At 41.5% G+C, this 60,948-nt stretch overlaps 6 protein-coding genes and 1 pseudogene across 9 annotated transcripts in view; 2 read left to right on the top strand and 5 right to left on the bottom strand.

The window, feature by feature from the left end:
• The first annotated feature begins 270 nt into the window (after nucleotides 1-270).
• LOC115670256 (GDP-mannose 4,6 dehydratase 1-like) lies at nucleotides 271-3,958 on the top strand. The gene is made up of 2 exons (XM_030591482.2): nucleotides 271-1,564; nucleotides 3,712-3,958. Exons 1-2 carry the CDS (start codon nucleotides 389-391, stop codon nucleotides 3,829-3,831), a joined length of 1,296 nt encoding a protein of 431 aa, XP_030447342.1. The 5' UTR covers nucleotides 271-388; the 3' UTR covers nucleotides 3,832-3,958.
• Nucleotides 3,959-9,176: 5,218 nt separating this feature from the next.
• On the bottom strand, nucleotides 9,177-16,350 carry LOC115664398 (protein GRIP-like; annotated as a pseudogene).
• Nucleotides 16,351-17,808: 1,458 nt separating this feature from the next.
• LOC115664397 (folylpolyglutamate synthase-like) lies at nucleotides 17,809-21,784 on the top strand. The gene is made up of 7 exons (XM_056320163.1): nucleotides 17,809-17,883; nucleotides 18,193-18,357; nucleotides 18,411-18,704; nucleotides 19,646-19,739; nucleotides 20,316-20,459; nucleotides 20,551-20,711; nucleotides 21,725-21,784. The coding sequence occupies exons 1-7, from the start codon at nucleotides 17,809-17,811 to the stop codon at nucleotides 21,782-21,784; spliced, it is 993 nt and encodes a 330-aa protein (XP_056176138.1).
• Nucleotides 21,785-22,966: 1,182 nt separating this feature from the next.
• LOC130140512 (protein NEDD1-like) lies at nucleotides 22,967-29,666 on the bottom strand. Of its 2 annotated transcripts, XM_056320068.1 has the most exons (11): nucleotides 29,308-29,666; nucleotides 28,830-28,942; nucleotides 27,878-28,138; nucleotides 27,681-27,785; nucleotides 27,063-27,128; nucleotides 26,657-26,878; nucleotides 24,883-25,461; nucleotides 23,808-24,422; nucleotides 23,394-23,570; nucleotides 23,174-23,326; nucleotides 22,967-23,079 (listed from the first exon to the last, which is right to left on the bottom strand). In XM_056320068.1, exons 1-10 carry the CDS (start codon nucleotides 29,468-29,470, stop codon nucleotides 23,219-23,221), a joined length of 2,409 nt encoding a protein of 802 aa, XP_056176043.1. In that variant the 5' UTR covers nucleotides 29,471-29,666; the 3' UTR covers nucleotides 22,967-23,079; nucleotides 23,174-23,218. The 2 variants fall into 2 exon arrangements, with proteins under 2 accessions (XP_056176043.1, XP_056176042.1); XM_056320067.1 differs by having other exon boundaries at nucleotides 22,967-23,326.
• Nucleotides 29,667-31,810: 2,144 nt separating this feature from the next.
• On the bottom strand, nucleotides 31,811-35,100 carry LOC130140521 (serine/threonine-protein phosphatase PP1 isozyme 3). 3 transcript variants are annotated; one of them, XM_056320103.1, is made up of 4 exons: nucleotides 34,734-35,100; nucleotides 33,007-33,569; nucleotides 32,697-32,912; nucleotides 31,811-32,125 (listed from the first exon to the last, which is right to left on the bottom strand). In XM_056320103.1, the coding sequence occupies exons 1-3, from the start codon at nucleotides 34,960-34,962 to the stop codon at nucleotides 32,724-32,726; spliced, it is 981 nt and encodes a 326-aa protein (XP_056176078.1). In that variant the 5' UTR covers nucleotides 34,963-35,100; the 3' UTR covers nucleotides 31,811-32,125; nucleotides 32,697-32,723. The 3 variants fall into 3 exon arrangements, with proteins under 3 accessions (XP_056176078.1, XP_056176079.1, XP_056176080.1); XM_056320104.1 differs by having other exon boundaries at nucleotides 31,811-32,104; XM_056320105.1 differs by lacking the exon at nucleotides 31,811-32,125 and having other exon boundaries at nucleotides 32,770-32,881.
• A 1,185-nt stretch (nucleotides 35,101-36,285) lies between these two features.
• LOC130140457 (protein NRT1/ PTR FAMILY 5.6-like) lies at nucleotides 36,286-40,112 on the bottom strand. Its single transcript, XM_056319838.1, has 4 exons — nucleotides 39,926-40,112; nucleotides 38,210-38,427; nucleotides 37,486-38,033; nucleotides 36,286-37,300 (listed from the first exon to the last, which is right to left on the bottom strand). The coding sequence occupies exons 1-4, from the start codon at nucleotides 40,071-40,073 to the stop codon at nucleotides 36,388-36,390; spliced, it is 1,827 nt and encodes a 608-aa protein (XP_056175813.1). The 5' UTR covers nucleotides 40,074-40,112; the 3' UTR covers nucleotides 36,286-36,387.
• Nucleotides 40,113-58,299: 18,187 nt separating this feature from the next.
• LOC130140456 (protein NRT1/ PTR FAMILY 5.6-like) overlaps nucleotides 58,300-60,948 on the bottom strand; it is a 4,082-nt gene continuing 1,433 nt past the window's right edge. Inside the window, exons 2-4 of the mRNA XM_056319837.1 lie at nucleotides 60,254-60,471; nucleotides 59,511-60,058; nucleotides 58,300-59,325 (exon numbers count right to left, since the gene is read on the bottom strand). Coding sequence (XP_056175812.1) covers nucleotides 58,413-59,325; nucleotides 59,511-60,058; nucleotides 60,254-60,471 — 1,679 coding nt within the window. The 3' untranslated portion in view covers nucleotides 58,300-58,412. The remainder of the gene's footprint in view (nucleotides 59,326-59,510; nucleotides 60,059-60,253; nucleotides 60,472-60,948) is intronic.

Below are 60,948 nucleotides of genomic sequence, written 5' to 3'. Positions count from 1 at the left end.
TCGTTGGGCTCTCATCGGGATTTTTAAAAGCTCTGGGGCCAGCCATCCGGAGTCAGGCTTTACCAAGGGAAGATTGATGCCCAAAGAGGCGTTTAGAAACTCCAGCATCGGATACTTTGGCACATGGATCTTCAGAATCGACGATCAAGACATTCTCCTCGGGTCTTAAAAAAAGCCCCATGATCTCATTAGTCAGTTAAAAAAGCGCGTATCTGTTCCTCTTCCACCTCATAAAAATCTCCCGAAACCTCCTCCCACACATCTCCCTCTGCATCTCCTCAAAACCCTAGAGTCCCACTTCCTTCGAATCCGCCATGAGCCATCCTTCTCTCTCAGGCATTCCCACGAACATCTGGCGAGCGGACCCGTTTCGCCATCCTACGCGACGATGGCGACCCAGAACGACACGCCCAAATCCGGATCCGGAGCCAACGTCGAAGCCCCGCCGCCGCCGCAGCACCACCGCAAGGTGGCCCTGATCGCCGGCATTACCGGCCAGGACGGATCGTACCTCGCCGAGTTCTTGCTCGACAAAGGGTACGAGGTCCACGGCCTGATCCGTCGCTCCTCCAACCCTAACACCCGACGAGTCGACCACATCTATATCGACCCCCACAACGCCCACAAGGCCCGGATGAAGCTTCACGACGCCGATCTCACCGACGGCTCCTCTCTCCGCCGCTGGATCGACACGATCTGCCCCGACGAGGTCTACAGCCTCGCCGACCAGTACGAAGTGGCGGTCTCCTTCGAGATGCCTGGTTACACCGCCGATGTCGTCGCCACGGCCGCCCTCCAACTCCTCGAGGCCGTGCGCTCTCACGTCTCCGCTACCGGCCGCAGCCACATCCGTTACTGCCAGGCTGGGTCTTCGGAGATGTTCGGATCGATTCCGCCGCCGCGGTCTTTTGAATCCGGGACTTGGGGGGAATACGGATGGATCCCGCTGCCGCTGTCTGAGACAACCCCGTTCTACCCGCGGGCCCCCTACGCCGTGTCCAAGTGCGCCGCGCACTGGTACGCCATGCACTACCGTGAGGCCTACGGGCTGTTCGTGTGCAACGGGATCCTGTTCAACCACGAGTCCCCGAGGCGGGGCGAGAACTTCCTGAGCCGGAAGATCACGAGGGCTGTGGGGCGGATCAAGATGGGGCTGCAGAGCACGCTGTTCCTGAGGAAGCCGGAGGCCTCCCTGGACTGGGGGTTCGCTGGGGACTACGTGGAGGCGATGTGGAAGATGCTGCAGCAAGAAAAGCCGGACGACTACGTGGTGGCGACGGGGCAGTCGCACACGGTGTGGGACTTCTTGAACGTGGCGTTTGGGTATGTGGGGCTGAAATGTTGGAACCATGTGGTGATCGATGATAGGTATTTCGGGCCAAGGGAGGTCGACACGTTCAAGGGAGATGCAAGAAAGGCCGAGAAGGTGTTGGGTTGGAAGCCCAGCGTTGGGTTCGAGAACTTGGTGAAGATGATGGTCGACGAGGACATTGAATTGGCTAAGAGAGAGAAGGTTTTTGTTGATGCTGGGTACATGGATGTCAGCAACTGTCCTGAGTATTCGGTACTTCTTATCTCTTGCCGCTCTGTTTCTTAACCCTGTGCTCTTTTTCGGTTATCTATTGGTAGATCAGCTGGGCGCAAGTAAAATTTTTGTTTTCAAGGTTTAAAGGGTTTGAGATGTTCTTGGGGTGGATATAAGTTCTTTACCAGTTTAATGTCTATCTTGCTGGGTAGATGTCTGTTGGATTTGTTGTTTACCCTGTTCATTCGCTTTCAATTAGTACATTTAGATTTCTTTCATCTTCCTTGGTTTGCCTCGTTTGAAGTTGCTACCTTCTTGTTCAAGTTCGGGTGAGCTTCAGATGAGTTGAAGCCTGTGTGTTTACTTTCTTTAGATCTGCTTAAATTCTGGACAGTGCAATATGTTGTGGACAAGAAAGTGAATGGACCAACCTGTTCAATTAGTTCGTTTAGATTTTTTCATCTTCCTTGGTGGAATGAGCTGAGAAAGTGCTTGTCCGAAAAGTTCCTTGAGGAAGGGCACAAAAAATATTAAATCTGAGGCACCAACATGCTTCGTATTCCCCAACCTATTTGTTATGTCATGATAATCTGTAGCTTCAAGCTTTGTCTTCCTCGTTCCTATAACTACACCTTTGTCTTTTGGTCAGACCTATAACTACACCTTAAAATGGTGAATTTGAGAAATTTCTTAGTTACTATCTTGGCCTTTTCAACGATTCTTCCATTTGATTAGCTTTTCTGGCGAAGAAGTCAAGTTTTGCTCTGGGGTCTAATTACACAATATATGCAGTACCTGGAATAGTTTTGGTTGGCATGAGTTTTATTATATTAACTGTTGGGGACAGTGTAAAGAAAACATGAATGTGATCTTGTGCTTGGAATAGTTTTTGGCCTGGCCTTGATCTATATTTAGTGTCGGGGACAGCATAATAAAAGATGAATGTGTTCTTGTACTAAATCAATGTGATGCAAACAAGAATGCAAAATCCAAAGAAACGCAAGATTAATGTGGTTCTATTGCACCTGTCTTAATGGAGGACTAGAAAACACCAGTTTTAGCTATGAGAGGAGGCCAAAGTACAGAATACAAATAGTTTCACTAAGTTAAACCAAACATTTCCACTCTCGTCAAACCATCAAAAACCACCTTCATACAAAGGCTAATTAGCACGTTTACTTCAATAAGGAAGTTAACTGACTTTTATATCAGGTAACATGGATTTTCTCGATGAAAAGAATGTCATTAACTACAAAAATGAACGAACATGATACAAAGTATTATCCAATTGAGCCTTCCCCAACCCCCCCAACGCTCATCACAAGAGAGAAGACATGGTTTGAATGGCTTGAAATTGATTGTTGTGTTCTATAGTTTCCTTCTTCCGGGGTGATATATAGCATCGGGGGATGGTGGAACTTGAAACTGGGCTTAGTTGTGCCTGTGGAAGATATCCTCATATTAACAGAGAAAAGACTTGGTTTGTTTAGTGCTCTTCTATTAATGGAATAAACTTATTGGAGAATCCCATCTCACTCTAAAATTACTAAGCAGTGTTGAGCATTCTACTGATTATTAACAGTGTCCCTCTCTTTTTGTTATCCTAAAGAGCTAATGTACACGATGTTTGAAATGGTTGCACTTCCTTGTTCTGTTTAGGAGTGGCAAGAAATTTGTTAGATCCCCATTCCTACTTCAGATGAAGAGGGATGGATACATAAGTTGAGAGTTGCATTAATGTGACAGCTCCTCGGTACTTTCTCAAGAGCTTGACCCATGTGGTTTGGACAGGGTGATACGTGCATGAGTTTATACTAAATTTTAATTTTAAGAAATCGCAGTCAACAATGTGCTCAGTATTTTTTATAAACGTCGAGACATCTTTTTCCCTGCTTTTCTTTCTTTTGATTTGACTTTCTTTCCAATGTGCATTCACAGTAGTGTGTAAACATGCCTTGATGAACATTTTCTTCTGGTAAACTATCCTGCAGCTTCATGTGAAGTGAGTTAGGTTCAGATTCCTGGCTCTGCACTGTCAGATATCTACCTCTACCAAAAAACCAAAAAGTAAAAAAAAAAGAGAGAAGAGAATTGAAGGAACAAAAAGGACTTTGTGTGACGTTCTTCAGTGTGTAGCATGACGAAGAATCGCTATATAATCTCACAAACTCTTAATACTGCTGCAGGTCCTTATGGACGAGGCCACCAGTGGCAGAGACCTTTCGAGGAAGCGACTGAAGCAACTTAAGCGCACAAGGTCGGCGAGATTACCAAAACGACCGAAATTGGGGTGGTTCGCATCATGATGAGGACTGGCTGAAACATAGTTGTAGTGCAGAGAAGATAAGGTATATGATAAATGCTTTGCTTGGGATTCTGGTTATATACTATTTTAACTTATTTGGAGTATGTTGCCATGATTTACCCGTTCCATGCCTCCTCTATGTCATTGCAATTGCATAAACTGTTTTGAGGAAACATTCATCTGTCAACAACTTTTGGATACTTTGTTTTTTTTTTTTTTTTTTGGTAAGGTTTTTTGGATACTTTGTTGGGATGTTCCTCGTGACAAAAGTTTTCTTGAGCGGACTTGGATTCTAATGAAGGGTAAATGTGACACGGGTGTACCGGTTTGGATTTTCTTTTGCACAAAAATGAGTTTGTGATAAATATGGCACAAATGTACCACTTTGAGGTTTTTGGTGATATTAATCCTTATAATCATTATGATAATTGCATGTGAAAAAATTTGATGGGCATTGAGATAGTGGCATTTCGTATTTAGCTTAATATTTTCGTTGACTACAACGCTATAATGTTATACCTCCTAAGCACGTCAAACATAAGTACAAAAAGTGATTTATAAATTCAAAATAAAATTGAATGAGAAGAAAGTATCATCGAAGGTACTTATAAATGTATTTACCAATAAAATAGATACAAATAGAGATAAAGATAAAATTTCCATTATCTTTCCGAAACAGTTATCTCTTTCGACTTATCTCATTGATTCTAAGTTTGCAAAAAAAAAAAAGTAAATAAAAATAAATCACCTTTAAAAATATAATTTGTCCAATTAATTTAAACTTGAGTGAAAAAAAGAAATACATAATAATACTTACGATTTAAAGTATAACTTTTGTTAATTAAGTCATGTAACAACCTTCCCTCGAGTGAACCACTTGAGTTGGCTAATAGATTATTAAGCATGTACTTAGCTCGAGCACCCCTAAGCTCATACAAATTCGCAACTTTAGGTTCAAATTCTTAACATGCAAATCAATTTTATTTTAGAGTCGATAACTAATTTATTTTTGGTGGGTCAATTAGAAGAGCAAGCAAAGTGTTGAAGTGTACTTTACTTCTACGAATCGGAGATTAAATGGATTCGAAGACTTGATTACGCTAGATTATTCTAATGCTTTTTCGATACATTTTCTCTTTTATTTAAAAAGAATATTTTGGCAAGCAGCATGGATTAATTTTGAAATCTAGCCACTAAGATGTGAGGTGATCATATGGGTGCGTAAGCAATGATGTACCACTCAATAACCAAAAGCAATAAATAGATTGCAAGAAAATTAAGAATCCTAATACTAATAATCAAAGGAAATATGTTATCCCTAAGAAGTTGTACGAGTACACTATTTATATAATTAAAGGTGGGACAAAAAAGGAGGAAGTTAAATAAAACAAAGTTTATCGCATCCCATATTAAACATATGCTTTGATAATTATTAATATTTATTATTTACAAGATGAGCTTTGAATTGAATTGCAAGAAAAAAAAAAGACAACATTTTCCTTAATTAAGATAATTGTAAGGAATAAATGATCTCTTTTGCAGAGTTTTAAAGGAACAGATGATCAACAATTATGTCGTCATTGCCGTCTCTCGTCCTCTCTCGACATTTTAAAAAGGGGAGGTAGGGTTTTGAAATCCAAACCTCTCACTCTCACGCGAGCTCCGCTCTAAAACCCTCCTCTCCCGCTCCTCTCTCGCCCTCTCCAAACCTCGACAAGATGGTCGATCCTGGAAGAATGAGCCGCAATGAAGATGAGAGGAGACGGGAAGCATTGCATGATGTTGGCAGTTTGGTTCAAGATTTTGGTCTGAAGGTTAGTCGCTTCGAGAATTTCGGTCATGATGATGCCTTTTTTATGGAAATCTCGATTGTAAATGTCTCCGAGGAGATCGGCAAAGGCCGGAATGGCACAACTGTGTTCAAGGGCTTCCATCGTGGCGATTCGGTCGCCCTTAAAAGGTTCCCTACCGATCACGTTAATGTGGATGATGGGATTCTCCATCGCTTGTCCGGGCGACCACATCGAAATGTGGTTTTGAATCGCGGAGTTACTTACTGCAGAGACTCGGGATTTCTTGTTATGGAACTATGTGATTTTAGTCTGAGAGATCTGATTTCAGCAAGAGCTTCTTCAGATCTTACCGTCCATGATGATGATTCACAATCGGTGATGGATCATAAACAAAAGCAGTCATCGCTTAGGGATAGGATGTTGAATATTCACTTATGGACTGCCGATGGTGCTCCTTCACAAACGCTTGTGAAGCTGATGAGGTAATCCTTCACAATCGTTAAAGTATCATGTTCCCGATTCCGTTGTTGTTAAGGAGTTGAATGCCAAAGGTGTATTGATCTTTCTGGGACATGGGATGGCTGCGTAGATCCTATACTTTTGATTGACCAGTCAATTAATGGTTATAATTATCGTGATGTCACGGATTTATTACTAATGTTGACGAAAAAGTGGACTCGCAGGTCTAAACTTCCAGCAAACATTCAGGTACTCTTTCTGGAGCTATTGACACTTTGTGAATTAGTTTGCTTTTGATCTCTACTTAAGTTAATGATCGCTCTTGCAGGCGCTGTTTAATCCATTTTCCCATGGTCTAGAGAAATACTTCTCCAAAAAATTTTCGAATCGCTTGTTGGAGACATACAAAGTGGCATTGGAGTTCTATAAAAGTCGTCCATCTTTTAAAAAGTACTTCGAAATAGGCGAGTGTTGATCCTTGGGCAACAAGAAGACCCAGTTTTGTTAATACTCACATGGGATCAATATCCATGTGAAGGTAAGGGCTTCCCTCAGCAAAAGCGAAGGGCCGTATTGGGAATTTTTTTTTTGGTCGAAGTATAGGGAATTTGAAGTACATATCATTTTACTGCACTATTTGGTCTTTATGAGAGGATTGATTCCATTTAGAAAATTGAAATGGTCAAACTGGAAAACTCCAGCTGCAGCCTGCAAAGCAAACTTGCCAAAAGCACATTTTGGATGGATTTGCATTTGAGGGCAACACATCCGCTTGATACAGCTGGTGCCTAAGATTCTGATGAAAATGAGAGGAACCCTTTAGCTGGAATCCTAATTTTAGAAGATTGAGGCAGATTATCTGCATTAATTGGGGTCGACTGTTTTATGATGTTTGATTCTTGTGTCTTGACTCATTTGACTCCGTAACGTAGAACAAAAGCAAGCAAAAGTTGTTGGTCTTGTGCTTTTGGCAAGTTTGCTTTGCAGGCTGCAGCTGGAGTTTCCCAGTTTGATCATTTCAATTTTCTAAATGGAATCAAGCCTCTCACAAAGACCAAATAGTGCAGTAAAATGATATGTACTTCAAATTCCCTATACTTCGACCAAAAAAAAAAAATTCCTAATACGGCTCTTCGCTTTTGCTGAGGGAAGCCCTTACCTTCACATGGTTATTGGTCCCATGTGAGTACTAACAAAACTGGGTCTTCTTGTTGCCTAAGGATCAACACTCGTCTATTTCGAAATACTTTTTAAAGGATGGACGACTTTTGTAGAACTCCAATGCCACTTTGTATGTCTTCAACAAGAGATTCGGAAATTTTTTTGAGAAATATTTCTCTAGACCATGGGGAAATGGATTGAACAGCGTCTGCAAGAGCAATCATTAACTTAAGTAGAGATCAAAAGCAAACTAATTCACAAAGTGTCAATAGCTCCAGAAAGGGTACCTGAATGTTTGTTGGAAGTTTAGACCTGCGAGTCCACTTGTTCGTCAACATTAGTAATAAATCCGTGACATCACGATAATTATAACCATTAGTTGACTGGTCAGTCAAAAGTATAGGATCTACGCAGCCATCCCAAGTCCCAGAAAAGATCAATATACCTTTGGCATTCAACTCCTTAACAACAACGGAATCGGGAACATGATACTTTAACGATTGTGAATGATTACCTCATCAGCTTCACAAGCGTCTGTGAAGGGGACCATCGGCAGTCCATAAGTGAATATTCAGCATCCTATCCCTGAGCGATGACTGCTTCTGTTTATGATCCACCACCGATGGTGAATCATCATCATGGACGGTAAGATCTGAAGAAGTCCTTGCTGAAATCAGATCTCTCAGACTAAAATCACATAGTTCCATAACAAGAAATCCCGAGTCTCTGTAGTAAGTAACTCTGCGATTCAGAACCACATTTCGATGTGGTCGCCCGAACAAGCGATGGAGAATCCCATCATCCACATTAACGTGATCGGTAGGGAACCTTTTAAGGGCGACCGAATCGCCACGATGGAAGCCCTTGAACACAGTTGTGCCATGCCGGCCTTTGCCGATCTCCTCGGAGACATTTACAATCGAGATTTCCATAAAAAAAAGGCATCATCAGGACCGAAATTCTCGAAGCGACTAACCTTCAGACCAAAATCTTGAACCAAACTGCCAACATCATGCAATGCTTCCCGTCTCCTCTCATCTTCATTGCGGCTCATTCTTCCAGGATCGGCCATCTTGTCGAGGTTTGGAGAGGGCGAGAGAGGAGCGGGAGAGGAGGGTTTTAGAGCGGAGCTCGCGTGAGAGTGAGAGGTTTGGATTTCAAAACCCTACCTCCCCTTTCTAAAATGTCGAGAGAGGACGAGAGACGGCAATGGCGACATAATTGTTGATCATTTGTTCCTTTAAAACTCTGCAAAAGAGATCATTTATTCCTTACAATTATCTTAATTTTAAGGAAAATGTTGTCTTTTTTTTTCCTTGCAATTCAATTCAAAGCTCATCTTGTAAATAATAAATATTAATAATTATCAAAGCATATGTTTAATATGGGATGCGATAAATTTTGTTTTATTTAACTTCCTTCTTTTTTGTCCCACCTTTAATTATATAAATAGTGTACTCGCAGAACTCCTTCTTTATCTTGAAAAATCATCATTCTCGTTCGAGTGTAATTGATTTTCTTCTAAATTTTGATCCCATAGCACGTACTACATTAGATTAAGCAATCATTCTTATTGCTGAAAATTAAGCCAAGATAACTGAACCACGAGTGTTATATAGTTTTCGAGTGAACAAATCGTGGCACGATGAAATATAAAAAATATCACCGTCAGTTACAACAATTAAACAGCTGCTTCCTTTTTCCTTCGCAATAATCACAACAATGACAGCGCGAATTGCCGATGTGTGTATCCTCTCTACCTCTTGGTCTAGGGTACATTCTCTCTTTATGTTCTTTACAATATCTCCGCACTTCGCCCAATAATGTCGATGTTAAAAGTAACAAGTTTTTACGGAACTGCAGACCACCTTCTAAGCACCACCTCACGCATTCGCATCTTTGCAGCTGGAATGTGATTGCAGACTCTGCTCATTTAACAGAAGAATTCCCGGTCTTGTATTACTCTTTGCCACTGTGAAAATGAGAATCTTGAGAGAAGCGACGGAGGAGATCCTGAAGTATCGTTTGGTGGAGTTGGAGGCACGTCTGCAGCGGTCCGGTAAGCTTGTTGACATTTCTGCATCTGCAATTGCATTAAAATGCATATTTTAACTTGAACTTGATGTGCCCTGAAAAGGAACATTATGATACCAAACCTCTAACGGTGGCTACATATTGGTCGTTTGGCCGTAATCATCTTAAAGTGAAGGAAATGCAGCAAGTTTCTTGTGTCATAAAAGGAGGTCCATGACTACTTTTAAACATATGATACCGCTGATGCACCTCAGACCCGAGACGATAACAAATATTCTCTCCTTTGACATGGCCAACTGATGTACAAGACCACGACTGACCTACATCTCATGGGATGGAGAAAACCCTTACCTCTCTCCGTACTACACAAGCATTAACTGAAGTTTAGACAAATTTACGACAATCTTACTTATGGCTTTGGAAAGCTTTGCGGCATGGACACTAATGATCTTTCTTGGATAACATCTTAGACTTAGAATTGGGCTCGCATCGGCGAAAGCTTTGCATCACAACCGGAAGTTGGTCAGGGACAGTGACAATGAATTTTCATTTCGACTACTGGATATAATCCATCCGACACTAGCTAAAGCTGAGAATAGCCTCTGCCGGACTGAACTGAAGCAGCATAGCGACCGCCGGCAACAGTGCCTCTACCTCACCTAACAGAAGAAAGACGAACCGAAGAACCCCATTACAGAAGAGTTTAACAAAAGAAAGACGAGCAACCAACATTACTTATAAAAATTTGACGTTACACCACAGTATATCTGCTGCCAAAATTTACCTGTTTCAACAAGACATTTTTTAAATATGTCGTATCTACCCCTTCCCTCTTCTGCATCCTTTCCATTTGCGAAGCTCTTCCTTCAATATGGCCTCCTACATCCGCACAATTAAGATTACATCTGTCAAGAAGGGCAAAGGAATCTCGAACGTATTGGAGCTGCATTTATATCCAATATCATCTCCTCACAAATTGAGATGGAAAAGAGAAAAGGAATGGCAATAGCATTAAAAAAAGTTAATGATAATTTACTGCTGATTCATCATTAATAGGTGGAAAGATAGAGCTCAAGGGTGTATATGCAAGAAAAGGCCACCTCTCGACCCTGTAATCTGCATAATGTTACACGAAGGCTTCACAGTATTAGCGACCTTCGTTTTCCTCGGTGAATTGCCACTTCCCTTTTTTTCCTTACCTTCTTTTGTAGTTAAACTTCCATAATCCAACTAAAATAAGTAATTCTTACTTGCGCAAACACGTCCTAATCCATGCTATTACCAATTACAGATCATAATCGAATAAGTTCTATTTTGCAATAATCGCTCATGAAGTTCTTGATTCTTACGAATGTGACTGTCTCCCAGACAATGGGATAAACTGCAGAAGATGAACCAAGTGATCTAGTAGTCCGGGGACTACATCAGAAAAGTGTATTGTACTTTCCAGCTTCCCACACACATTAACAACTCAAAATGCACCCTCGGATCCCACCTGTTGACTGTGAAGACGATTTTCGCGCTCAAGCTCCTCAATTTCTTCCTGAACATTAAATATATTTTAGAGAAGTTTCGACAGCATAACCAGAAGATACAAATGCAAATACGGGTAACGTCATACCTTTTTTTTTAGAACAAAGAGGTAACGTCATACTTGAAGTGCCAAAATATGCCTCTGAGACTGAGCCAACTCTTCCTCTCTTTGAGCTTGTTGCCTTGCCAAAAGCTGAATATTCAAAGAGATTCAAGTAACATCATCTGAATGATCTGCACTGCCCCTAAATGACAATCTTCCTCAAACTACAGTGTTTTGTGTATTTATATTTACTATTGACACGACAACTATAATCAATCCACCGCCTTCTATGTGCCAACTTCCAATAGCAATAAAAGCTCCTCAATTATGGCGCTTTTACTGAATAAAGGACCACAACAACTCACAGCCAAAAAAATTTCGAGCGAAAAAAAGGCTCATACCAGAATTTGCTGTTCAGCTGCCGGGCTAGCTGAGTTTGGTATTTCCTGTTTCTGCGAGGCTGAGAGAACAAATTTGTCAGCCTAAACCAACTTAGAACATTACCAGCTGCTCACAAAAGTATCAAGTTTTCAAAATCCAAGGCGTGTAAGAGTCATTTTGACAGATTACTCAAGGAGTGGTGGTGGACAAAGTCTACATACCTGCAGTGTAATAATCGTTCCGCTCAGCCCGAAATATTTTTTGCTACATCGTCAGCAAAATTATTGTGAGAGTAATGGCAGTAGGGAAAAATATCATTCTTTCTTTCTTTGTTCCCTTCCGAGGAACAAGGAAGTAGGGAAAGATTTCATGGCATGCATCTATCTAAAGTACAATAAAAGACATACCAGTGGTCTCGAATCCACAGATCGTTGAAGATTCTCATTATCATCAAGCAATCTGGAGATTTCATTGTCCTTCTCCTCAATCATTCTATCAGCTAGATCTCTAAATGAATCGTGCTCCTCCTACCAAAGAACATGCCAAAGTAAATAAGGAGAAAAGAATTAACCTCTGTGAGAGAATGCAAAATGCAAGTTACCTTCAATCTTTTGCAACGAGATTTAAGCTCATCTAATTCTTGCTTCATATCTTTCCCTGAATCTGCCTCGTTTTCAGCCTTCTGTGCCTCGCATCTATCTGTTGCATCATTTGAACCATTTCAAAGCAAGAACAATTTGAATTTTTTAAAATCTAAAGGTAACGGAAGTGAAAGAAACTTTAGAGAAAAAATCGTTGACATTTACTTCGCCACGTTTCTTCCAAGTTTTTAAGATCAAGTTCCCATGCTTCTTTATCTTTTTGATGCCGAGCATTCATAGAGTCCAGGTTCATTTCAATGGTCTTCATCTGCTGCTTGGCAGTATTAAGAGCTGCATCCCTGCAATTAATGAATAAGAAAATGGTCATGAAAACATCTACTGCTTGGCAGTATTAAGAACCGCACCTCTGCAATTAACGGATAAGTAAATTGTAAGAATTAAGTCACTATGAATCATGACATTTTCAACCCAATTTGCCTTGACTGGGGAAAAAAATGCAGAAGTGAATACCTCCTCTGACAGCTGCTATCTCTAGCATTCAATAACTGCGCATGTGAAGACGCTTCCATCTCCAGCTGACCTGTCCAAAAGCACGGCCGTCAGATTCATAATTGTGCTTATTTATGCACATTTGATCTTCCAAACTTGCCACGAGGGTAAAATACTTTTTAACTTAGCCACTTCAACTTCAGCGCGAATGCAGTTGCTCTCAGCCACCTCAAGCTTTGCTTTGAGTGCCTGAAAAGCAGCTTCCCAGCTTTCCTTATCCTTATCCTGAAAAACTCATACACTATTGAGATAAGACTCACCGAGAAAGCACGAAGAGTAGCCTATCATAGAATGCCACGACATATACGGCAGTAAACATCATACACGGCTGAACTATCGAGAACAGAAACTCCTTTCAGAATTTACAAAACCAAAAACTTAGAAAAAAATTTCTCCATCCAATTAACTTAGACACACATAAAAAGGGCAAAGAAACTTCCCTGGAAGTGGTAGATATATCCATGGAGGATAATATAGTTTTCCTTTAGTCAAGTAACAGGTTATTGCCATTAATAAAAAAAAAAAAAAAAAGCCAAGGTGTATTCGACACATTCTGCAGAATCTGGGACATTCAAAACCAAAAATAGACGCATCATCAGAAAGCAGAAAAGTACCGAGGTTTAGAATTAAGGGCGATATCCAGCCAGAGAAAATTAAGCCGATAAAACTCTAAAACGAAGCATCCATGCCATACATCCAAAGATGGAAAGAAACTAAAAGTTCAAAGTTTACTGTATAAACTGCTTTTTATTTCCATTCCATATCCATTATAGTAAAAATAACAATAATTTCGGCTCATGCATGCTCACGTTTCAGGTGTGCAACCTCTCCTTTAACAGATTTCATTGCGGCTCTAAGTCTTGCAGCTTCACCAGTTGAAGCTGCATCAAGCTCTGCAATCTTAGATTCTCTTTCTGCAAGTAGGACCTTTAATCACGGAAGAAATACAATGGATAAGCAGTCAAACTTAAAGTTGAGAAGTTCTCAAGCTTCTAAGCATATCTTAGCCCACAACATTGGAAATTGCAACATCTATACGAGATCAACGTACTAAGTCATTTCTTTATTCTAGAAGCCGAAATAAGCCCCTAGGAGCCTAAGGCAAATGCTATTCAACCGCATCAACGGTTATGCTATTTCACCAAAAAAATAGAGCAAATAACTGCAATACTGTCCTCGGATGCTGCTCATTTGTTGTCAATAGGCACCCAACATGGAAAAAAGGTCGGAACGAAAAACTCTCACCTGAAGTGAAGATATCATTTCGGTTGCTTTGCTTCTCTCAGAGGCTGCGTCAGCTAGTTGGGACTCCAAATTCTCTATGCTCTGATAAGGAAATAGAAAAGAACAAGCTTAAACGTCCAAGTGTTGAAACCAAGGCGATTATCAGACGGCACATTAGGATGCAGATGCCATTTAGCTTCTGATGTTTGGCGGTGAGTTCAGATCGAGAAGCTTGCCTCTTCTCTTCTGCAGAATTTAGCAAATTTCGAAAGTCTTCCAACATCTAGAGGTAAGCAACTTTAAATATCAGTACTATTTCCACGAGCAAAGCCAACAATTCAGCATATCCTATGCCTTTTACTGTGCAAGCTCCTCTACCTAATACTTCGTATCAGTTTGTTGGTTTGCTACTGTACAACTTTCACACATATTATCATGCAGGTCCAACACGGTGATTGCTAGCCGTGTTTACTAAATTCCCAATTAACATATATAGCTACTTAGATATTTCAAAATAGACACCTTACTTCCTTTTGTATAATGGACACGAATATGCAATCCTGAGCAGAAAAGGAGAACCATCACTCAGAGCACTACAGGGCCGATGAAATGGAACTTCCAAAATCGAACTACCTGCTCTATCTCAAGAAGGGACTGTTGCATTGACTCGGGGGCAAGATCTTTAGGTTGCGAAATCGCCGCAATTCCTCGTTGTCATCTCGAAGTCCGTGTTTAAAAAATGTTAGCACAATGATACATAGAAAGAGCACAATACAAATGGAAGAGCCCTATCATCGATTTCATCGGCTTACAACATTTCAATACGGCAGCAAAGGTTTTATAATTAATCATTACAGGAGAAAAACAAGATTAGGAATTCTGGTGAAATACAAACATATTATTACGATTTTGTTTCTTAAAGAGATTAGGTATTGCAGGCTAAACATATTATAGAAAACTTTTCTCTGAAAAAAAGCGCAGCCTAACATATTTTGAGTCTCCCCTTATCAGTTTTCATACTCCAAAAAGTGCAGTCAAATGGCTGAGAGTTCAGATGCAAACTGTATCCAACTAAAATACAGATCCAAGCAAAAACAGCAATTCAACAGACTCCCCACCATACCCAAAGTGTTTCACTGCTACGGCATGTGAAGAAAATCTCACTAAATACCAGACATGAAACTTCATCTGACCTTCAGCAAGCCTGGCTGAGATCTCCTGCGCTCGTGCATCTGCCTCCGAATGTGCTACTTGAAGATGCTTCGGAGCCTCCTCTGCTGCACCTCGTGTTTGCTTTTCCCCCAGTAGTTCTCTCTCCAGAGATTCTATTCTCTCATTGAGTCTCTTCACATCTTCACCTTCCTGCCCACCTACTTTCGTTCGTTGTGGAGACTAATCTCTTCCAAGCAAAGATCTTTTAGACCCTCAAAATGAAACTTCAAGAACTCGTTTCGAAGCTTGAGTTCAGTAGCCATCTGCACGAGCCCATCGTGAGCATCACCATAATGCGGGGTGTTTTCACATGATCCGTTCTCCTTCGCAGGAAGCCCGTTGCTTCTAAGGCTAGTCTCATTCATGCGATTCCCCGTCTCCAAAGAATTTTCCATGTTACGTTCCCTCATTTCAGCTACCCCACCTCCCTCTGCAGACATTCTAATGCTCTTGACAATCAACGTGTCCTCCGCCCAAAACAGTACCCCTTATCGTGCATCACCACATGCCTCGCCGAATGAACCAAAACAAACACGGAATGTATGCGCAGGCTCATTCAATGATGGATCTTTCTCGATTACATAACCAATCACCTTAGCTGGTATTCCTGCTACCGTGCTTCGATAAAAAAAGAAGAAACCATTAGCAAACTTTACGAGTCAATCAAATTAATAGAAAGACAATTTTATTAAAGCAGTAGTTGGGTAGTCCATTAAGAGCTTACCCATGTGGAGGAATATCATTCAATACCAGGGAACCAGCTGCGATCATCACACCCTCCCCAATTTTTATATTTCCAAGTACGGTTACACTCGCTCCAATAAGTGCACCTTCACCCAACTTTGGATGACCATCACCGGTCTCTTTTCCGCTCCCTCACAGAGTCACACCCTATCATCCGTTTTGAATCAACATAAAGTCGTCCCTTTTCACGGAGAAAGAAGCAGAATAAACAGATGACTTCTTGAAGCACGTGTTCTGCTTCAGATGTGTAAAAGCATTATTCTACAAGCAAAGCATCGAAGTATATGAAATGCAATTACACTGGTAAAAGATGACAGGCTACAAAAACAACTTTTCCTCTTCAAATGTGTGATTTCTGAAATCTGAAGTTCTTCAATGTCCACGGACAACAATTGACGTTGAAGCAGTTGCGAGTTTTGAAAGGCTAAGTTTTCGAAAGATCGAAACCTAATATAATAAAGAGCCTGGTATAGTATATTTGTACGAAGAATGCTTCTGATCATTGCCTCTTGAGTTTTGGCAAACAAAAAAGATATCTATTAAGTCCATGGTACTTCTCCGCCATTCATATGCCTAGGAGCAAAACTGATGCATCACAATGCATAATAAAAGCGACACAACAGTAATTCAGATCTCTACAGTACCGAGCCATGCTTGTAGAAGTCCCAGGGAGAATTATATGCGTCGGCAAGCAGCAGGATTTCTCGGAGGCTACCAAAAGAAAAAGCTAACGGCTTAGAAAAGAGACGGAGGGGAAAAGAGAATTGGGTTTACCGGCATCAAGGAAACTCTGTCTCCAATAACGGCAGTCTCGCCGATAACCAAGCCTGTCCCATGATCCAGTAGTATTCCCTCTCCAATTCTGGCAGACTGCAGAAAATAACCCAATTAGAAAATAGATCATGAGATAGCATTGCAAACTAAACAGTAGGAGAGAGGCTCATTATCCCTCACATATAGTACAAGTGCAATAAAACTCCCCCCATGTGTTGACTTTGACCCAAATCTATTAAAATCATCTTCACAGTTCCCAAAAGTCAAAGTTTATATGACAAAACATGATTAAGAAACCTCGAAAGTCCAGATTTGTTCAGCGATGTTTTCTGAAAGTCGGGACCAAATGCTGCTCTCCACTGTTGCTGGTGTCGAAAGTATATCCAGAAGTTTGGATGATGCGATTGTGCATCTTCAGTAAAATACAGAAGTAGAACTCGAGAATACATAAACCTTAAGAAAAGAACTAAATGTACCGGGATGTATGTCAACTCCGAAAACCTAGAGAAAAGGGGCGGGAAAATTCTTAAGAAAGCAAATTTCTGATTATAACAGTTACTGAGAATGATCAGACAAGCCTACCTCACTAATACGGCTTTGCAATGCCAGGGCGGGTACTTCCTTCCTTTTCTCCACAATGCATGTGCTACTCGATACGATTGCATCGCAAGGAACGGCAACCCTACAAAACGAAGCAAGGGAAGACATCGTCGGTATTACTCTTGCATTCTGAATGCCAATAAAAAACTTCTCCGAGTACTGCATGACCATAGCCTGAGACCAGTAAGCTATCAGTAAATGTGTTCAAAGATATGCAGAAGTACAGCGCTAATACATCTCCATTTAAGTTTCCTGTTGAATGTCAACTTTCAGACTTTTTATCTGTAAACTACTGCTGCTTGATGGGACATTTTTGAGTGACTTGGTAACCTGTTCATGTGTCTAACTTTTCCCTTACGGTTGATGAGTTTAAGAAATTCTTTGATGTGTCAAACCTTGAACCCCATTATGAAGTTTCACACATTTTTGACAAGTTTAGATTGTAGTTTCTAAAGGTTGACAAGGATCTTGACCAATCTGCACCACGTCTCACACATGAATTTTCATCCAAGGCATCTAGTCATGTTGTCTATGGACATTGCATATTGTGTTGTAATATAGCTTATGGTATAGTCCTGGCTTCAGATCACACGGTTTCAGTCTAAATATATAATAGTGATGGTGATTCCACTTTGAATACTTATCATTGTTATCTCCTTATGTTGCACAGGAAATACCCTGGGAGAAATTGCTGGGGAAAAGGCTGGTATCTTCAAGGTGTTTTTCAGCACTCATATATTGCTGAAGCATATAATTAGCACCCTATCAGCATATTGTTCTTCTTCGGGATCCATTTGGCTTATATAGTCTAATTTCGTGTGGCCCAGCGAGGAGTGCCAGCATTTACTGCGCCTCAACCTGATGAAGCTATGCAGGTGCTTGAAGTGAAAGCTTCTCAGTTGGATGTAAGATGTTCTTGCTTCGCTGGTCAGTTGCCAAGAATTGTAAGATGCATGAAGTAGATTACTTCCTAAATAAACGGATTGACTTTACGCAGGTCATAATCTTTTCAATCCGAAACTTCTTTCCTATTAAACATACGGAGTTCCGTAGCACGAAATGAATTGTAAAACTCGCGGGTGTCTATTTCTCAAGCTTTGTCTAGTTTTTCTTCTGAAATAGCTTGAATACTATATGTTTTCTTGATGGGATTTTCCTCACTTATCAGTGAGCTAAGGATTGATTGTATTTCTATTGCATAATTCCACATGTGAACATATAGTTGATTGACAACATAATAATTCTGCTTATAGGTGAATCTTCAAGTAACACCGCCACTGGATGCCAACCTACTTAATAGTCTGAAACTCGGGCTACTGGGTGAGCATCAATTTCTCAATACTGGTCTTGCTGTTGCTCTATGCTCTACTTGGCTTCAGAGGACAGGTCATCAGGACATAATCTGTCTGCAACAGATGGTAAGCATAATCCTGAGTTCATTTCTGCCGGTATATGTATTTTTGTGTGCTAGAGCAATTTGCCCGAGCAGTTCATTAAAGGGCTGACATCAGCCAGTTTGCAAGGGCGAGATCAGATTGTTGCGGATTGGCTATTAAACTCTGAAAGTTCAGGAGAACTGGTGTTTTATTTGGATGGTGCTCATAGTCCTGAAAGCATGGAAGTATGCGCCAAGTGGTTTTCTCTTGCTGTTAAAGAAGAAAATGAACCTCAGAACTGGTGTAACCAGCAAGGGGGCGACTCTAAATCTGCAAATACAATGTTAGGCAATAACTATGGTAAAAGTTCCGGAAAAATCTCCACACAGGTAGAGCTCATTGACTTTGTTTTACATTTATTTTTAGTATTGATGCGTCGAAAAGACGGTAGGATTTGAAAAAAAGTACGGGATACTTTTGTATGCTTGTGTTCTGTTTTGATGGTCAGTCTGCGTTGATATATTTTCTTACTCTTCTCTCCACATAATATGTTCGAGCAAATGAGAACGTGCATAATCTATGAAATATTACCAACAGTAATTGACATCATTCTAATCTAAAACATCATGAGATTCATGTGATATTATCTTTGTTGATCAGAATCCAACCGTAGTTTCTTTGTATGAAAGAATGGACTTTTATGCATTGACAATAGGCAGGCAGTATTTCATGGTACCTTGTCATGTGGCTTCAAGGACCAGCTTAATGGAAAGAGTTGGCATAGGTTCCAACTATCTTAAGCTAGGAGTTGGCAGATCCGATTCCGCTTGTACAAGACAGTCGGTCGGAATTATTGGCAACATTGTTAGCTTTGTGCAAGAATTTACGATTACCTTTGCAATTCAGCTGCAGAAGTTGATGGCTATTATTTTGTTTCTCTATTTTTGTGTCCTTTTCACAATTGGTCATGGATTTCCTTGGGATGTAGAGAAGTAAAATATGTGGGAATGGTTTTTCTCCTATGACTAATCCATTGTGCCTTTCTTGTGAATCTGAGCTAATTTATGTGATCAATGCAGATACTTCTCTTCAACTGCATGTCCGTGCGAGATCCTAAGTTGCTCCTTCCTCGCCGGATGACTACATGTGCTAGTCATGGTCAAAGTTCAATAGATATTGCATCATCAAGCAGTCCTTTCCCCAATTCGCGACATGAAAAAACATTCTTTCATTTGTCTTCATATTCACTATTTAGAAAGTGAAACCAGGGTAAATGTTTGATATTTTTGTTTTCAGCAACAGATTTAAACATCTCTTTACATGGATCTAGACTGATTTCTGTATAGCTTCGCCATACTTACCCACTGATATTGAGAAACTAGAACTTATCGATGGTCATACAAGCTTAGCTAGTAAGTCTCTAGGTATATGTGAAAGTGGCCAATGGCCATTGCTAGTATGCAATAGAATCTTCCACTGTCGTCTGCTGTTGTGTTGTTGTTTGCCGTTGTTTCGTTCACATCCTATATGTCACGCGTAAGGTCTGGCTTACATGCAAGGGAGTGTTAAAGATATATGCTCATATGCATTCTGGACAAGTTTTCGGACAGCTTAAATTTTTGGAGAAGTGCTTGTTCAATAACATCCATGCATGACCAGCTAAGATACACCTAGAAAATTTTGCTGACTCTGTAAATCAAAGAGTAGAGTCATGTTTTGAAACTAAAATGTAATTATGATCTTTACATAGGCCGAACTGCATTACCAACAAACTAACAAAGCAGTCGAACTACTTGACCAAAAGCAACCTCTTTGACCAGCTTTTTTCCTGATCCCGTTTTAAGGACACTTTCTTCTCCAGCATATACCAGTTATCATTTCCACAAAGATCTCTAGTTCCGCATATTTGTCAGATGCATGGAATTGCTGGGCAGTATGTTAATGTGAGGATGTCTTTTGGACAAATGTATAACGACACGCATATGTATTATAATGTCCAGGAGTGCACTTCAAGAAGGCGCCTTTTGTACCGAACATATCTGTATATTACAAGGTCGGGTCACATGCTCTACCTCCAAGCAATTCTCAAGTTGATTTGTCGTGGCAGCTTGCTCTGCAAAGAGTTTGGGAGAACCTTATCCAAGGTGAAAAAGGTTGTATTTTGTGTGCCTTAGATCTGTCTCTGTTACTCAATGTCTTCCACTCACATATATTCTTCGTACATGTGATGTATAGAAGGCGAGGACAAGAACATAGATGTCGCTGGTGATGAAGTTAGGGATGATACAGAAGCTTGCATTAAAAGTTGTGAGAATAGTGCTGTGTTTTCTTCTCTTCCATTAGCTATTAAGTGGCTGAGGGACAATGCGCAACAGAATCGCTCAGTGCGGTTTCAGGTAAGTGTACTTTATTGAAGAGCATTTACCTGTTTCAGATGTCATGAATCAACTCTGTTCCGTTTGTGAACGTACAATATCTATATTACCTCTTCTGGAAAGAAATGGCTAGCTCATTCCGGTTTTTCGTATTATTTTTTCGCTTGATTATAGCACCTTGTATTTGGAAAAAAACTGAGTGCAACTCAGGCTCGAATGTAATGTTAATTCTTAACTAATTCGTCCATGTTGGTTTTTGGGTGATGTTAAGCACAATTTTTGGTAATTGACTGCATGGTTGGTACATAACTGTGGATAGCCAACCGATAAGTATAGTAGGGCACCTGACAACAGAAATGCTGCAGAGGCCTGGGCACGAATCTAGTGAGAAATACACTATTAATATTTCTTTACCGGCAATGAGACATCAATGCTTAAGATGATTATGTTTGAAAGAATCCCGTATCAATAAATTTAGAAGCACAAGCTTGGTGAATGTCAAATCCAGGAATCGAAACTACAATTTTGTATTTTGCAATCCTAGCAAAAGGGTACTTCTCTTACCTTTTCCTTTTACATGCATCCTTTTCTGCCAATATCATGCGTGCTTTCTCGATACTTGCATAAGGAAAAAGACGACTTGTATCTTTTCTAGTTTTCTTTATGATACTCTTTCAGCTTATGAAAACTTGTCACATGTTAATCATTTTGCCCATTTGCCTTCAAATTTCACATTAGTTTATGAACAAGGAGCCAGAGTGAAATAGTAATCTTCTAGGATGAGAATCTTCACGTATGGTTGACTTGCCTGAAATGCTTTCAACCGGTGCATGGACTGTTGGCTTGATAAAACTTTCATGACATAAACTTTCAACTTGCAGAAGGATGGATCGCCTGTCAAGCTTAATAAAATCAAATGGGGTCAAATTTCCTAGAAATGCACGCTAATTTTCAACTTGACGTTTTTGTGTTCCTTTACTACTGGATGATCGTATCATTTAACTTACAGTTATTTCTTTGGGATAATGTTTTAGGTTCTTGTGACTGGTTCTTTACATCTCATGGGTGACGTGTTGAGACTTGTTAAAAGGTGAAGGTGTCAACCCACTCGAAGCCCTCTTAGATTGCTTTGCTGCGGAATTCGTTGCATCGCGGACGAGTTGGATGTGTCCTGGATGGAACTTGTCCCTTGCACACTAGCAAAAGATCTTCTACTGAAATGCTGAAACTGCATTGCTTGTTCTCAAACTGCCAGGACATTCTTCAGCACCCACAGGTTTTTTTTTTCGGCGTTCTGCCATTATTCTACTTATTTGATGTAATTTATTTGACGTCGAGCATTTGAGCAATAGTCGAAGCAGAGAAGGTTGTTTGGATATCTGTTAAGAGTGGGCTTTTCTCCCTTTTACAGAAGAACACAGGCTCTGTTGTGTTGACCGGAAAGACTTCTATTAACATGAACTGTATTTTTGCTCGTACGTCATTGGAGAAGCAAACAGTGGATTGGCCTCCTTTTGCGACTTCTAAATGTGCAGTTCAATCGCCCATTTTGGTCAACTGGTAATCTGTGCATAGCAATCACAGGATTATTTTTTGGATAATTTGTGCTTTTAAGGTTTTGACGTAAATCACAATCAGATCTAGAGCACGCTCTTGGTTGGATTCAGAAGTAAGATAGACCAAATATTCCAGAGAGTTTTGACGCTTGAATTCCACCCAATAAAAACTAAGTCCTTAAAGCCATCAATTGACCGACGACCAGACCTCAAGTCCAAATTTTTGCACTTACCCCATGTCAAATAAGAGAAACAAAATGGACTTGTACAACTAAACCGTTGCCTATGCATACTTCCTGATAAGAGATTTTGGAAGATCAGACATGTTAATCTTACCGATTCCCCGATCGAAAATCTGCCCCATTAAAAAGGAAGCTTTTTTTGACCAAAAAACCAGGAAGCTTCTAGTTGGTTATCGCGGTTTTCAAACATCCTGTTCTTATTTCATAAGATTATGTATGTGAAAGAGCAGTTACTACTGAGCAGTTACTAGTTCTGATCCAAAATCCTGATTTGGAAATTCTATTGCAAAGCCGATACTACAGGAGTGCACGGTCCTTCCCATTAATGTCTGAAGAGGCTTCCTTAAGTCAAGGACAATAGATCCTTTATCGGTGAGTCATGACATTTGGAATACTATCACAGAAGAAAACCAATACCACTCTGCCAAATCGAAGCTACAAACAAGCTCAACGTATCTGATACTTATTACACACAAACTTATGCTGGCTTGAAGAACACTATCACCAGAATAGAATGACTCTGTACAACAGTGAATTCCTACATCACATAGTACATTTGCATTATCTCTCTTAGCATCTATGCACTCCCCCCGCATGAACTTTAATTAGAAAACTGTCGCTCTTCATCGAGTCAAACAAAAGCAATCGAGAGACTCTAAACACTGAAAGGAAGAGAGATTCAACCGTTTTCCGGCAAAAATGATCGAGCTAAGTTCTCTTATCTCTTATCTCAAAGCAATTGGCGAAGCTGTTGATTTTCTCTGCGAAGATATTTGACTTCTTTCATCAACTCAGCTTGATTTTCCAGAATTGAGGCCATCACTCTCGACATTTCCATCTGTTCAATTGAAGCAAGAAATAATCAGAGAAAATTGAGAGAGGAGGAAAAATGTATATGAGCATACCTCTTGCATATGGAATTGTCTCAATATTTCAATGTGTAGATTTCTCATATCCTCGTGAATTGATTTCTGAAAGGAAACTAGGGTTTCGTCGAGGGTTCGTTGAAAGAGCTGCAATGTAAAGGAACTTCCCTGCTGTGAATCCACATGAGATGTCCTCTGAAAATGTGGTATTCCTCCCTGTAAAAGTAACATATTACTGATTAGATCTTATCATACTGAACATGTACAGTGTAGCAGACAAGAATTCGCCTCCAAAGCCACCACTAATAACTATAATTCATTGAACGATGTAACATATATCCATCGTAAGTGACATGAAAAGAAAGTAGATGGTACTCCCCCATCATGAGACAGACAAAAACATTCTGTGGTTTCTAGAACAAAACATTCCTCAAACAGTTTTGAAAAGCTTACATTGATTGTTGGAAGAGTCCCTGGTTCCAAGGCGGCTGATGTTTCTGACCTAGATAACAAACTGCTAAGAAGCTCTTCCTTGGTTTCAATTCCTGTTTTCTTGGTTTTTGGTGAACCTACTGAATTGGATGGTCCGTCGCTGAAGGAAGAAGTAGTGCTTATTCTCTCAGCATAAGTGGAAAATCGCCGTGGCAGGGTCAGAGATGCTGTTCCAGAAGATTCCACTGTAGTTTGTCCCATCACGCCTTTCGGCCCAAAAGACAAGGACAATGAACTAGAGGGAGGGAGTTCTGAAAATCCAAGTGGAGTCTCTTGAATGTTGGAAGTATCTTTACTCCGCAGATTTGGGTAATCGAAGTTTGAACTTGTTAAAGAGCTGATACTTGTCGGGCTCACTGATGAGGGAAAATCTTGGAACGAAAACATTGATCCTGATGTTTGACTTCCAGCTAACGTTCCAAGACGAGAGGGCAAAGTGAGAGGTTGACGAAGATGAGCATATTTGTCCAATACCTTTTCCCCACCCCAAGCTTCTGGAGGAGTGATAGAAGAATCTTCACTCTTGGATGATGGAGGTGGAGTAGATCCAAGCTGTGTTAAAATTCGATTTTCATCCTGCACAAAGAAAAGAAACCGTACATGGTTTTCACAAATAACTCCTATAAGATGTGTGAGTGGCCTGATTTACAGTAAGACGGTAACAATCCACCGGAGTTACTCTAGCGAAACAGAATGTCTTCCGACAAAATCCCACATAGAGTTATAATCTAACAAAATAGGATGCCTTCTACTCTTCATTGAAAGAAAAACTGGGAAATCCAGGAAATGCGAACCAAAATATTAAAATCACTTTGAAATCAAAATCATATCAAACTCCTAGACTGTTTGTATGAAGACAAATAGGCCTGGTCCATCTTCTACCTTTGCCTCAAAAGAGCCAAAACGTAAATCTGGCTCTCAATTAAGGAAGCAAACAAAAATTGCCATACTGTCTGTATGAGCACGGTCACATTCACAATAGGTATCACAAACGAAAGGCTATAGCATTTTCATGGGACAAGTGAAAGTATCAAACCTGTCCTGAATTGGAGCCGGATTTCCAATCAAATATAGGATGAATGTTACTTCCATCCTCAGTAAAGGGATACCGTCGATTGGATGAAGGAAACAACAGCGAAGAAGGTCTCTTATCAAGAGCAGAAAGATCTTTCTTCCTACCATCATCGTCGTTCCATAGTTTATCAAGTGAGGGCGTAATTGGCTGGACGTCGACAAGGGGAGAGAAAACCTCCATGTCATCCCTCAGGTTAAATGTAGAACGCGGAGCATGCAACCTAGCCAATGTGCCACCAGGCCATAGATGGCTTCTGTTGGGTGTTTCCTCAGATGAAACCAAATTTTGCGTGCTCATGGTTAATCCACTGCTACTTGTTGTCAGCGAAGTTGCATCTAGAGAAAGACTTGATCGGCCAGGATTACGTGAGCCAGATACTGACGTAGACATTGTAAGGTTTGATGATGCTGCGGAGGGAAGCGGATCCGGCATAAGTATTGATTCTTCATCAGCACCTCCAAGAAGAGCAGTCTCAGCCGAACAGTTACTCTCGTTCACAATAACTGGTTTGGCTCTTTGCCAGCATAAACTCGTAACAGCCTGATTAATACCACAAAAACTCAGTATATAGTAAGATTAGGATATCAAGGCCTATTTTCTAATCAGAGTTACTGAAAAGTTTCCTCACCAATTAAATAATGATAGCGAAATTCTAAGTTCACAGCCATTTTAATAAAGCACAAAAAAAGCCTGCAGCAGATATGCTTTTTCCATCATTCATTACAAAATTTAGTTCCACAAGAAGCAGCAGGCACCATTACTGCTGTTCCATTCTGTGGAGCGGGAAGAGAGATACCATTATCCAATTGACAAAGAAGTATATATCACTATACCAAAACCAGGGTAATTCCCTCAGTTGTTCATACAATAAAACGAACTGAAATACATTGGCTGCATCTGGCATGCTAGTGTTCAAGAGAGGTCTTGAATTGGAAAGAGAAAGTTCAACCAAATATATCTAAAAGAAGAAATACTTGGATTTTGTAACATGATGCCAGATCCAAAACCAGCATTGATTGCCTTCAATTCACGAATCAAGAATGAATATAATAGATGGAGACACCAGCAGACAAAGCAGAAAAATCAGCAATAAACTCAATTTCAATCTTTTATAGCATTATCTTGTAACTCATTTTATTTCATGTATTCCCTCATACAAATGCCTTCCTGTATTGTCATATAACCCACTACCATCCAATAAACATTGTGTGAAAGGAGATTTATGCAACAAATGCCTCATCATATTGGTTACATTTGCATACCAACATGCTTCTCTATTCATGGAGACACACACAGTGGCCATCCTTTATGCACGTCAATCTCACATAAAAAAACAGGCTCAGTAATTGTTTTCTGGACCCCGTGCTAGCCCATGCCCACTAACATATCCAACTCAATTTCATTCCTTATCAGGTCAACAATCCAAAGTCAAGAAAAAAGGGGAAAAAAGACTATGCTCTACTCTTGTAAAAGACATGGAAGGACCCATGAATAGTTACAAGCAATTATTGCGACAAAAAATCAGTGTTAAGGGGACTTGATGGGAGTATTGGAGAACAGGAAAACAGTTCAATGAAATACAAGAAAACAAAGACTTGCTTAGGTAGTTCTATGTGCATATTAAGGAGACCATTCACAACACAAAAAAAGATTTACAAAGAACCAACTACAAACAGACAAGTATCCAAGTTTGGAAGTTTCATGCCTAAAGGTAATTACAGAAAATATCGATCACCTCTGAACTGCTATAAGCACGAAGAACAGTGAAAGGTTGAGGCTTTGCCCGGACATCATAAAAAACTATGCGACCATTGCTGGTTCCAGCAGCCAATATCCATCCATCATCTCTAAAAGCCAATGAAGAGAAAGGTGCTTCATAAGAAGTGCAAGAAGAGAACCTTCTAGATCCAGAGTCATAGGTATACAGTTTTTTATCGTAACCAACACTAGCGATCATCTGCCACAGGAATTCTGGATATTAGAATCATCGATAGTGTTTGGATCACCGATAATAACGGGCAGACCTTACCAGAAAAAAGATGACAATCTTTCACATCCGCTATGCTCATAGCTATCTGATATTCTCTTTTCAAGAATAAGAACTAAAAAGCAGGTCTCTGCTAGTGAGTGTAAGGACAAACCTTATCACTGGATGGAGAAAAGCTAACACCAGCCGTTGGTGCAGAATGCTGCTTCAACCAAGCAATCTTAAGAGAAAAGAAAGGAACCATCAAAACATTGCCTCAGATATTTACTAAAAATGAGAAACAGACTAGCTATGTGGTGTTTATGTGGTGTGGGTGGGGGCGAGGGAAAACTGCAGAGAAACTATTACTGGTTAAGAGGTGAAAGAAGATGCAGTCTGACAATGATGCTCATTCAAATTCAAATAAGATCTCCTTCCAAAAGACAGTGGATAATCTAAAAGAACGTGCTTAAAAAGAATAAAAAACTCAGTTGGTCAATTGAGCATCACTCGATAGAAATGGAGCCATAATCTCATATCTGAAGTTAAATTGCCAATCAAAATGGCAATCTAATTTGTACAAGTAATTCTCTGGAAGAGCTATTGAAAATGACTACAGAAAATGTCAACATTTTCAATTCTCCAGAATAATATACAAGCATAGCTTTAAACAGAAGCAACAGTATGAAATGGCGCAGGTAAATAACAACCATATCCACGTTCACAGGGATCTTGAAATAAAGTAACAAAAGATCACAATGATAGCAAGCATATGTTAAACATAAAAGTAAACCTTGGGGCTACGACCAGTAGTGTCCCACAGATTAACTGTCCCATCATCGCCAGCAGTTACCAAAAGGTGTCGACTGATCCTTGAGTAGTCAAGTACCCTAAGTACCTGGTCTTGAATCATCCAGCAAAATAAAATTAGCTTACAAAGCAGAGCCAGCAAGCACCACACTGCAGTTTCAGATGGAAACAATAAATGACCTGTGCATTGGGGTCCTTGAGTTCAGCTGCCCTTGCACCAGATGCAAGGTTGTGAAGAATGAGGTCTCCACTGATACTGATAGAAGCCAAGTGCTCATCCTTACAGTTGTACATGGCACCTGTTATTGTATTGGTATGACCCTTTAACCCTTTAATGCAACGCTTCCTCTGCAAATCCCATATTCTTACAACTTTATCACTTCCCCCGGAGCATATGTATCTGGATCCCTTGTTGCTAAAGCTAATAGCCATGATAGATTCCTGAAAGCCGAGAAAATTACAGTAAGTCACTGCCATGGCCATGATAGCATGCAAACATGTAAACTTGAGTTCTTTTTGCTTGTGATCCTCAGGCAACATGTTAGTTTCTTATGCAATGAGTCAGAATTGTGTTAAAGAGCAAGAAAACAGTAGCCCCATCGCAAAAAAAAGTTGTACATGAAAGATCAGAAGGAATGGCAAATCATCAATAATTGCAAATCAGATTGAAATGCAGGTTCTTGCAATTGTATTCATGTACATTGGACAAGTTAAGTCATTAAATCTGCTTCAAGATCGTAGGTAACAATTTCTAAAGTCTAAAAAACGGATCATTAGAGTTACGCTAACCAGTCTCCACCCCCCTTTCTGCTAATCACTATGTTCTGAGCCCTACCAAAAAGCAAGACAGATGGGATAGAAACAGTGTTTTATTTTTCTTTCTTTAGTGTGCTAAATATGGAGAAGCAAGTTTCCAGAGATAGTGGCTGTATAAGGAACGTGTATTTGGACACACAGAAATTCAAAGAAGATGAGCTTTGCTGCTCTTGACAGCCCAAACCTACTGCAAGGCACAAGTACAAACAACAGGAAATAGTAACCGCTCATATAGGAATAGAGAACAACTGCCCGTGAACCCTTTCTTTAGCTTGATTAACAATGGGGAAAGAACGAAAAGAGTAAATCTGGGTACCTCAGTGTTGTCTCCACCATCTGTCCCAGACACTGATAATGTCCCCATGCTTTGACCATTTTTCCTCCACAGCGAGATCTTCCCGTCTTCCACAGCACTAGCAACAACTAAATCTGAAAATACCCAAAAAAAAAAAAAAACCGAAAGTGTTAACCGGGCACAATATGAATTCTTGTCAATCTTCTTTATACACGCCACTAGAGACAACCCTACATGAATTCACACACAGCCAGTCACTCCCACACCGAGTCATAGTGATTGGCCAGTATCCAAACTCCTCATTTAGGATCACCACAAGCCCATCACTTTCGCGAAGACCAAGCGATCACTCCATCCTCACTTTGGCTCCGTAAAGCAATCTAAATCCCGCCCCCGACGGAGCGTAAAATGCGGAACCAAGAAACGAACACTCGAAGCTAAACCCGAAATTCCCCAAAAGACAACGCGCACGCACACAGCACGAGAGACCGTCACTCACTAGTGTGATTCCACTTGACGGAGTGGACGGGGCTCCCCGGCGACGGCGCGTAGCTCGACGCGCACGGATCGCCGGCCTCCACGGACACGTCGAACAGCTTCACGGTGTCGCCTCCGCTGGCGGCCAGGAACGCCGCCGACGGATCCACCAGGCTCTTCATCATCGCCCCCAAGCCCCTCCGCAGATCGGCGGCCAATGCGGAGGGATTTGCAGTCGATTTTGAGGAGGATTTTTCGGGATTTTTCGGGAGGGAGAGCAAAACCCTACCTTCGAAGCATGAACAAGTATGGACTGAAATGCGGAGCGAGAGAGAGAGAGAGAGATCGGCCAAGAAATTTAAAAAATGGATGGAGAGGGTGGGTGATTGGGCGCCTTCGCGAGCCCATGCTTTTTCCCAATGGCATATATATATGGTTGTATATGTTTTAAAATGTAAAAAAAAGTGATTTTGCCACATTTTTTTTTCTCTTTACCTTCTTCTTTCAAAACTATCTCTAGAATAAATAATTAGAAAAATAAGATTGAACATAATTTTGGCGCGTTTTCTTTTTATGGATCTTATTGAAATCATGATGGAAATGTAAGTAACTAATAAAAGTACGTTCTGATTTGGAATTTTCAATACTCTTCCTTTCTTATTATTGCTACTTTAAGATATGATATTTGACGGCCTGATTGGTTAAGCTTTTTGAAATGTGAAAAGCGACCCCTTTTCTTTTTCGCAGAAATTTAAAATATTATTTAAATTTCAGGAAGTTGTGAAATACTCGCGAGTGAATTTACCCTTTAATAGTTGTATATTGTGAAAGTTTTGAATTAAGAAAAAAAGTTAAAGTGACATCCATTGCAAAATTCAGATTAAGCAAAATGGACACGCCCTGAAATGAAACCTTCTTTTTACTACAATGCTCTAGTACCATTTATAATGATCTCGAGTCGAGCCCTCGGAACGAGCATCACGGGTAGTGCCATATGGGGAGTGAGTCACATTTACGAATCAAGTCATAATTCCTCTATTAATTCGATTCTACGTAAGAATTTTGGAGCTTCACATCTTAAAAATTTATCATTTTAAAAGAGAATGTTCAGTCTAGGCATGCAACATCTAGCCTTTTGTAAACTAGGAAAGTCCATTAGAGGATTGAAACAATCATAAGAATTTTGGAGCTTCACATCTTAAAAATTACCTCAATATTTGCTAACTCGTTAATAGACTATTTTGTATCTACTTCTTAGTAACTACAAGTATAGGGGCAAATCCACGTGATTCCCTTTTTGAGATTATCAATTGGATAATAACACTTAATTTTCCCGACTTGCGGATACAAATTATCAAATTGAAATATGAAAAAAAAAATTACTCTTTTGCTAAAGAACCCGAGAACATACGTAAAGTTCCTCGGGTCCAATCTTCTAAACTCGACTCTCTTTCTTTGCGTAGCTTAAATAACAATCTCTCGTTCAACCTTGGCCAAAAAGCAAGTTCCCCACGATTTTTCCTTCAAAATAAGTATAGCCCACTTGGCTAAATTCTATCTAAACTCGAGGGTCACTTCAGATTCTAGCTGCTTCCCAGTACCCAGCTGAACCCCAGCGTCAGAAAATTACCAGCGGGACTCGCTTTATAGTACAAACTCAAGATGATCATGGTACATAAAAGAAGTGGCCTTTAGCCCGTGATGGATTAAGTTGAAAACTCATGATAGGTGATCATTGATCCACAGAACAGTAGTGACTTATCTCTCTCCTTCCTATCCCTTTTTGGGGTCTTGTTGCATCATCTCTCAGAGAGTCGGTCGAACCTGGAAGGGCCAGTTGCAATCTTCTTGTCTGGGCCATGATTGAACCCCCATTAACATCGACCCCACAAGCACTCTAACTACTTCCTTAATCTTTGACATAAAATGGCGATGGAAGGCACATAATTATAATGTCTGGCCGGCTCATGTTGATTGCCACCAAACGCTATATCGACACGCGTATAAGGATAAATCTCTCGTTCTCAACTACCGTTAAAAAATTCATGTTGTTCAAGTCTTGCTAAGAGAGACCATGTTTGTCGCCGTCGGCACAGCATTTTCAGAGAAAATAATGTGGACAGGTTTGTGAGATCAAGTGCCGGTATCGCTCTTTCTAATGCGAGCAGCTTAGTATAGTAGAAAGAGTCATTCCCATTATAACAGATCATTGGACTAGCCGGCCATTCACCGGTCCTCTTGTGCCATGCCTGCAATGACAAAGCTTTCAAATCTCAAAACGCCAATACCCAGCTTGGCTCGACTCATCAGCTCAAGCATGGGCTTATAAATTGTGCAGCAACCACCTCGCAGACAGAGGCGCAGTGACAGATGTACAGGCTTTGCAACAACGCACAGCGACCCATGTCGCCAAGAGGCTTTACTGAACTCACAAACCAGTAGAGATATCCACCACATTAGGCAATAAGGAGAATCGCACACTAGCCGTTGGGACGGTCATACAGGAATATAATTGGTGCATGTAAAAAAAAAACTGTGAATATTAATGGCAAGAGAGCACATTTTAATGCATCTGTAGGTGCCAAAATGCCACCCCGTTTCTTATCCTCCCTAACAAACAGTTCAATCGATATAGACATCATTACCAGGACAGTTACATAAACAAGCACAGCAGATAAATTACCGCAGAATGGCATTTATTTGAGCCCGACAAGTTGTCTTCACAACGGCGTCGGTCTTCCAAACAGCAGACTGGCATTTACATCAAATGCAGATGTTAAAAAGCCATATAATAGCAATCTTCACATTTTTGCTGCTTCCTGAGCCACAGGGAAGAATCTCTGCATCAGAATCAGTCATCAATTACAGCATCTGCTAAACTTGGTTTCACTTCTATCTACTTCCCAAAATTATTCATCATGGGAAAAGAAAGAAAGTGAGTCGCTAGACGATGGCACGAAATTTGTACGCTAGGCTTCCCATCAACTACTTCAAATAAGATAACATCCAGATCTCAGATGTGATTATTGCCACCAGAATCCACAAAAGTCATGAAGAAATCTCCAATCTAGCCACGCTAACCAATGGAGTATTCTCAAGATATTTTTGGTATTATAAAGTTGAAAATAGGAATAGCACTAGTGCATGTATATTCCGTTTGCATCAACCCCTTGGGTAAATCTAAGAAATCAGGCAAAAGAGAATGAGCTGGAGTCGACTAATTACTACAAACCAGTGCAACTAACAAACTGGGCATGAATGCAGTTACGGAATAAAGCAAGAAAACAATCATCACAACTAGCAACTGTTCTGATGTGAAGATATTGGTGCAAGTTTCCACTTAATCTGAAGCGAAAGTACCACTATGACATCATAAAATATGTAAAAGACACAGAGCTGCGTTGATCAGACCTCATTGAAGAATTACAGCAGCAACCATCACATCTTTGTCGGCATCAATGACTTGGCTTTCTTCTCTGCTGGCTTGAGGATTTGGAAGGAGCACATCAAATTCTCGTCAACACTCATCATTGCACCGGCATTATCAAATTCACCACAGTAGTTTGGAGCTGAAAATATAGTCACTAGTTGCCTATCTGCGAAAAATTCATATCCGTCTTCAACAACCTAGGTCCAATAACCATTTTTTCAGGATAAAATACATTAGAATGATTCAAAAAATATAAAGAAATAGCAACAAAGAGAACACGAAAGGCCATACCTGATGAGCACGGCAAACAAGGTCCAAATCATGCTTTGTTAAAAATTCTGATACTTTATCTGCACCAAAGGTGTATGAGACTCCTCTGTCATTCATACCCCATCCTTTCATATCCCTACCGCCAGGATCAGACCAAAGCAGATCACACAGCAGGCCCGTGTCAGGAATAGCAGTCGGGCGCGGTAGATTTCTTATTTGATCCAAATTTATCAGATCAGGAGAAAGACCACCATGCATGCATAGTATTTTGTCATCAATAAGAGCTGCGACTGGGAGGCAATTGAAACAGTCGGTAAAAGCTTTCCAAAGTCTCACATTAAAACGCCGCTTGCATTCATCATAAAATCCATAAATCCTATTAATAGAAGCGCATTCATGATTTCCTCTAAGAAGAAAGAAGTTCTCTGGATACTTGATCTTATAGGCAAGCAGAAGGCATATCGTCTCCAAATTCTGCTTGCCACGATCCACATAGTCTCCAAGAAATAAGTAATTGGCAATAGGAGGAAAACCGCCGTACTCGAAAAGCCTCAGTAAGTCACTGTACTGTCCATGAATGTCACCTAAAGCCCAAAAGAAATATTAACATACAAAATACCATGATAACATCCAAGCATCAGAAGGTAAGTCCAAATGTATGTGACAATCTGCCACTATGCTCCCCCAGACCCCTGCTGCACCCATACAGCATTCCCTCCAATGAAGAAACAGAAATAGCCAGTCAGCAAACTCATGTCACTAATAAGTAGCCACTTTTCATTGGACATGAGCAAAGGTCTAGTCTTATTCCCATGGAGATTTTTTAATTCAAAAGATGTTTTACAATTGTTAGGGAAGCCATAAACAAATCACTATTCCACATGAAAAAATAAAATAAAATAAAATAAAACTTAATAGCTATGAATATCGTCGTGCTGAAACTAAGTGTGTGTTTGGGGAGACTTTTACCTTTTCGTTTTTGCTTAAATCAAATTTGTGGTAACATTCACGATGATCAACATTAAACTCTAGAGATCTGATTAAAGTTATGCTCTTTCAATAAAGGGTTAGCCCCTGAACATCACTACATTGACCTATTAGATCTCAATGCAGCACTTGGTCAAGCCGACGCTGAAGAACACATATAATCTAGCCCCCTAAACAATTCTGAATAGCAATAAACTCTTAGAGCCTGCACAACATTATACAAATCGAGTCCTCTTCCCTCAGTTCTCATCCCACTTATTCAAATTCCAGCCCTTTACAGAACATTTTGCTTCCTAAACCTTCAACTTCTCCCCCTGCAAACTCAGGTTCCAAGAAAATTACCACAAACACCTGATAAAGCCTACATTTCCAAGGAGGGAGACACACACGACCGGCCGTTCAGTCTTAGTTCCTTGTACGCAACCATCGCGCTTACACCGCAATAGAATCCAGTGACATTATCAGATGCTTCACAAGACTTAGCATAAACCAAGATTTTTTGTTTCCCGATGTGATATAACACGTGAGGCAAAATTCGTGAACTTTTCCAACAGGAACAGCCTGAGCCTGCAAAACTCTCATATACACCACTTCCAACATCTACAATCCAAGCACTGACAAAACCAATGAACAAACACGATATTCATATCAATCGAAACGCCAACAAAATTAGGAAACCATGAAACTACCAGCGGCTCGGGGCTCAATAGGTATATAACCACGCGGCGATCAACAAAGGCACTCGAGATTACGAACGATACCGCAAATCTTGATGGGCGCCTCGAGCTCGAGCAGGTTGGGCTGCTGCATGAAGATATCCCTGGACGCGACGCAGAGCTGCTTGATCTCCGACTCCGAGAGCTGCACCTGCTTCCCGGGCCTCGACGATCGGACCTCCACCAGCCGCCCGATTATGTCGTCTAGCGCGGCGGGGTCCATGGCCGCCGCCGCCGCCGCCGCAGCGCCGCCGCCCTGCGGTTGCGCCGCCATCGCCCGGGGGTGGGGAGCGTCTCCCTCGGGATCCCTCGATCGTGCTGTGCTGTGGTGGGGGCGGCGGCGAAGAAGAGATTACGACGCTCGCTCGTTCATCGTCGATGGAGTCTTCGTTAGGGGGGGGGGTTCGGACTTTGTGGGTCGAGGGGTCGGATTTTCTAGGGCGAGAAAAGAAAAGTTTTTCCCGAGAAAAAGTGCGAGAAAGCGAAATGCAAGAACCGTAAAGAATTCTCGCAGTCCCCATGGCCGAAGAAAAGGACAGACACCACATAAAAGAAAAAAAATTAAAGGGAAAAAAAAAAGTTTTTGAGGAATTGCAGAAACGGTCGTGGAGCGTTTGTTGCGCTTCGCTTCGAGGGGCAGTTTCGGAAATTCCTCTTTATCGAACTTTTTTTTATAGAAAATCCTGCTTAAAATCCGGCCATCGAAGAAGAAGAAAGGTGTTTTTTGCTTGCGTAATATTGATACGAACATGCGGGAGGAGCGAGTCAATTTTAAGTAGGAGTTTCGATGATCTAAGTATATTATCAAGACTTCGTTTTGCTTCGCGATAAATGAATAATTTAGAAAATATATATATTTTAAAAATAATCGTATCTATCGCCCAAAATAATTAGTTAATAAAAAATATTTTTATTATCGATAATAATTTAAAATTAAATATTATTATGAACGATGAAAATATTTTTCATAAATAATATAAGCGATCATTTTAAAAATATGTATTTATTTTAAATTATTTATTTTTTGCGAGATAAATAATATTATTGGGCATCTCATGTAGTAAATTCTTATAGTAAGGTTGTCTGCTATATTTTGTTGCCACGTTTCAAAGGACTTTTGTCTTTTGTAACTTTTCCTTCGATAATTCTATTTTTATTAATGTAATAAATCACATAAACCTTTTACACAATTTAGATGATGTTACGCATTATTCTTGTTTGAACATATTCAACTTGGTCAGGAATTTATCATGATTCTAACAACTAATTTTGTGAAATCTAATTCCCAAACATTTCTTATGTTTGAATTTTGTAAATAGTGTTCACATGTGTATCATACTATCTCATCCTTGGTAAATCTTTTCAAGGCCAACCCGTTATAATTTCTCTCATTTCTTTGTCTTCAACTCTCGTTCCGTCCGCGCGAACCGAAAATCTATCTTTCTTTCCTTACGCTGCATTATTTCAGAATCACAAATAATACCTTCTAAATCATTCGAGTCCGATCGAAGACATGTCATCCACGATAAAATGCAACGAGTCGAAAAAAATTCGTGACGGACGCTAATGCCATGAGAACCAGCAGGTGCAATGTTGCTAGTCAAGATGGTGATTAATCATATGAAATCATCTAGCAATATTGCAAAAAGCTTGCACATTCTTGCATGACCAAACTTCAAATTTGCACTAGGGGGAATCATCAAGCCCTTGCCTCATGATCTTCTTCACCATTTTCTCTGCAATCGCTCACGACCACCACCCTCCTCTGCACATTCTTGTAGGTGTACCTCCTTGCAATGGCCACGTAAACGCAGAGGGTCACCAGGTTTATCGCCGCGAGCAGCCAGTAGAACCGGTCGAGGCGGCTCGAGTTCAAGTCCTTCCCGACCCAGCCCTCGCCGCCGCCGTCGGCTCGCCTCGTGACGTGGTCGACGATGGTTATGAGGAAGCTGCTCAGGAAGCTCCCGCCCCCGAGCACGCTCAGGTACATCGCGATCCCAAGGCTCCTCATCGAGTCGGGGACTTGGTCGTAGAAGTACTCTTGCAGGCCGACGAGCGCGAACCCGTCCCCGAAGCCGAGGATGAGGAACTGCGGCGCTAGCCAGAACACGCTCATGGATGGTTTGGTCATCGCCCTTCCTTGCGTGAGGATATCGTGTTTCCACATCCTAAGCCGCTTCGCCTCGACGAACGCCGCGACCGACATGGCCGCGACTGAGAAGATCATACCAAATCCGATCCGCTGGAGTATGTTTATGCCTCTCTCGTTGCCCGTGGATTTCCTCAGGAATGGGACAAGCAGTTTCTCGTAGATGGTCACCGAGATTATCATCCCGACGGCGCCGAGGGCGTACGTGGTGGCCGCGGGGATCTCGAAGCTGCGGCCCCCTCCGCCAATCCTCCGGTCCATCGCCACGCCTTGCTTGACAAAGAAAGTCGGGGCCTGCGCGACGCATACCCCGAAAGGCAATGAGGTCAGCCAAATGGGGATCATGTTCAGCACCAGCTTCATCTCTTCCACTTGGGTCGCCGTTGCAAGTCTCCATGGATCATATTTCTCTCCATTGGAGAGCTCCTCGCCTCCCTCGAGAATCGCGGCTTTGTCGAAAAATCTGTTCATACATGACTCAAATTTAAAACCAGTGAAGTATGAGTTAGCTAAATTGGTTCAATTTCAATCAAAGTTCAAGAGGTGTGAGACGAGAGTGGCAGGACTAGGAATGACCAAGAGAAGCGCGAAATTGGTACTGCGAGAGGCTTATATCGATATCAGATTGACTCAGTTTTTGTTGCATACCTCAGTCGATTCGTGTGGTGAAGGAGTCGCTTGTGAGAACTCTCTGATGCGGAGGCTTCGAAGAGCGAGTCGGGACTCGAAGGGTGAGGCAGGTTTCGCTTCCGGATTGCCGCCACCAAAACCTGCAGTAATGGCGTGAGAGGGCTTCCTTCGGGAGCTAGGTACCGATAATAGGACCTCCCGGTGTAGAAAGTCCCGATCGTGACCGCCATCGTGAAGGCAAGGACGAGATCGGCAACGCCCCAACTCACATAGTCCTGGACATAGACTATGATCGTCACTCCCAGCACGAGGCCACCACAGAGCGCAAAGTTCCACCAGTTGAAGTAGGACATCTTCTTCTTCCGCTCTTCGGCGTGGTTGTCGTCGAATTGGTCAGCCCCGAAGCTCTCTAGGCACGGCTTGTGGCCCCCGGTGCCTATGGATATCAAGTACAGGGCCACAAAGAGCACGACCTCGTGGACTTTTCGGGTTCGGTTACAAGGGCTGCTACTGTCACATGGCCTCAAGCTAGGGATCAACTGAGACATTGTGAGAAGGCTCAGACCCTGCGCATTTTGCCCCAAATTTAGCATTGGAAGCTCGGTCGACAAGTGACCCGTGAGACGTCCTTGAAAAATTCGGAATGAAGTTTCGTTCAGCGAGTGCCAGGAAACGTTTTTTTTCCTGAAAATGCTGTTGCAAATTTAGTCGACTGATTAGTTAGAGGTAGTCGATTCATTACCACAAGATAGACGAGGGACGAGGCTAGGATGATGGGGAACCGGCCGGTGTAGGCGTCGGCTAGGAAGCCACCGATCAAGGGCACCAGCGTGGTGACGCCGGCCCAGTAGTTGACGCTCTTGGCAGCTGTCTTCAGGTCCTGATGGATCACTCTGGTGAGGTATGTGATCAAATTTGTTGCTATTCCGAAATAGCACAGCCTCTCACTGAACTCAATTGCTGCAATCCGAATTGAAAATCGACAGCTTTGTCATTGAACTTTTCCATTGATGAAACAGATATAGGAAATTCATATGAAGCAGGAAATGACCTCTTTTTACTCTGTATTTGTAGCTTAAAACAGATTTAAAAGTGCTGATTGTTAATCAATTTGTTTGCCTTGGCTCCGTCCGTGCTTATATACACATGTTAGCTTCGGTGTGCTATATCGCTCGCGTCGATTACATTCTCTAACTCTACCCTGAACGAGAAAGAAAAAGGGAAAAGAACGCCGGAGATCACCGCGGTGGCTTTAGATCTCGACTACTATGACCATGTTGTCGACGTCGCGCGGGAGACGACGAAGTATTATTACAGAATCGGACACGCGACACGACTTCGAGTATCCTAAATGAAGCTAAGAACATGCAAGTTTGGAACATATGTTAATACCTGATCCAGCTTAATCAGTTTATACGATTCCACTCTATTAACTAAGTAGTCCAATCACCCATGGCACTCTTCCTGCGAAGCTCCTGTGTTGACTGATAGAGCCTCGAATATATATATTTTCGAGTTTCGAGTAACTATCGCACCGCCCATTAAACGAGTATAATCACTACGTGTCATGTCTCGAGTTTGAGCCGGTGCAAATTCCGACCAGATCGAAGTATGCCGAAACTCGGTCCATATTGTAGAGACACTTCATGAAAAAGTCTGGATTGGACTTTGATTCCTACTCCGACAATGGTAAAAGCAAAACGAGGGAAACTCTGTCGGATTTGGAGCATCGTTTGACTCGGGTGGAAAGAATAGGTGGGGGTGTCTCGTTCTTTCAAAGTTCGATTGCGGCTCGGCCTTTTTCAAGAGATCCAATACAGATCTGTGAATTCTTTCGCGAGGATAAGTGACTGTGTCGTAAAAAATCATGAGGGCAAAACACTGTGTGAATTATTGTGTGATGGGGCAACGTCGAAAGTGTCCAAGTGATTAGAGTATGATTGTGATCTCCATTTCAGATGTTGGGTTGTTCTCTCGGTAGAGTAGGTTGCACAGATCGAACCTCGTAAATTTAATGTCCGATTTATTTCCTTGTTCTAAATTTAATGTCCGATTTATTTTCTTATTCTATTTTTTTTTTTGCGATATAGTCTCGCATGGTGTATATATAATCTCGAAATGTACGGACATATTTTTAATTTGGGGTTCTACTACAAAGTACACTTTTCACTCTAAAAAAAATGAAAATGGAGGAAAAAAAATAACGTTTCGGGTTTTTAAAAATTACAAAAAGAAAAATTATATATGATTTTTCGTGCCGGTATTTGTATGCTTCGCACTGTCCCGGGTGTGTTCCGCATTAAACAAAATAAAATCAAATCCTAACAGCCGCCATAGCTTACGAGATGTAATTTGATCATCTACGTGTACAGAACAAGAAGTAGTGAAGTGAATACTAGGAGAAGAGGAAGAAGAAGAAAGAAGAAGAAGGTGGTGGTGTTGGGTGGTGGAAGCATACTGATGATGAAGAGAGCGGCTTTCCAGACACCAGTGGAAGCTCGGCGAGGGAGTCTTCCTCTGTGATCCACGGACGAGTCGTGCACCCACTTCTCTTCGTCTCCTTCCCTCGCCTCTTTCTCCTGCCTCTTCTTCTTCTCCTCCTCCATCTCCTCCGTCTCCTTCGTCTCTCTCTCTTGCTCAGATCGGAACAGATTTATACAGCAACAGAGGCGGACAGAAGAGCGACGGACATGGTTTTTCGCATGCCTCCTCTCGATCATGCCGAATGGACGGGAAAAGCGAACACCTGTGGGCGCCGCAAGCACGTGTGGGCGCCGCAAGCACGTGTAACGATGCTCAGCGCCGTGAGGAACGCGTGGTCCTTCTTTTATTTTATAGCTGGCAGATCTGACCTCGAAATGCTATGGCGCGATCGACGGTTGGGATGAGCTCGGTTCACGATCAGCGTGGATACTTATTGTGCTTCTTTTTTTTTTCAAAGTTCGGGTTTTATTTTTTCTTGTCAAATTTCCTTTCGTGGGTGAGAGTAGGAGTGTCAGAACCGAACTGGAAAATCGAACCGAGATACGAATCGAACAGAACCGAACCGAAAATTTCGTGCATTTCGGTTCGGTTTCGGTTTCGATTCGGATCATTAAAATTAACCAAATTTTTTTTTCAGTTCGGTTCGGATCGAACCGAACTAAAATAAACACTCTCCCTCTCGCCGAGACCATCTTCACGGCCCTCCACACTCTTCTTCTTCTTCCTTCTTTACCTTCTTCTCTCGGTCTTTCCTCTTCGGCGGTCTCTGCCCCTTGTTTTCCACCGTCGGATCAGACACCAACGGCTGCGGTGACGAGTTGTGGTTCGAGTCGGACTCCGTCAGCGGCTCGTTCTTCACCTTCTGCGAGCTCGTCTCCAGAGAGTCGCTCTTCTCTCCGACCAAGACGGAGTACCGCCGCCGCCGAGGCAGTGCAGGTACGGCCTCGCGGGGTTGCCGGAGACGGCGACACCCGGCGAATTAGGCGCCTCGGGCGAGTGGAGGAGCTCGAGGGCCCGGGTTGGGGGGAGCTCGAGGAGCGCCGTGAAGGAATTGGCGCTCTCCGGCGGCGGGGCTATCAGGCGCCGGATGTCCTCTGGTAAACGGCGATCGAAACAAAGGCTTCGCTCAACTCAAGCTAGCCTAAACCAATCGAAACAGAGGCTTCGCCCGAGCGAATTTGCCCGGGTAAACGGCGAGGTTGAGGGCCGAAAAAAGGGGCTCGCCGGAAAGTTGAGGTCGCGGCGGTGGAAGGAGGGGGAGGGGGAGGAGGAGGGGGCGGAGGAGAGGGGAAATGGCGGCGGAGGTGGGCGGGCGGGTGGTGGCGGCGGAGGTTGTGAGGTGGGTGCTTCAATGGCGGTCGATCTGTGTGGTAGTGTTTTCGTTTCTCTGCGTCGTATGCTCCGAGTCGTCTCTGACCCCGTGTCTTGGGCGAGAGATTACTGCACAGCAATATCGAACTGAATAAAAACGAAGAAGAAACCGAAAATCAAACCGAACCAAATCGACTTATCGGTTCGGTTCCTATTTGGTTCGGTTCAAGGAGGCACCCTTAACGGTTTGGTTCGGTTCGATTTTTCAAGAAAACCGAACCGAACCTAACCGTTTACACTCCTAGGTGAGAGGGAGTTGCGAAAATGATCGACCATTTATGGTCTACGATTCGATCCGATGGCCTTTGAAAGTGACTTCTTAGGAGGCATCACTAGTTGCACAATTCGTAGCATCTCAACCCTTCGTGGGACACCACCAAGAAAAGAAAGATAAAGAAAACCCTTTGAGGGGGAAAAAGGAAGAAGAAGGAAGAATCATATCCAAGATTTTTCTTTGGTGTAAAACTGCAAGATCCATGACTTTAACATGTGTCGCTAAACGGCCCAATTCCATCCATCGATTCTATTAATTTTCGGGAAAAGTGTCAAAAAACAATCCTACACTTTTTGCATTTGTGCCAATTTAATCCTAAACCTTTTTTTAGTGCTAATTCAGTCATAAATCTTTTGCATTAGTGCCAATTTAGTCATAAACTTTTTTTTGGTGCCAATTCAGTCCTAAATCTTTTGCATTTGTGCCAATTCAGTCCTAAACCTTTTGTTTTTGTGCTAATTCAGTCATTCTAGCCAATTTTGGCCGGATTTTGCTGACGTGGACGCCGACCGGCCGGTCACCAACGCTAACGTGGACAACTTTAATAATATTTTAATATTTTTTTGAATTTTTTCTTTTTTTTTTCTTTTTTTTTTCCCTCCCCTCCTCCAGCCGGTTGCCGGCAGCTGGGCGAGGCTCGACCTCGCCGGATTTGGCGAGGTCGAGCCTCACCGGCGCCGCCCTCTGGCCAGTCGCAGGTCCAGCGATCAGCTGGAGGAGGAGAGGGGACAAAAAATAAAAGAAAAAAATAAAAATTCAAAAAAATATTAAAATATTATTAAAGTTGTTCACGTCAGCGCCGGTGACCGGCCGCTGGTCGGTTGGCGTCCACGTCAGCAAAATCCGACCAAAATTGGCCGGAAGGACTGAATTGGCACAAAGACAAAAGGTTTAGGACTGAATTGGTACCAATGCAAAATGTTTAAGACTGAATTGGCACTAAAAAAAGGTTTAAGACTAAATTGGTACCAATGCAAAAGGTTTAGGACTTTTTTGGCACTTTTCCCACATATCGGTACTTATATTTTTAATAGGGTACACTCCTTCGCGTATGAACAACAACACGGAATACAAGGTACGGGGTGAGTATAGGGGGGATGATTATACATTTTTTTTTAGTTTTGAAACTCGAAATGTACTTGTAATTTTTAACCTTCACCTCGAAATCTATTTGATCATTTCTATCGGTTTTGATGCACATCTGTATTTGCATATGCATCGGGTAACATGTGCTTAAGAAAACGTTATTTCGCGCGGTGACTAAGTTCGAATTAGTTCATCTAAAAGCTCTTATGGACCACATATAAAGATCTTGATCCTTGTATGGGTTAAACTTGACAATTCTTTTGACTTGTTCAATAAAAGAAAAAGGCATAAAGAAAGGCAGGCATGGCTCAAAAGTCTCTGGTGTATTACATTGAGCCCTGTGAAGCTCTAGCTTCGAGCTAATCAAATTGTAATTTGTGCTGCTAAATTGAACAATTAATAAGATATGCAATGTAAATCCACGAGAAAAATGGTAAAACGACAAAAAAATAATATGAATATGTTTGAGTAGTCCAATGCAGAAGAGAAATATACACTAAAATATTATTAAATAAATAATATGCTAGGATATTTTATGATAGAGAGAACTCATCTAGACATGTCATTTTTATCTGAAAAATTATCCAATCAATTCTAAACCTATTGTACAACCAAATTAGTGTTCCAACTTGATTGCATCGGCAATATCACATCAACCGATTGATGGCATTAATAACCGTAGATAAATAAATGACTTGATCGAATAAATTAATGAAAAAAGTTAGATTGCACAAAAGAAAAAGCTTAGAGAATTAAGTTGCGCAAACAACAAAATTCAGCAACCTCAAAATGTACTTAACTAGAAGAAAGCAATATTAACACTAGAAGTACCAATTGGAGCAACACAAAAGATTCAAATGGGGAGAGTGAAAACTTGTTGTTTATTAGTTATTTTTTCCCATTTTTTACCTAATAAACAACAAATTTTTATTTTCCTCATTTTTGCTTGCTTCCCAAACATTAGGGGGGAGCATGGTTCCTGAGTATAACCGAGAATCGAATCGAACTAGCCATGGGAGCCAGTCTGGTTTCAAGTTTCATAGGAATTGGTCAGGTTCTCGATTATATATTTTTTGGAACTATATTATGCGGTTTAGTTCTTGATCCTTGAACCGAACCGAATTGGACCGAGAATCATACAAGGAACCAAGGTAACCCTAAAATAGAGCATGACAGATACAATATTACATAAGGCTTGGGCGAACGAAAATAAAATTCCTTCCTCCGAGAGCAACTCCTTGACTTTTATCGTGGTTTTTGACTCCTCCGTGAGCAAGATGTTTAAGTTTTATGTTACGCGTTTTGAACTCTTTATTATTCATTTTGTTTTATGTGTTCATCTTTTATGATTTGTTGCTATTAACAAATAGAGATTTTTGTTGTAGCGTTCACTTTCATTTTGCTTGACTAAATATGAAACAAAAAAAAAGGAAGAAAAAAAGAAATTGGCCGGTTCCCGGGTAGTTCGAAAGGGTAAATTCTAAGTTTTAGGGTATACATGGTAAGTTACAGGTTCAAAAAATTAGAGAACCGATCCCGACAAAGGTAGGTTTCGGATTTCAGGTGGAACGTGAACCAATCCTAAATGCGTTCACCCCGACCAACCATGGTGTTGGAGAAAAAGTAAGTTAAGAGTGTCCTCGTGGCAAGTAGCGATACTATCACCACGTTGATTATGGACTGTTCGGAATCAAGACTATCACCACATTGACTATGCCATTATCAAATCCAATTTTTTTGAGCATGTCTGTACTTACTTCACTCCAAACCAGTAGTGCAACATAGCCGATGAGATTCGAGAAGAGACCCTACTCCTCTGATCGCATATATTCAAAGCAGTCCCTAGCAAAGGCAGGCTCAGAGATAAAAAAAGAAGAAAAAGAAAAAGAAAAAGAAAAAGATAATCGGAAAGTGAAATCAAAGATCGGAAAAAATAAATTAATAAAGGATTCATTTATTTAAATAAAAAGGAAATTGGAGGGTTATTCTCTAATTGTCACGTCTATTTTATTTGAAGATGAGGACGGTAGAATTTGAAAAAGGCAAATTGGATAAGTTCTTGGGTTGCATGCTAAATATTCTAACGCCGCACACTAGAAAGAAAGATCTTGTCCAATCTTCCTAAGCATCAATTAACTTTGTTTTAAATTGGCGATTACCAAGATCATTTTCTTTCGTAATTACATTAACTTTGTTAAGGTCCCTGCTTAATGATTGTTTTGACTTTGGGTTTGGAGTTGCATCAGTCAAATAATCTTTTTTCCTTTTTGGGTCCAACTTAGATTAGTATGAATAATTAGTGCCTGTTCCACGTGGGGCAATTCTAAGCCATTGGGTCCAAAAGCTGTAATCTCCACTTTTCCTGGCCTTCATTGCAAATTTTTTTTTATGCTGGTGGCTCGTAGCCAAAGTTCAAAAGCACCCCTCCTATGAAATTGAGGGTGCATTTGAATAGCTTTTTGAGTGGACTTTCGGCCTTTAGGGTCTCTTGAAAAAAGGTTGAGGTGTTTGGTGAATTTATTTTGGGATCGCTTTGGGGGAGATGCCGGTTATTGGCAAAACTGAAAGACCAAATAGGTGAGAGCTTTCGGCATCTTCGGAAGTCAGTTTTCAGGAATTTAATGAATTTTCTTTTCTTTTCTCTTGTTACCTTTTCTAGTTTTATCACATTACATTTTTACCGTTGAGGGGCCACATCTTAGGACCCTTTGAAACCGTTCACGGGGAATTTACGGAGGAGGTCAGGGACACCGGCCAAGGGTCGGGCGATGTCGACTCCAGATGTTGCCTGGCTCACCTTGCCGAGGTCTCTATTTTGATTTCTTTTATTTTTTTTACACGGATCTAGCTTGCTAATGGTCACGCGACACTGGCCGAGGGTTACGTGACGCTCGTGCTCAATTTCAAACCCTAATAGATGGAGTCGTGCAGGCCCTAGTCGAGCGCGGCCGAGTTTTTTAGAGTTGGGGGAAGAGAGAGCGACGGCATGCTGGACCGATGGAGGAGGCGGCGGCAGGGCCGTTTTCGCCGAGGTTGTCGGCTTCAACTGCTTCACAGTCGGATTTCTACAATTTTTTCTTTGTAAAAAAAAAATTTGCTTTCCACGGCCCTAGTCTAAAGATCAAAATCCTTTTAACCTAAAGTCTTTGCATTTCCGTAAAAACTCTCATATACACCACTTCCAACATCTACAATCCAAGCACCGACAAAACCAATGAACAAACACGACATTCATATCAATCGAAACGCCAACAAAATTAGGGAACCATGAAACTACCAGCGGCTCGGGGCTCAATAGGTATATAACCATGCGGCGATCAACAAGGGAACTCGAGATTACGAACGATACCGCAAATCTTGATGGGCGCCTCGAGCTCGAAAGAGTGTTGGGCTGTTGCATGAAGATATCCCCGGACGCGACGCAGCCGCTTGATCTCCGACCTCGGAGCCGCACCTCGCTTCCCGGCCTCGACGATCGGACCTCCACCAGCCGCCCGATTATGTCGTCTAGCGCGGCGGGGTCCATGGCCGCCGCCGCGCCGCCGTGCCGCCGCCCTGCGGTTGCGCCACCATCACCCGGGGGGGGGGGGTGGGAAGCGTCTCCCTCGGGATCCCTCGATCGTGCTGTGCTGTGGTGGGGGCGGCGACGAAGAAGAGATTACGAAGCTCGCTCGTTCATCGTCGATGGAGTCTTCGTTAAGGGGGGTGTTAAGAACAACTGTCACTCTGTTTCAACAGAGAAAAGAAATGAAGATATTGCTGATTCAACCAAGAAGGCAAGAGATGAAGTCAACAAAGATGAAGTCAACAAGAAAACCTCCAGCTTCACGTGTCCAACTCTTCCACTGCAAAACCGTTACTCTGTTTTGTGCATTTAACTGAATGAACAACCAACTGTATTTTTCTTCTGTTAGTCTGTTAGTTTGTTAGCTTCTTTAGATGAGCTGTAAAACTACCTTGGTTTTTTCTGTACAATATAAATAAGAGAACAGAAGAAATGTATTGTTGATTTTCTGAATAATGAAAACCTTCTTTGTATTCAGAGAGATGTAAAATCCAAAAGCTCTGTTTCTTTTCTTTCTGTTTCTTTCCTCATTGTTTTCTCTTTTCTTCCTGCTCGTAAGTCTTCACATGGTATCAGAGCCTCATCAATGGCAGCCAGAACGCAGAAATATCCTTTCCCGATTCATGTAAACATCTCCAACTTCGTCACGATCAAGCTAGCTGAAGACAATTTTCTTCTTTGGCAAGCACAGTTTCACAGATTCTTGCGAAGCCACGAACTATTTGGTTTCATTAGTGGTGAAATTCCATCACCTACTCAAACATTACATATTGAAGTTGAAGGTAATGAAGCTGAAGCTGTGAATCCCGATTATACAGATTGGATAAGAACAGATCAACTTGTATCATCATGGATCAGTGGAGCTGTATCAGAGAATATTCTGAGTTTGATCATTGGTTTGGAAACTTCATATGAGGTATGGCAAACTTTACTTAATCGATTTACACAGAAGTCTATAGCGAGAGAATTTGAACTACGAGGGAAACTACAAGCCTGTCAGAAACGGGATCGAGCATTATCTGTGTATCTCAGAGAATACAAATCAATTTGTGATCAGCTAAATGCTATTGGAAAGCCTGTAGATGAGATAACGAAGATGTTTGGTGTTCTTGAGGGATTAGGATCTGAATATGAGAATTTCAGAACCACCATGTATTGCTTAAAACCTCAGCCAGAATATGATGAAGTAATATCACAGTTAGAAAGGTTCGAAACAAGATTACAGAGCTATTCCTCAAGTCAGTATAATCCTCATCTAGCCTACTATGGACAATGAAAATCTGAAGTTCAGCAGAAGGTGGAATCTGACAGAGAACTTGCTCAGCAAAACTTTGGTTTTGGAGGTCAAAGAGGTAGTAATCGTGGAGGACGTAGTTATGGCAGAGGACGTCCATTTAACAGTAGAAATCATAGTTATGGATATCCTGGAAGAAATCAGAGTTACAGACCAAATAGCTTGAATCAGAATCAGGAGAATCAACATTTTAAGCAGTTTAATAACTTTCCTAGTTCTGGTCAAGGATTTCGCTCATATGCTGGTTCTTCACAAAGGTATCAAGATACCAAATCATATCCCTCTCCAAGTTTAACATCTAACAAACATTTGCAGGATGAGAAGATGTGTGATACTATTCGGTTGGAGTGTCAAATTTGTAAACGTCCAGGACATGATGCACTTCATTGCTGGTATCGATTCGACAACTCATATTAGGCTGAGGAGATACCAACAGCCTTAGCAGCAATGCATATTAAAGATTCTAAAGGTAGTGAGTGGTATCCAAACATTGGTGCAACTGCTCACATCACCGCAGATTCGGGTATTCTTCATAACTCATCTAAGTACAATGGGACTGATACAGTTATGATAGGGAATGGCTCATGTCTACCTATTGCATATATTGGTGATGCTGTGTTACATACTGAAATTAATTCATTACCTCTAAATGATGTGCTGATTGTTCCTGAAATCAAAAAGAATCTCCTTTCAGTATCAAGACTAACAGATGATTATCCCTGTTCATTTGTTTTTGATAAAAATGGGGTTTATATAAAGGACAATCGCATCAACACAACAGTGATGCTCGGAAGGAAAATTAGAGGACTTTACCAAGTGGATCCACAAATCACAGAGGCCTTCTTCACTCAAAGACATACAGCTGTAGGAGAAGATGTGTGGCACCAGCGATTAGCTCATACCAACTTTAAAACATTGAAGCATCTGCAGACTCAGCAATTGATTCACTGTACTACAAGAACTCAAACTATATGTAGAAGCTGTCAAGTTGCCAAGAGTACTGCATTACCATTTCCTTTATCCGATTTTGTGTCTTCTGCTCCTTTAGAGAAGATTCATTGTGATATTTGGGGTCCATCACCAGTAAATTCTTTTCAGAATTTCAGATACTATGTCATCTTTGTGGACAATTTTTCCCGTTATAGTTGGCTTTATCCAATGAAATTGAAGTCAGACTTCTATGACATCTTTGTCATGTTTCAGAAGCAAGTAGAGAATCAATTTGATCGTAGAATCAAAGTTTTTCAATGTGATGGTGGAGGAGAATTCACTAGCAACAAATTTCAGCTTCTTTTACAGAATTGTGGCATCAAACAATGTGTTTCTTGTCCTTATACACCATAACAAAATGGGATTTCTGAAAGAAAACATTGCCATGTGGTTGAACTGGGCTTAGCTATGCTCTATCATGCTAGAATTCCATTAAAATACTGGGTTGATGCATTCATGACAGCTAACTACATTATCAATATACTTCCTACATCAAAGTTACAACTGCACTCACCCTATAGTAAGCTTTATCAACAAGAGCCCAGATATGACCATCTAAGAGTATTTGGCTGTGCATGTTACCCCTGTCTCAGACCATATGCACAACATAAATTTGATCCACGATCACTCACATGTGTATTTCTGGGGTATAGTGAACGTCATAAAGGATATCGATGTCTTGTGCCTGCTAATGGTCGTATATACATTAGTCGACATGTGTTGTTCGACGAAAGTTTCTTTCCTTTCACTAGGAAACTAACAACAGAGTACAATCAGTATACTCCTCTGTATCGACAATGGGCAGAAGAAGTTCACCTTCTGGATTATCCAAGTGTAGAACAGGTGCAATATCACTCAAATGGACATCTAGGACATTTACAAGATAGTGGCATGTTGGGAGTTGGTCACTTAAATACATCTCATCCTGTTGAAATGCCATCACATTCATCTCACTTACATTTGCAGTCTGACTCAGTCCCTGACGAACAAGAAGTTCTTTCTCACACAGTTAATACACCAGATGAAATTCCTATCGATCATACTCAGCAAAATCCTCCACCAGCTTCACAAGGTACACTTTCTACTCATTCTATGCAAACTCGACTAAAATCTGGCATTGTAAAGCCAAATCCCAGATATGCATGTCTGGCTGAATACAAAGTTCCTCTTGAACCACGATCGGTTAAATCGGCCTTAGGCGATGAAGGCCGGCATAAAGCAATGCAGGATGAAATGGATGCTCGCATGAAAATCGAGACATGGATATTAGTTCCTCGAACTAACCAAATGAATGTCATAGGATGCAAATGGGTGTTTAAAACTAAGCTAGCATCTGATGGAAGTCTTGATAGATTGAAGGCTCGAATAGTGGCTAAGGGATTTCACCAAGAAGAGGGAGTTGACTTTACAGAAACATTTAGTCCTGTTGTCAAACATGCTACCATCCGTATAGTGCTCTCTGTGGCAATGATGAAGCACTAGCCAATACATCAACTCGATGTTAAAAATGCTTTCTTACATGGAACACTAAATGAAACAGTCTATATGGAGCAGCCACCTGGTTTTACACACCCTCAGAAATCTCAATTTGTATGTCTTCTCAAGAAGTCCTTATATGGCCTTCGTCAAGCGCCACGAGCTTGGTTTGACAAGTTTAGCAATTTTCTTCTTGAAGCCGATTTCTTCTGTAGCAATACTGATCCCTCACTCTTTGTGTTTCATGATGGCCCAGACACAATGCTTTTGTTGCTCTATGTAGATGATATTATATTGACTGGCAGCTCAGATCAGCTACTTCATAAACTGATTCAGTCACTCAGTCTTCACTTTCACATGAAAAATCTCGGGCATCTTCATTACTTTCTAGGAATTGAAGCCAAACGCACCACTTCTGATCTCTTCCTATGTCAAACTAAGTATGCTCTTGATCTTCTGTCAAAAGCTAACATGACAGAATGTAAACCTGTTTCCACTCCTCTGCCACTAAGATCAGTCATCATGACAAACGATACCCGCCTACTTGCCAATCCACTTGAATACAGAAGTCTAGTTGGTGGTCTTCAGTATCTCACAATAACTCGCCCTGATCTTGCTTATGCCACAAACCTTTTATGTCAGAAGATGCAGCAGCCAACAGTTGCAGATTTTTATAAGTTGAAACGGGTTCTTCGCTATGTTAAAGGAACCATTCATCTTGGTATTTTTCTTCATTCTCACAGCTCAATGACATTATATGGATTCTCCGATGCTGATTGGGCTGGTTGTGTTGATACCAGACGCTCAACTACTGGCTTCTGCGCCTATCTTGGTTCTAATCTCATTTCATGGGCAGCTAAGAAACAATCTACTGTGTCTCGGTCCTCCACAGAAGCTGAATATCGAGCACTTGCATCTACTACTGCTGATCTTACATGGATCAGTTTTGTTCTACGTGATATTGGTTTCTGTCTCTCCTCCCCTACACTTTTGTTTTGTGATAATCAGTCTGCCATTTCTCTTACTGCCAATCCTATTCTACATGCTTGAACCAAACACATTGAAGTTGACTTTCATTTTGTTCGGGAGAAAGTTTCCTCAGGTTCTCTAAGTGTGCGCTATGTTCCTAGTGCTCATCAGCTTGCTGATATTTTTACTAAATCTTTGTCACGCTTGGCTCATGTTACTATCAGAACCAAATTGGGTATAGGTTTTCGACCCCTTCCCAATTTGCGGGGGGATGTTAAGAACAACTGTCACTCTGTTTCAACAGAGAAAAGAAATGAAGATATTGCTGATTCAACCAAGAAGGCAAGAGATGAAGTCAACAAAGATGAAGTCAACAAGAAAACCTCCAGCTTCACGTGTCCAACTCTTCCACTGCAAAACCGTTACTCTGTTTTGTGCATTTAACTAATGAACAACCAACTGTATTTTTCTTCTCGTTAGTCCGTTAGTTTGTTAGCTTCTTTAGATGAGCCGTAAAACTACCTTGGTTTTTTCTGTACAATATAAATAAGAGAACAGAAGAAATGTATTGTTGATTTTCTGAATAATGAAAACCTTCTTTGTATTCAGAGAGATGTAAAATCCAAAAGCTCTGTTTCTTTTCTTTCTGTTTCTTTCCTCATTGTTTCCTCTTTTCTTCCTGCTCGTAAGTCTTCACAGGGGGGTGGGTTCAGACTTTGTGGGTCGAGGGGTCGGATTTTCTAGGGCGAGAAAAGAAAAGTTTTTCCCGAGAAAAAGTGCGAGATAGCGAAATGCAAGAACCGTAAAGAATTCTTGCTGCCCCATGGCCGAAGAAAAGGACAGACACCACATAAAAAAACAATTAAAGGCAAAAAAAAAAGTTTTTGAGGAATTGCAGAAACGGTCGTGGAGCGTTTGTTGCGCTTCGCTTCGAGGGGCAGTTTCGGAAATTCCATCTTTATCGAACCTTTTTTTTTATAGAAAATCCTGTTTAAAATCCGGCCATCGAAGAAGAAGAAAGGTGTTTTTTGCTTGCGTAATATTGATACAAACATGCGGGAGGAGCGAGTCAATTTTAAGTAGGAGTTTCGATAATCTAAGTATATTATCAAGACTTCGTTTTGCGTCGCGATAAATGAATAATTTAGAAAATATATATTTTTTAAAATGATCGTATGTATCGCCCAAAATAATTAGTTAATAAAAAATATTTTCATTATCGATAATAATTTAAAACTAAATATTGTCGTGAACGATGAAAGTATTTTTCGTAAATAATATAAGCGATCATTTTAAAAATATGTATTTATTTTAAATTATTTATTTTTTGCGAGATAAATAATATTATTGGGCATCTCATGTAGTAAATTCTTATAGTGAGGTTGTCTGCTATATTTTGTTGCCACGTTTCAAAGGACTTTTGTCTTTTGTAACTTTTCCTTCGATAATTCTATTTTTATTAATGTAATAAATCACATAAACCTTTTACACAATTTAGATGATGTTACGCATTATTCTTGTTTGAACATATTCAACTTGGTCAGGAATTTATCACGATTCTAACAACTAGGGGTGAGCATGGTCCGGGTTGGGCCGGTCCACCCCCTAACCCTAGGACCAACCCGCACAGTGTTGGTCTTCAATTTTTGGGACCGAGGACCGACCCTATTGAGCCTAGGACCGAGGACCGGACCGACCCAATGGGTTCGGTCCGGTCCAGGGTCAACCCGGGACCAACCGATAATTTTTTTATTTCATTTTTTGTACCAGGTTTAACCCGGGACCAACCGACCCAATGGGTTCGGATCGGACCGAGCGCGGCGAGTGGCGAGCGGCAAAAGGCTAGCAGCGAGCGGGACGAGCACTTTCAATAACAAGACTGCAACCCACAAGATGTAAGGAAATTCACAGAAAGACTAGCATTTTCACGACCAAATCGCTAGCAAATGTCAACAAAGGGAATATGTTGTTGAGGAAAACTCCTATTGATTTTGAAGTTGACAAAACCTTCCATGTTATTGTAAATCTGATACTTATTCTGAACTATTCTATTCCAGGAATGTATATATATTATGAAAGCTCAGAAGGAAGTTTTTCAGACTTTACAAGCTGGTAAATACATTATTGAAGACCCATATAATCTAAGTTCGAGACTCGAACAACGAAATTATTCAGACGTTGAGACGGAGAAATTTTAAGAAGCGAGATGCGAAGCTGAAATTTTTCGAAGCGGACAGACCTTGAAATTCTTCGATCTGAACTCGGAACGAAAAACAATAGCTAGTGATCGGTATGGATTTCACGAAGGAAAGCTTTGATCTCGGACGCTGAAATTATTCAGACGCAGACGGAGAAATTTTAAGAAGCAGATGCAGAAGCTGAAATTTTTCAGAAGCAGACGCATGACTCGAGAAATTCTTCAGATGCAGAACTCAGAACGAAAAACAATAGCTAGTGATCTGGTATGGATTTCACAGAAGGAAAGCTTTGATCTCAATCAAATTGATTGACAATCAAAGATTACGACAAGCATGCATAACAACTTCACAAGCTCCACATCAAATACATCCGTAGCTTATATTATATATCACACATGGGAGTTTGCCACAAGTTCACAATAGTCAGCAAGTAAACACAACAACAACTTTCCTATTCTCAGGAATCAAAAGAGCAAGCAACTTATTAAGCTTTGAGAGCTCTTTCACTTCAAGTTCCAACATCCCGAAAACAAATAAGTATAGATGAAACAAGTCTGAAATAATAGTGTTTACAATTTACGGACACTTTGTATTGAAGAATATGAACTTACGCATGAATAAAAGCAGCAAACAACTTCTCGGGCTTTGAGTGCTCTAAAACTCCAAGTTCCAACCTCCACGAAAACAAAACAACAATACGTATAGATGCGAGATGATCACACAACATTAGTTATAAATTAGAACTACAAATTGAAATCAAACAATTATTGAAAAATCTCACCACATATATTCCTTTCGCTTCAACTTGTAAACTCTATGTACTTGTTAATCTCCACGTTAACATGATCCATATCTAATAAAAAGAAGATATTAAATAAAGCATTCACTCATTAGATATATGAAATAATTACAAGATGAAAAGATATGGCCTTACCCAACTCAAACTTTTCCGCATTCTCGATGCACTCTTCAATATTAATCGGCTCGATAACCGCTCTCAACCAATCTTGAGTGCAAATCAAAGCTTCCAAGACTCTAGGAGTCAAAGAACTTCTAAAGCCATCAAGCACACGACCGATGTACTGAAGGTAGACTCGAAGCAACAGTGAGTTACGAGGAACAGACAAAATATCCCGAGCCATCAAAGATAGAATTTTAAACTTTTGACCGGTCATGCTCCACCACATCAAAATGTCAAGATCGCGAGCCTCTTCAAGTTCAGCTTTAAGATACCGATCGAGTTCAGATAAGTTGCCCTCAGACTTCTTTTTCTCCTCATTAAGAAAGGCTTCATATGATGGCTCTTGCACGTAGAAATCCAAACCGCAATCTTCCCCTTCATTTCCCTCATCGCAATAAGGATCGCAACTACTAGCAGCACTAGTAGAACTCAAAAGTTGACCACCCAAATTCTTATCACAAGACCCAAGAGAAGATTTCTCATAAAATTTAAACAAACGTTCCATGGCGAACTTCACCTTGTCAAACATCTCATCAACTATTGCAATATCATCATAAATGAGTCTACAACAATACCTCACATAATTCATTTTTTTTCTAGGATCCAATGCTACAGCAATCAACACCATCATATTCACTTTCTCAAAACTCCCATAGTATTTGTCAAACTTATCTTTCATTTTCGCACCCATAACTCTCACCCTAGGATCGAAAGCCTTCGCCGCTTCTTTCAGATAATTGAATAAAGAAGCTATTCCCTCAAAATAATCATTTGAAGTGATATACAAAGTCCCAGACATCTTGTTGGTTGCATCATAAAACTTCTTCAAAAATTTGCAAAGAATAATGGCATTTTCCCAATCAACACTAGTTGGAGTATCGGAGCTAAGCTCAGTTGAGAAAGAAATATCTTCTTCATCCATCCTTTCAAAAGCTTTTCTTAGCTTTATGGCGGTGTCTAACATTAGGTAAGTGGAGTTCCACCTAGTGGAGACATCAAGACAAACTGAACCCTTATAAGTGATCCTTGTTTTCTCAATGCAATCTTGAAATGCTTTAGCTCTCATGGGAGAACTTCTCACATACCTAACAACGTTACGAATACGTGCAATAGAATCGCGTACCTCAGCTAAGCCATCCCTCACAATCAAGTTTAATATATGAGCCGTGCACCTCATGTGTAAAACTTCACCATCTAAGATCAAAAGTTTATCTCTTGCAAACTTTTCTTTCAAATAACCAATGGCAACATCATTCGAACTAGCATTATCCACAGTGATTGTTGACACTTTTTTCTCTATTCCCCACTCGTAAATGCATTTCTCAACCATTTTCCCAATATCCCTACCCTTGTGACTAGGCAACACCACAAAATTGATGATTCTTTTGTTCAATTCCCAGTTTTCATCAATAAAATGTGCGGTGAGACATAAATAGTTCAAATTCTGAAGGGAACTCCATGTATCAGTCGTGAGTGCGATTCTAGAATTAAGCTTATGAAAGGAAGCCTTCAAACTCTTTTTTTCACAAAAATACAACTTCATACAATCTCTAGCCACCGTAAATCGCGACACATGCTTGAAGAGAGGCTGTAATTGATTGGTATAATCACGAAATCCAACATGCTCAGCCATCGAAAATGGTTGTTCATCAATTATAATCATTCGAACTAGCATTTCCCTACATTTCTCCTGATCAAACTTCCATGTCGTTAAAAAACTAGCACTTCCAATGCTAGTATTTCCCCCTATCATTTGATTCCCACATACTGTATGTGATGCAAACAATTTTTGCTTCTTATCTATATTGCGAGGATACTTAGGGCACTTTCTCAAATGTTTCAACATAGTTGAAGTGCCATTATCAACATGGTACAAATACTTGGTCCCACAATAATTGCAAAACATTTCAAGTTTCCCGTTCGCGTCAGTTTTGCCTTTACGAAAATGAAGCCAAGCTACTGATTTTCGCTTACTAGACTGAGGACAAGAACCGGATACCTTATCTGATGCCTCTTCAAAGTCATCTTCCCCTCCTCCATGTTCTAGTGATTCTGATTCAATTATTGGTGTTATCTCATCATAGGATTTCTCTACTTCCATTGACATGTTAATAGATCACCTGCTCAAATCAAGCAACATGTCATTAACGGATAAAATTTAAGGTCATCAAGATTCAAAACTAAAGCTAGAAAACCCATCTAAACGACTCCGAAACGCAAAAAAACGACGTCGATCACGGCGTAGCCGTGATAAAACTTATCATGACGGGTAGGCTTGATGGGTCTTGTTAAGCCTCCCAACCAGGCTTGAAGGTGAAAAAACATTGAGACCATATAAGAGCTCAAGCACTTGTCAACTGAATACTTCACAAAAAAACAAAAGAAATTTACCAACATAGCAAACTTAATCGAACATAAAATACCAAGAATACCAATTCTAGAACACCAGCAGCTTGAACATACTAGTGACTGGTAAAAGAAAGCATCTTTTTGGGCATGGATGTTCCAAAATTTTGCCCTAAAGTTCTACTATCATGTTAACAAAAGTATAAAACTGAGAATCACTCGTGAGATACGAGAGCATGGCTCATAATCAAGGCAAGCATTTATAAAATTGCACAAGTACCAGAATGTTTTTCTTTTTATTCAGCAAGCTTGATGCAATTTAGCAATTGCTATTGTACACAAAACCAAACTTTCAGAAGGGTTCAAAACAAACCTACAAGATGCAAATCACCAAAAGAATATCGGCGTAAGAACAAGCTAATCTCGCTTGTGTTCTCTGTTCGATTCTCTGGTGTTTTTTTCTACTGTCGGGATTTATTCAGCAAGTCCAAGAAGAAGATCTCTTAATCACTGGCTTCATCTGCTTGTCCTCTTCCAGGGAAATCATTCCCAAGTGCGAAGGATCCTCCAGCATCATCTTCGCTACCAAATATCCTGCTATAGACCATGATTGGTACTTTCTTGCTTGCTTGCCAACATATCTACCCGTTTTACCATCATAAAACAGAGATGCTACTGAAGACCCATCTAAGTGCATCATTTTGTAAATGACTTTTAATGGGTAGTTTCTCCAACTAAACTACCCATTTACAACCCACTACCCAGAGCAGCAAATGCAGAGGAAAAACTGGCGAATTTGACCAACCCATGTCGAGAATCGCACGAAACAGAGACGCTACTGAAGCACCGAAACATGCGAAAGAGGAATTCACACGAAATAGAGATGCGACTGAAACACGCGAGGAATTCATGCAGCATAACATCCAAAGCCCAGCAAAGTGCGTGGGTTTCTTCGCACACGTACACCCCCACATTCGGGCGAAACGAAGCCACACCCCGTGAGAAAATCGAGAGAGCAGCAAATGCAAAGGACAACCGGCTAGAGAGAGATAGCGAGAGAGCAGACCTGGCAGTCGCAATGGAAGAGACGGAGACGGAGACCGGCGGACCCGACGGAGACGGAGACCAGGCGATGGAGACGGAGACGGTGAGAGTCGGAGAGGAGAGAGTATCGGAGATTGAGACTTGAGAGGCGTCGACCAAGAGTGACTGAGTGAGCTTGTGTTGTGAGAGAGTATCCTGATTTAGGGTTTTGAATTTTTTAAATTAAAAATTAAAAATATTATATTATATATATTATACCGGTCCGGTCCGGGTGGGCGGGTGGGCGGTTCCACACCCGGAACCGGGAACCGGACCGGTACCCACCGGTTCCAAAAAATTGGAACCGGGAACCGGACCGAAACCCTTAGAACCCACCGGTCCTGGTCCGGTTTCGGGCGGTCCTGGGCGGGTTGGGCGGGTACCGGGTTTTTTGCACACCCCTACTAACAACTAATTTTGTGAAATCTAATTCCCAAACATTTCTTATGTTTGAATTTTGTAAATAGTGTTCACATGTGTATCGTACTATCTCATCCTTGGTAAATCTTTTCAAGGCCAACCCGTTATAATTTCTCTCATTTCTTTGTCTTCAACTCTCGTTCCGTCCGCGCGAACTGAAAATCTATCTTTCTTTCCTTACGCTGCATTATTTCAGAATCACAAATAATACCTTCTAAATCATTCGAGTCCGATCGAAGACATGTCATCCACGATAAAATGCAACGAGTCGAAAAAAAATTCGTGACGGACGCTAATGCCATGAGAACCAGCAGGTGCAATGTTGCTAGTCAAGATGGTGATTAATCATATGAAATCATCTAGCAATATTGCAAAAAGCTTGCACATTCTTGCGTGACCAAACTTCGAATTTGCACTAGGGGGAATCATCAAGCCCTTGCCTCATGATCTTCTTCACCATTTTCTCTGCAATCGCTCACGACCACCACCCTCCTCTGCACATTCTTGTAGGTGTACCTCCTTGCAATGGCCACATAAACGCAGAGGGTCACCAGGTTTATCGCCGCGAGCAGCCAGTAGAACCGGTCGAGGCGGCTCGAGTTCAAGTCCTTCCCGACCCAGCCCTCACCGCCGCCGTCGGCCCGCCTCGTGACGTGGTCGACGATGGTTATGAGGAAGCTGCTCAGGAAGCTCCCGCCCCCAAGCACGCTCAGGTATATTGCGATCCCAAGGCTCCTCATCGAGTCGGGGACTTGGTCGTAGAAGTACTCTTGCAGGCCGACGAGCGTGAACCCGTCCCCGAAGCCGAGGATGAGGAACTGCGGCGCTAGCCAGAACACGCTCATGGATGGTTTGGTCATCGCCCTTCCTTGCGTGAGGATGTCGTGTTTCCACATCCTTAGCCGCTTCGCCTCGACGAACGCCGCGACCGACATGGCCGTGACTGAGAAGATCATACCAAATCCGATCCGCTGGAGTATGTTTATGCCTCTCTCGTTGCCCGTGGATTTCCTCAGGAATGGGACAAGCAGTTTCTCGTAGATGGTCACCGAGATTATCATCCCGACGGCGCCGAGGGCGTACGTGGTGGCCGCGGGGATCTCGAAGCTGCGGCCCCCTCCGCCAATCCTCCGGTCCATCGCCACGCCTTGCTTGACGAAGAAAGTCGGGGCCTGCGCGACGCATACCCCGAAGGGCAATGAGGTCAGCCAAATGGGGATCATGTTCAGCACCAGCTTCATCTCTTCCACTTGGGTCGCCGTTGCAAGTCTCCATGGATCATATTTCTCTCCATTGGAGAGCTCCTCGCCTCCCTCGAGAATCGCGGCTTTGTCGAAAAATCTGTTCATACATGAATCAAATTTAAAACCAGTGAAGTATGAGTTAGCTAAATTGGTTTAATTTCAATCAAAGTTCAAGAGGTATGAGACGAGAGTGGCAGGACTAGGAATGACCAAGAGAAGCGCGAAATTGGTACTGCGAGAGGCTTATATCGATATCAGATTGACTCAGTTTTTGTTGCATACCTCAGTCGATTCGTGTGGTGAAGGAGTCGCTTGTGAGAACTCTCTGATGCGGAGGCTTCGAAGAGCGAGTCAGGACTCGAAGGGTGAGGCAGGTTTCGCTTCCGGATTGCCGCCACCAAAACCTGCAGTAACGGCGTGAGAGGGCTTCCTTCGGGAGCTAGGTACCGATAATAGGACCTCCCGGTGTAGAAAGTCCCGATCGTGACCGCCATCGTGACGGCAAGGACGAGATCGGCAACGCCCCAACTCACATAGTCCTGGACATAGACTATGATTGTCACTCCCAGCAAGAGGCCACCACAGAGCGCAAAGTTCCACCAGTTGAAGTAGGACATCTTCTTCTTCCGCTCTTCGGCGTGGTTGTCGTCGAATTGGTCGGCCCCGAAGCTCTCTAGGCACGGCTTGTGGCCCCCGGTGCCTATGGATATCAAGTACAGGGCCAAAAAGAGCATGACCTCGTGGACTTTTCGGGTTCGGCTACAAGGGCTGCTACTGTCACATGGCCTCAAGCTAGGGATCAACTGAGACATCGTGAGAAGGCTCAGACCCTGCACATTTTGCCCAAAATTTAGCATCGGAAGCTCGGTCGACAAGTGGCCCGCGAAACGTCCTTTGCAATAACCGTCCGTCCATGAAAAATTCGGAATGAAGTTCCGTTCAACGAGTGCCTGGGAACGTTTTTTTCCTGAAAATGCTGTTGCAAATTTAGTCGACTGATTAGTTAGAGGTAGTCGATTCATTACCACAAGATAGACGAGGGACGAGACTAGGATGATGGGGAACCGGCCGGTGTAGGCGTCGGCTAGGAAGCCACCGATCAAGGGCATCAGCGTGGTGACGCCGGCCCAGTAGTTGACGTTCTTGGCAGCTGTCTTGAGGTCCTGATGGATCACTCTGGTGAGGTATGTGATCAAATTTGTTGCTATTCCGAAATAGCTCAGCCTCTCACTGAACTCAATTGCTGCAATCCAAATTGAAATTCGACAGCTTTGTCATTGAACTTTTCCATCGATGAAACATATAGAGGAAATTCATATGAAGCAGGAAATGACCTCTTTTTACTCTCTGTTTGTTGCTTAAAACATATTAAAAGTGCTGATTGTTAATCAATTTGTTTGCCTTGGCTCCTTCCGTGCTTATATACTCATATTAGCCACGGTGTGCTATATCGTTCACGTCGATTACATTCTCTAACTCTACCCTGAACGAGAAAGGAAAAGGGAAAAGAACACCGGGGAGATCACGAGATCTCAAGCTGTGGTGGTGGCGGCTTTAGATCTCGAGCACAATGACCATGTCGTCGACGTCGCGTGGGAGACGACGAAGTATTATTACAGAATCGGACACGCGACACGACTTCGAGTATCCTAGATGAAGCTAAGAACAGGCAAGTTTGGAACATATGTTAATACCCGATCCAGCTTAATCAGTTTATACG

Source organism: Syzygium oleosum, unplaced genomic scaffold (assembly GCF_021117445.2).
Source record: "Syzygium oleosum isolate NSW1041296 unplaced genomic scaffold, Sole_v2.1 Sole_v2.19, whole genome shotgun sequence".
Taxonomy (NCBI): domain Eukaryota; kingdom Viridiplantae; phylum Streptophyta; class Magnoliopsida; order Myrtales; family Myrtaceae; genus Syzygium; species Syzygium oleosum.
Note: the sequence above shows the minus strand (reverse complement) of the source record. Positions and strands in the feature narration are given on the sequence as shown.

Coding starts and splice junctions, on each gene's coding strand:
- LOC115670256 (XM_030591482.2), top strand. CDS start 389: ATGGCGACCCAGAACGACACGCCCAAATCCGGATCCGGAGCCAACGTC. Junction 1,565..3,711: donor GCAACTGTCCTGAGTATTCG/GTACTTCTTATC, acceptor ATACTGCTGCAG/GTCCTTATGGACGAGGCCAC.
- LOC115664397 (XM_056320163.1), top strand. CDS start 17,809: ATGCAGGTGCTTGAAGTGAAAGCTTCTCAGTTGGATGTAAGATGTTCT. Junction 17,884..18,192: donor CTGGTCAGTTGCCAAGAATT/GTAAGATGCATG, acceptor TTCTGCTTATAG/GTGAATCTTCAAGTAACACC. Junction 18,358..18,410: donor TAATCTGTCTGCAACAGATG/GTAAGCATAATC, acceptor TTTGTGTGCTAG/AGCAATTTGCCCGAGCAGTT.
- LOC130140512 (XM_056320067.1), bottom strand. CDS start 29,470: ATGATGAAGAGCCTGGTGGATCCGTCGGCGGCGTTCCTGGCCGCCAGC. Junction 25,462..26,656: donor GTGCTTATAGCAGTTCAGAG/GTGATCGATATT, acceptor GGTATTAATCAG/GCTGTTACGAGTTTATGCTG. Junction 23,571..23,807: donor GGACTCTTCCAACAATCAAT/GTAAGCTTTTCA, acceptor TTACTTTTACAG/GGAGGAATACCACATTTTCA.
- LOC130140521 (XM_056320103.1), bottom strand. CDS start 34,962: ATGGCGGCGCAACCGCAGGGCGGCGGCGCTGCGGCGGCGGCGGCGGCG. Junction 33,570..34,733: donor GGCGCCCATCAAGATTTGCG/GTATCGTTCGTA, acceptor TTTGGGCTTTAG/GTGACATTCATGGACAGTAC. Junction 32,913..33,006: donor TTGTTTGCCGTGCTCATCAG/GTATGGCCTTTC, acceptor TATTGGACCTAG/GTTGTTGAAGACGGATATGA.
- LOC130140457 (XM_056319838.1), bottom strand. CDS start 40,073: ATGGAGGAGGAGAAGAAGAAGAGGCAGGAGAAAGAGGCGAGGGAAGGA. Junction 38,428..39,925: donor AGCCGCTCTCTTCATCATCA/GTATGCTTCCAC, acceptor TTCGGATTGCAG/CAATTGAGTTCAGTGAGAGG. Junction 38,034..38,209: donor CGTCCCTCGTCTATCTTGTG/GTAATGAATCGA, acceptor CAAAATGCGCAG/GGTCTGAGCCTTCTCACAAT.